This window comes from Eucalyptus grandis, chromosome 8 (genome assembly GCF_016545825.1).
Source record: "Eucalyptus grandis isolate ANBG69807.140 chromosome 8, ASM1654582v1, whole genome shotgun sequence".
In the NCBI taxonomy this organism is placed as follows: domain Eukaryota; kingdom Viridiplantae; phylum Streptophyta; class Magnoliopsida; order Myrtales; family Myrtaceae; genus Eucalyptus; species Eucalyptus grandis.
Window position 1 is genome coordinate 38,740,225 of NC_052619.1, and position 53,988 is coordinate 38,794,212.

Genomic DNA, 53,988 nt, shown 5'->3' on the forward strand with positions numbered 1-53,988 from the left:
AGATGAGACTGTTTTTAAGCTTATTATCTAGCTGATAATTGAGAGCTCAAGCTTAAAATACGTATGTCGTCTTAACTGAGTGTTAAGATGAGGACATAATATTTACTATGTCTGAAAGTAAAATACCCCACATATTTTACTTTATCTGTCTATGATGCCAGATGTGAGTTTTAATGATTTTTGTGAATGAGTAGATATGTGAACTCAAGTTAGACATTGGGTATGTCTAAATTATCATCTGTACGGTATTGAAAGGTGTATACATACGCTCCATGGGAAAGGAGTTAATACCGTAATACGTATTTCATACTACGTATGCATAAGACGATTAATAAGAGTGGCAAAAGTTTGATCTCAACTTTTATGCTATGTGAGATTCTTGAGAAAAAGAGTTCCTCAATTTTAGTGCCCTTATGACTTTTACTTATTATCAAGATTTCAATTTAGTGTTTACTATCTTAGGATGTTGCCAATGGTCATGAGTTGATTCGATCTAATGGGATATTTCTAGAAAAGCAAGCTGAACTGAAATTGAGAGTTTGAAAAAAAGAGGAAGATCAAATTTGGAGAATCACATTCTAAGTTTTGTATTCACTAGTCGACCAATTATGACTGTCTTTGGGATAATCATAATTGGGAATACAATATATATATCATTGTTTAAAAGAGATCAAAAGAGATATAAATGTGATTGATCGATTTATGGTACTGCATACTAAATCTACTCAGAGTGTGATGCCCATTATAAACTACTATATATTCCTAACATATATATAGAAACGAGCTCTTAAAGTATGCTGGTCGCACGGATTATTCACCGATATGAATGTTGGAGAGAGGTAAAGAGAATCCTGTTCGGCCCACCATGTGCGAGTGGGAGATGATGGTTTTATTAATGTGATGGGCCTAAGTTGGCCCGTCTGCCCATGTTGGGCCTAAAAGTCCGGCCCACAATATATAGGGCTCATGGATGGAGGAATATGATGAAGGGACACATTTCTTTTTGGAGAGGATGTATATAAGGGGGAAATAAAGAGGGAGGAACGCACCTTAACGTACGTGCCTCCTCCCTCTCTCCCTAAAAAATGCTCCAAAAAGGAAAAATAGTAAGCAAAAGACGACACCCATCTTCCCTTCAAGGCGAATTGGCGTCATCGGATCGAATAGGGCCAAATTCTCTTCCTCATATTGGCGTCGGTGTTTAATTTGTGGCTAACAAGATACATTCGATTCTGTGATGTGCCTTAGGATCGGTAATGCAAGTATTTTTCCCGGGCTCGTCTTCCGCACAAGTTTAGGGGTTCAATTTAGTGTCGAATCCGGTTTTAGGGAATCCTACGAATCCTACGAACCCTACACTAAGTATGTTGTAGATTTCAATAGTCAAAATTCAAGTTTTTAGGTGTTTTGATGCATTTTATAGTTCTCATGACTTTGTTATGCCTTTTAGTTCTTATGTCTTTATGAGTTGGGTAGTTTCCATGTCTTTAATATTTAATCTAATGTATTAGTTCCTCTACAAAAATATGTGAATTCTTGAATGTAAAATAAGATTTAAATATTGAGAATAAATGAGATTTGGTTTTTATTGAGTAAATATCTATCTTAGATTTCTTTATCTTTAGAAGATGGATTCTTCTTTAATGATTAGCTAAGAAGCCCTTATATTGGATTTATGGAATTTCCATTAGACTTAAACGGTGAATTCTGTGTAATAATAATAAAGCAAAATAGCAAAAAGAAAAAGAAAATCCCTATTGGTGCTTGAAATAATCCCGAAGTCGGTTGATTCAGTTCAAGTTGATTGATGATTTTCAAAACTGATAACTGATAAGTTTCAGGTTTGGACATTTCTCACATATACTTCTTTCGCCTCATGAAACCCTAAATGGTGGGCCCCACCACCCAAAAAATTGCTCCTCCCTGCGGTCGTGATTGTAGGAGCTGGAGCGGTTTTACGTGAGGGTAATTTCGTCTCTTTAGCGTAAAAGGTGTGCCCGCAGTAAAATGCGCTGCGGAAATAGCCGTGCCCTAAAAAAAAAAAAAAACCGTCCACGTGGCAATAACTCCAAGATTTCACAGGTTTCGGCTACCAACAAAATTCCGCTTATAGCCCTGCGCGCGTCCTCTGTGAAAACCTTCTTCTTTTCCCGCCAAAAACCCCCCTTCTGCCGCGCCGCGCCTTCCTCACTCTGCCGCCCTCTCTCTCTCTCCCTCTCTCGCTGTCGCGTCGAGCCGCACCGCCGCACATCGCCGCACATCGCCGCGGCGGAGCCACCGATGGACGCGGACATGGACATTCCTCTCCCGGACGAGCTCGAGTGGCTCGAAGCTCACTCCCGCCTCCACGAAGACGACCCGCTGGACTTCCAACCCCCCGATCCCTACCCTTACCCTCCCGAGGGCGACGAGGAAGACGAAGGAGAAGAGCGCGATTTTCGGGGCGATCGGGCGTCGCCGCCTCCGAAATCTCCTCGATCCGTCGAGGATCTGCTCGAAAACCACAAACGCCCTTCCCGAGAGGAAGCCACTGGTCCGATTAAGAAGAAGAAGCGGAGCAAAGTTGCTGACGACGAGGGCGACGAAGAGGAGGATTGGCTGCGTTACTCTCCTCCTCCGGAGACCAATCGTGCGGAGCTGCGAGAGGAAGAGATTTTGGAGCCGGAGGAGGTCGCCATTTCGCGATTCGCGTCCCAGATCGATGGTGAGTGTGTCCCCGTCACGGCGCCTGGAGGTGACAGGGTTTATGCGAAGATTTGTAGGTTTGACATCGATTCACGGCCTAAGAAATTGGATACGAGGGCTCGATCTGATGGTAATCTCCTTTCGTCCTCTTGCCTTACTTGTTTGTCATAATTTTTAGTGTTGTTGTGGTTTTTGGGTGGGCGAGGAACATAATGTAGGAGGAAAAGTGATCTTTATCTTAAGAGATTACACCAATAACTTGGCAATAGAAAAACAGTAGGTATAAAATCTGTCAGATAGTAGATACAATCCAGCAACGTAAAGTGATTTTAATGAGTAATAGATTGAAGTGAAGAAATCAGTGGTTGAGATCGTGAGGGATGTAGCTCATCAAATCTGTCTGGTTTTGCAATTAAGGTAATTTAATTATTGGGAAAAATGAAATCAGTGGTGGTGAAATATGCAAGATTACTGGAAATGTAAGAGCCTCTGCTTGTGTATTGATTCTTGGGTTTTGTGTAAGATTAAACTGATGATGCCAATTAGTATGCTTTGGGGGAACTACATTCTTACAATGCACTTTAACATAACTATGTGTCCACCCCTGGACTTCATATTCATAAACCTACACTACACTTTACCCTTGGCTGTACTTGCTCGTGGGCCATGTCAATCTAAAGGACTGACTTGCAAATATCGTGTAACATGGAGTTGGATACTCAGTATAACCAAACATAAGATAGGGACAATCGTCAGTGAAGGATGTCTATACAGTGGTGCAGCAAAACCAACTCGAGTATTGATAAGGTTTTTGCTGGTGGTTCTGCGAATCATGTTGGATTTGGTTTGGATGGTTATTTTGATTATAGACAGAAGATCCAGTTCAGTATGCTGGCTTGTGCCATGAATGGGCTTGGAGGATGGTCGTTCTGATTACTTGGAGTTGAATTCTCTGAGATGTCATAGTCTTGTGTGAAGGCATAGGAGCCGATAGGTAGCAAGATGACTGGTTCATGTCTGCCTAATAGGGTTGCGATGTTGTGACAACAGTTGGAAAATTTAATTCGACCAAATTTAGACCTTATAATATTTCTTGTCTCCACGCCTCTCAAGATTGCTGTTAGACTTAAGAATTGGGATTGAGAAAATCCCTAGGCTGTTAAGTATCATTGTGAATTTGTTTTTGTAACACTCATAATATGTGCTCTAACATCCAATCTTGTCTACATGATGGAAGCTGCTTTTATGTTCATTTTGAGGCATGTTATGTACTAAGAAATCTTATTTATAGAGGGCCTATGGTAAAAAATTCCAGTCTTTTTCTTTCTATGTGAGTTATCAGAGTTTATTTTTGATAACGTTAGCACCAAATCATGTTGCAGGCCTAATCACTGAACCTGTCAATCTTCTGCTACAAAGATGTGAAAAGGAGGCATTCACCAAGGTATCCATTTCACATGTAAACTTATGCAAGTTAAGTGTCGGGGTAAGATTAAGAATTTAAAAGATGCTATCCAGGTTTGCGCTAGTGCAAATGCTCTCACGGGGAAGGACCTCTGAAAAATATGGAAAATTGCAATACTTAACCAGAAAGAGAAGAGAAAATACCAGGAGTAAAATGGTTCGGTTAGAGTGATCTATGTCCATGTGGAGGTAACAATAAGAATTACACTTTGAACAATGGAGATTACAAGCTTCATTCTATGTCTGTCAATTTCAGTCCTTGATAATGCAAAGCCTCTCTTTATAGTTCGCCCAATATCTCAATGCTTCACTAGAAAGTCACACAAAGAACCCTAAAACACTCATTGATGGCTGATATGTGTAATACAGCAATTAACTTGGAAAAGGCCTAAAAGCACGAAATAGGGAGAGTTTGCATCGCCACTGGGTGCTCAGTCGGGCAGGGAAAGGTGCCTGTCAATTTTACAGGATGGACTAGCTTTTCAGGGCTAATGGTCGAGGGCTTGGCCAGTCCATAGAAATGGTTGGCCATTCCAGGCCTCTGGCTGGTAGCCAGGGCCTTGTGGCCCATGCACCTGACCCCAGTTGCTTCTTGACCAAAACGGCTCAACACTGAGACATAAAACAATGAGAATAATAAAGAAAATATGATATTTAGAACTCTTTGTCCTTTGATTCTCAGCCTGCTATTATGACAAATTAATTTTTAAAAAATTGTTGCATGTATGATTGGTAAATTTCATTGATGGTCACCGAAAAATTGGTGCAGTTAGATCATTAAGTTTTTGAAATTAACCAACGTAGTGTGCTCTCATTCCTTGCAACTGATGCATTATTGACAGAGTGTGACTTTGTGACCACAGGATGCTGATGTGGTCTCTAATCCAGCCCCTGCTACAAAATTCTAAAAATGTTTAAAAACATTAAAAGAGATTGAACAAAGTAGAACATAAGAAAGAAGGGGAAGAGGGCTGGCAAACGTTCCTCACCTCCAGAGGAAGGTTGCTGACCTACTAGGAGCAATGTCAGAACTTCTTTAGGAAATTGGTCTGAAACCTATCAGGGTGTATCTAACAATAAACAAGCAAAAGTTTAGTACATTGGTGGTTGGAATCAAATTTAATGACTTGTTTGTGAAATATTTTAAAGTTCAATGATGCCATATGGAATTTACCCTTTATTATCAGATTTTTTCAACCCTTTATTGCCCTAGTTGTCAATTACGTGCACAATATTGGTCTCACAGAATCATCCTGTTTTATGTGAGATTTTTTATGTAGGTGTTGTAGATTTATCTTCTGTAATGTTATATACTGACCTGAACACCTCAGCATGCATAAATCCCAAAGGTTTTGTTCATGTGATGGATTTTTTCAGAAAGTAAAATGGGAGATATCTCTTATTGCATGAAGTAACTTTTTGTTGGGAATAGTTCAGTTTTAGGTGCTAGATGATCTGCAAGGTGAGGTGATAAACTTCAGTTCAAGTTGGTGTGGCTGATAAAATATCCTCATTAAAAGGTGAACCCAGACAAAAAACATCATCTTCAATCGGTCTACTTGTCTGTCTGATTTCCTCGAAATACCTGTTCAATGGATCACGTAGAGTAGATTGATACAATTGGTAAGGTCCTACTGGGTTGTTTTGGGTAGCCATGCTATTCTAAAGTGAATTCAGTTTAGTATTTCAATGTAATCAGCTCAGTATTAACTGCATCACATCAAATATCAAGATATCTTTTATACTGAAGTATTTTATTTGGTATATCTCACAAAACTTTGCATCTGGTATTTTTCTTTGCAAGGTGTATGAGCTTCATTTCCTGTCTAAGAAATTATGGACCCTAGTTAATATGATTATCACTATTAAAGGGTGTTACACTAATTACCAAATGCTGGTCTTGGATAGCAGGTATTTGTTTAGTAAAACATGCCTTCTGAATGCAAGCTTTCTGATTACAATGATCATGTTTTTGAAGGCTCTACGTGTGAGTTCGGAGGAAATGAAAGATCAAGTGCTTCCAGGAACGCCAATAACATTGGAGAAACTTTGGGTGGATAAATATGCCCCAAATTCTTTTAGCGAGCTTCTTAGTGATGAACAGACAAATCGTGAGGCAAGACTTTATTCTGAGTTTCTCACAATTATTGTATCTTTTTTCAAAAGCTCCTGTTTTTTGTCTTGGCCAAGCCTTAACAATGCTTCTGTTTATTGAACTTTTCAAGTTTCCCAACCTTGATGTCTTAACAAGTGTTTTGTTGCATTTTCAGGTACTTTTATGGCTAAAACAGTGGGATTCTTGTGTTTTTGGGTCTGAAATTAGGAGCACTACAGATGAGGTTCTGTTGGCACTTAGACGTCATTTTATTCATAGTCAGCAGAGAAAATATAGTGGTCTAAATACAGTCAAGAGTAGTAGATGGAAAAGATGGACTAAGGAGAGCTTTAAAGATCCTCATAAATCAGGCCACAAAGATGCTGAAGTGAAAGGAACTTCGGATACATGCAGCAAAAGCTCAAGGCTTACTGGCCCGCCGGAGCAGAAGGTCGGTACTTTTTGAGAGAATCTGTTAAGTGTACTAAAGGAAGGGTTGTTGATGAAGTGCTGACTGAAGGTGGTGTATAGTCTTCAGTATGTATGGAAAAGCATCTTACAACTGATATCTGGATCACATATGTTGCCTAATAGAGGGGCATGCATGTAAAGAACTATTTGGTAATGTTGTTTGTCAGTTCACATTGTATCAATAGCTAGAATGGGGTGGCTGTGAAGCAATATGCTATTGGATGGATGTGAATCTCAAAAAACTAATTATTATCTGGATTCTGTGGACAAATCCCTTGGAGAAAGTGCTGCTATAATGGAAGAGAATCTAGAGTAATTGTAACATCACTACATTACTTGCAGCAATCTTCTCATTCTTTGTGTTTCATTTGCATTATTGAATCTTCTGTTTCTTGTTGTTGTTGTTTGTTTTAAGGGGGGCAGGGGGTTGGGTTGGAAGGGGCTAAATTATTGTTCATTGATGCTCAGAAGCAGGATTTTCATGCCCTGCTACAGAACCAACTATACAGATCTTGTTCTTTGGAGATATTTTTAACATAAACAGTTAAATTATTGTTTGCTTCTAACTTTTAACATTGTCTCTCTATTTTTCAGAAGGCTGCAAATGTTTTTCTATCTCCATGCGCATCTTATGGATTATCTGTTACTTTGGTGTTTGTTACCAATTGTGCAGGTCCTTCTACTCTGTGGTCCTCCAGGACTTGGAAAAACTACACTTGCTCATGTGGCTGCTAAACATTGTGGGTATCGAGTAGTGGAGGTATTTTCTGATTCTCTTTGGCAAGATTTAACATTCATTTATAGATATACTAGTCTGTTAATTACTGTGAGTTTCAGGTGACTTTATATTGCAAATGAGGGGCATCAGAAAGTGTCTCATGACAGTTTTTCTTTGCAAGACAAAGCTTTATACACATTTATGCTTGGTTTTGGCTGATTTATGGTTATAATAGGTTTGATACTCTGCTTTGGGTTCTTATTAGACCTTCTTTAGGTGTTCTCATTTATGTGCTGGTTTTCCTGATAACATTAAAAACTTTTTTTTTGTTTTGATCGGAAACATCAGAAACTGAAAAGGCATCAAGAGTTGTAAATGTTGATGATGACAGATTGGGAAACAACTTTTGAGGACCTATAAAAAATGTGCTTAGCTGGGATCTGAGTCCTACTGATCACATTGCCCTACATTTTTTGTCTAAATTTGCCCTATATTATAACAATTACAGAATGTGTGTCATCTGCTGAACTGAGACAGGAACTCTATACCAGATTTTCAGGGTGGTTAGCTGTCTGTGTGAAAATAAGAAAGAAAGAATAAGAGTGCATTTGTTATAAAATTCTTTATTATATCCCTTCTCTGTATGACAAAGGGTCACAAGTCTGATTGTGTGATTTTTTAGACTCTAGCCTTGAGCTTGTCTTTGTCCTTGTGATGTAACAGATTATTTCCCACTTCCACCCCCTCCCCTCAAATCATATTTGGGGTCATTCTCATTAGCATCTTTTCTCATTTAGGCCTCATAGCGTGTTTCTTCTCTTGCTAGTTGTGTTCCAGCTATAATTACTGAAAGATTGTCTTTGTAGATCAACGCTAGTGATGATCGGTCATCAGCAACAGTTGAAGCCAAAATCCTTGATGTAGTTCAGATGGATTCTGTCATGGTTGACTCAAAGCCCAAGTGTTTGGTTCGTGTTTTTCAAAAATGTCTGGCTGGGGATTTTTGCACTATTGGAGATGATGAATGTGGTCTTGATTGTGCAGATTATTGATGAAATTGATGGTGCTCAAGGGGAAGGGAAGGGGGCAGTGGAGGTTATACTAAAGTTGGTAAGTCATTTCGGGATTTATTATTATCACATTAAAGTTTATTGCTGATTATGATTATATTTACCAATGCCATTTTAAAATTTACACTTACATCATATATTTTATGCATGAATTAACAATACAGCAGTGAGTAGCTGATAGTCAAACAGTATGCAATTTTTTGGGTCCTAATTAAGGTAATAATCAATAAACTGGCATGCTACCATAGCTATGATAAGATTATTCATCCTTTTTTTTCTTTAAAAGTAGGCCTCTTTAATGAAAGGTTGTGACACTAAATAGAACTAGTTGGCGTGTCTCAGGACTTTGCTTTTTTCTTGACCCACAGTTGTCATTTTACTTTAAGGATTCTACTATTTCTCTTTAATTTAACTTGTCTTCTGAGTAGACAAGAAATTCAATTCAAATGCCACCAATTATGAAATTCTTTTCATCTCTCATTTTTCTCTTATAGGTAAAAAGGTTTAAGATAACAACCAAAGAAGGCAAGGAAGAATTACAATAATACGGAATTCAAACTAACTGATGCGAGCTAATCAATGTTCCAATCAGGCCTTGAATTCAAGTGAATGGAATAACTATTTGTCTTAGAAAGTACAGTGCTTTTTTTCTGATGCCATGGCACAGAAGTGCGGCTAATTGTCGTACAAATGTTTATCACAAGTTAACCACAACACTAAACAATCCAAGATCTCATCTTACATGCATGGGCAACATTGAAGTGGATAAACTCAAGAAGTTATTTCAATTTCTGCAGACATATTTCCATAATTAGGTGCCCTGCACCTTTAACTCCCTTGATATGCCAACCTTGCTTCCCTTAGCTGTATCTTGTAATATATATATCCCATGAGCTGCTTGCAAATCTCTATTGTCATTTCCCAAAAATGGCTTTGATTAAATGATGTTAATTTTCTTATTTCCACATTTTAATCATCAAAACATTTGCATGTATGACCCTAATGGAAAGCAGACTTTATGAGTCTTCGTAATCCAATCCTCCCCAATAAGAATTGGAGTTTTCCATTAGAGAGAGATGACATGATTTTATGAAAGAGTTTTGGAATTTTGCTAATTCATAACTGATAGGTTTTGGGTCTCCCTTTTTGGTTCCTGTTCCAAGAACAAGCGTATGTGGGAGCCTGTTTTTGATTAGTGATTGTCTGTTTGGAAAAGTTATTCCCTCTCCAAAGCAGGGAGATTTTGTCTTTTTCAAAGTACTCTTCCTATCTTCCTATTTTAGTTCGTTTCTCTTTTTCCCATCCTTTGCTCGGTGGCTAAAAGGTTGGATGCCATTCAGAATCATGTGGTGATATTGAGGAGGCTTACAAGTTCGATTTGGTGATTGGAAGGCAGTCAAATGACCTTTTTGAAATGGCAGTTTAGCCATTAAGTCCACTCTTGTTAATCAACAAGGCTCTTCTCAGCAAATTGCATTGGCAGTTCAGTGTTGCAAATGAACATCTTCGGATAAAAGTAGTGGTTGTAAAATTTGGCCTTGAAAAGGTAGGTTGGATCACTAAGGATAGGGGAGCTTCTCATGGACCAATGTATGAAGGAAGATTAGCAAAGGTTGAAGTGAGTTTCTTCTTATGGAAATAAGACAGTTTTGTTTTGACATTTGTGCATGGGGACTCAACTTCGAAGTTCCTAGATGTCCTTGACATCACCAGGAACAAGGAGGCTTTGGTAGCATATTGTTATCGTTGAAACAATGATATGTTCATTATTGATTTTCAAGCCCAAGATTGGGCGTTTGATGTGTGTGCATGCGTGCGTGTTTTTTTTTTTTTTTTTTAATGTTTTGTGCAATTCAAAGATTTGTACTGCTTCTGAGGATGCTTTGGTGGAGAATGGTGAAAGAGGCAAAATCTTTTCTTCACAAGCTGCTAGATAGGGAGGGTTTTCGTGGTAGATTGGATTTTCTTGGAAAAGCAATTTGGAAAGTGAAAATCCCAGCAAGAGTTTCCTTTTCTTGCTTGGGAAGATAACCTACAACAAAGAGGCAAATTATTGGTTAGTTGGTGTTTCATCTGCAAAAAGGAGGCAGAGACCATTCGGCATCTCGTCCTTCATTGTTCTTGGATGAGAAGGGTTTCAACAGCTTCCTCTGCTTGCATCGGGTTATCTAGGGTTATTGGAGGTTCTATTAAGCAAAAACTTTGGGCTTGGCAGGGCATTAACTTACGGTGCAATAAGAAAAGATGGATTACCTCAACTCCTCTTTATATTTTTAGGTTGATTGTGGAGGAGCAGAACAAGAGAGCTTTTGATGGAAAGGAATCTCCCATCCCTGTTTTTTTTTTTTTATTGAAAATTGGTTTACTGTTTCACACTTTTGGTATAGCGGAAACTTGCTTAGCATGTAAATGGTTTGCTCAATATAGTTGATGATTGGTCTTGTTATTGAACTCCTTTTTGTTTTCCAGAACTGCTTTATATGTCTTCAGTGATTTGAACTCTTCTCTATACGAGTTGCCCCCAGTTGTTACCCTATAAATTATTTTTTACCAATGAATAAAAAATATAAAAGTGTGAGGTCTTGGTTTCTTTGGTAAGAGCATTTGCACAATCCTAATATCAGAAGCAACTTATAAACTAAGGATTGCATGCCCAAAATCAAGTCCTTATGATTAAAAGCTTGAGGATTCATGATTCCTCTTTTATGTATGATTTCTTTTCTTATTCTAAATTAAAGAGAGAGTAGAGTGCCCTATGTTTAATTATATTCTCATGGTAACTCTTCTTTATTTTGTTCAGAACTATGTTTTTATCAGATCAAGTATTTTATTTCGATCAAAATTATAATATCCTCATTTCCATGCATAATATATTAAGGTCTCTGCTGGAAGGAAATCTGAGGAAGGAAAGCAAAATGCTACAAAAGAAGAACAATCTGGAAAGATCTCAAAAAAGAGGCAGAAGACTCCATCACTATTGAGACCTGTTAGTTCAGTGCTCAGACATATTCTTCTAAATTTCTTTTATTCAATTTCATAGTGAATGATCCGCATATAACAGGTAATATGCATATGTAATGACCTTTATGCTCCTGCCTTGAGACAATTACGTCAGATTGCAAAGTAAGTCTTTTTCTGCTTTTTGTTAAATTGTTATCCACGTACTTTAGAGGACATTGTAATGGTTTGCATCCTCTAGGGACCACATTAGTCGAGTGTGTTTACTTATAAAAGAAAAGAAATAGTCATCATTGGTTTCTATTTCTCAAAGTTTGAGCTGTGTAGCTTGCATTAGTAGCCTAAAATATTAATAACATTCTCGTTATCTGGACCCAAATATTCCTTTGAGCATCAATGAACGTGTGGATGCAATGCAGGTTCAATGATGTGGTGTGCTATATACTTGATAGGGAACTTTTGTCATGATGTCAACCTATTTTATCTCACATATTGTGATGCTAAAGTTCGTGAAGAAGGAAATTGTCATTGACATTCTTTTTGTGAATAGGTTTGAAAAAGCTTCCACCTGGGTGTCCTTAAAGTGGTTGACCGTGTGTTTATGTTTACCTCATGGATCAAGACATTTAGCTTCTTAACACTCTGTTGCATTGAACATATACAGCCTTAATGCTGACCAATACAGAATGCCGAACTTGGACACACTTTTTTCCGTTACATCCATCATGTTTCTATGTTGATTGTAACATCTCCATCAATACATTATCATTTGCCAAATGAAGTGAAGATATCTAATTTGCTTGTTGCTATTTCTTGATCCTCGGCTTGTGCTCAAGCTTTGTTGCTACCCTCTTCCTCCCAGATATAGATTATTTCATGCTATATAGATGAAACTTTCATCTTCCAGTATGTCCCATACTTTGAGCTTTGGAGTTAGTCCCTCAATTCTATCAAAGCCATGTCATTTGCAGAAAACATAAACTTAGGGACACCAATTCAAGAGTGCTGAGTTAGCTCATTTGTTGTTCCCCTTGTAATTTTTGGTTTCTGCTTACATTATCTTTTCCTTTAAAAGAGTGCCTCGGTTCTATAGGTGAACTGTCCCCCACTTGAATTTGAAGATAAAAGATGCCCATTTTGCACTGTCCCCTAGACTTGACTGTCTTCAACAAAGACAGTAATACTTCAAACTGCTTTCAAAGCAGCAGCAGATATTTGCATGTAGACTTAGCTGCAGTTCACTTGACAACTGACAATGGTATCTCATGCAAAGTCCTACTAGATGCCATGAACTGTTGAGGAATATTATGCCTCTGGTGTTAGTGGCTGCGGAGGCAAATCTTGTAGATAATCATGTAGTGTATATTTTATTAATAAAGATGGGGTGCTCTTAGACATACCTAACCATTGAGTCTCATTTTGCCTCTTGTTGTTTTATGTTTCACATGAACAAATTGTTCTTCCTGTCCATCTTGTATTTGGCTACAAACCTAGCTCCAAATATGTGTTCTCCATGTACTAAAGGCCTTTGTAGCTTATGTGATATAGTCAAATCGCGTCTTTTCATATCTAAGCTAAGCTCAAACCAGCTTATAAGAGGAAGAATATTTCCCATCTTATTAGAATGTAATTACATCAATAGAAAAACTAAGCTAATCCTTGTGATAATGAGATTGGTTAATTCTGATCTAAAAGATGGGCGATTTCTTCTATGAGGTAATGTTGATTGACTTAGCAAGTGAGTTGCTGGCTGGTAGGCAACTGGGCATTCTGCCCTAGCATATGATAATTTGCTTAAGCACAGAATCAGCAGCCAGTAGATTGGTATCCACATTATCCTTTGGAAGGAGATTTTTGTTTATGAAAATCTGCATCAGGATAACATGGTTTAAGCATGCTTCCTTGTCTTGTCAACACAATTTCAGTGTCTTGTGTAAGTTATAAGCAACCTATTTTGTGGTTTCAACAGGTGTCTCTTTGGAAGTATATCTCTGCAGGCTTTTGCATTATGGATGTCGGATCATACATCCTGCTTTTACTAAAATCAAAATCATTTATTTTGTCTTGCTCAGTTTTGAAGTACTTGAACTTGATTAAGTATTTGTTTTTTTGTGACATAGGGTTCATATATTTGTCCAACCGTCCATTAGCCGAATAGTGAGCAGGTGATGAATGGCTACGCTGAAATCTATTTATGTCTACTTGTTGTAAGTTCTGCACATACGAAGGGGCATGAGTTTTATTGTATTTTTTTTTTCCTTTGTACTACCTTAACGACCATACAGCAACCTGGATAGTGATGTCCACATGTAACAGGTTGTTTGAAACTTTAATAAGAAAATGTCTTATTTTTACTCGTTGGCAGCAATTTGGACGCAAGGGGTCATAGATTATGTCAAAGACGCTTTGTGAGTCATATGGGTCAAGTACTTGCAACCGCTTGCTTATAGATTGAAGTGGTCATTACTGTTTAAACATCTTAAAGAAAATAATCTAACTGATTATTATATTGCACAAATATATTTATGATCGTTTTGTATGTGTCAGCAATACTGATTTTGAAGCTTTAAAAACTTTCTAGAGCTAGTGGAACACATCTGATGGGTCTCCAGCCATGTCATCCACCAAACAATATGCATCATGTCTGAGACATTTTTCTTTATTAGGAGATATGTTTGTGGTATCATACGATAGAGAATTGGTAGTGATTGCCAGAGGATTAGACATTCAAGGTTTAACACCTTAGAAAAACTGGCTAAGAAAGTATATGTGATTCATTCATGAATATTCCCCCGCCAATCTGGGACTCCTGGTAACTGTGCTTTTGAACTCAGTGTCTGTTGTTCAAACAACCTGTACATAATGATTTTGAATAAGCAACAAACATGAAATTAAGATTTGCTAAGAAGACCATTTAGCAAATAAGTAGCAGGTAGTATGCTTGGTGGCAATTTTACCCAAAGTATATTATCTAAGGATTTAAACTTAAGCAATTGAAAACTTCGACCGTGTAAATCTTTCTGAGTCTGATTCATTACTTAGCAATTAATGCTAGTGCTTACTGAATGTAAAGCTTTTTATTTTTATTTTTACTGTTTAGTGATTCAAGCACTTATCTAACACTTAATTTATATCTTAATTGGATCCATGGTTTTTGTACCCCTTCAACTTATGCTTGTCAAACTTTTGGTACTAGAATCCCCTATAATATATCAAAAAAATGTTAAGCTCTTGCTCTTTACTTAATGACAGACTTAAGTATATCTGTAACAAGGAGGGAATGAAAACAAGCTCAATTGCACTTACAACCCTCGCAGAGTACACTGGTGAGTTGATGGTTGAAACGTATCATATGCTCCAGCCATGCATCATACGCATTTGTTGCAACGGTCTGATTGTTTGCTTAGCCTTTTTGTAATTATTTCCTTCAAATGCTTGATTTCATGTCTTTAATCTCAGAATGTGACATCCGATCTTGCTTAAATACTCTTCAGTTTCTCAACAAGAAGAAGGAAACTCTCAATGTGGTAAGACCTTAACCTGCAGGAATTTCTTGCTTACTATACTAGTGATTAGCTCTTAACTAATATTATTTAGCCTTAGTCCATTATATCTACAATGTTAGATAGAGGATGGCTTATGAACCATTTTTTGTTGGGTTAATGTTCTTTGTAGTTTAATTTGCCAGAGCTTGGATCACATATGATGCTTCTGTTATATAGGAGAAGCATAACTCTAAATTTGGTTTGATCAATAAAAGAAGTGGGTAGATTGAGCAAATTGGCTGCTACTTCGAAGTTGGCTCCAATTGCTTTTTTTTTTTTTTTGGTTCGGAGGTTCCAATTTTTTTAAGTTCTGGTAAAATTGATTTCTTGGATCTAACAGTTGAAGTCATGCTATTTTAATTGATTTAACCAGACAAATCTGATTTTTCCATTGATATGAAGAATTGTTAGATATGAACTGCTGCGGGAGGCTTTGAACACTAAACGCATGAAACGCTATGTAAAAGTCATAACTGAGAGAAGTAAGCATTAGATAACCAACATGACCTTGTAGCTGTAGATTGATGGATCCTTCCTGCTAATAGCGGGAAAGTATCTGCAATCCCTTTACATGTGGGTTCTGAGGAAGTGAACTTCCCTTCTCTAGGAAGACTAAATAGCCATTCCTTACTGAAGAAAAGAATCCGTTTTCTTATTTCTCATAGAGTGATTACAATGAGTATAAATACATGAACAGAGAACCTAAATTAGGTAAGAAACCTATTTAGATAAATATCCTAAGTTGCCTCTAATATCTATCAATATCTAATTTACAGCAATCAGAATAAAAAACAAATCACATAATATCATGTAATATAATCACGTAATATAATTAGGGAGAAATTCTAGAAGATTTCCTAATACATTCCAACACTCCCCCTCAAGCTGGCTTGAAGATGTCTTCCATAGACAGCTTGTTCACTAGACGAATGAATTGCCTTCTATGTAATCTCTTGGTCAGAATGTCAGCAGTCTGATCATCACTTGAAATATACGGCATACAAATTAATCTGTTATCAAGTTTTTCTTTGATGAAGTGTTTATCAACTTCCACATGCTTTGTCTGTTCATATAACACGGGATTATGAGCAATTGCGATTGCTGCCTTATTGTCGCAATATACTTTCATTGGTATGGAACTTGGAATTTGTAGTTCATCTAAGATACATTTAATCCACATAACTTCGCATACACCATGTGCTACTGATCAAAATTCAGCTTCAGCACTACTTCTTGCCACCACACTCTGCTTTTTACTCTTCCAAGTGACTAAATTACCACCAACAAATGTGTAGTAGCCTGAAGTAGATCTCCTATCCATATTGCTTCCAGCCCAATCTGCATCAGTGAACACCTCAATTTCCAGATGTCCATGTTTTTCAAACATTAGACCCTTACCAGGACTTCCCTTTAAGTAGCGTAAAATTCTATATACCGCTTCAAAATGCCTTGGCCCCGGTGTGAGTGCATGAACCGACTCATCATACTTACAACAAACGATATATCAGTCGAGTATGAGATAAGTAAATAAGTCAACCAACAAGCCTTTGATACCTTTCTCGGTCTATTACTTCTTCAGCCTTGGCAAGTTCAAGCTTCATATTTGGTTCCACGGGGTCTCGCCGCTTTACATCCTAATAGACCTGTCTCTTTAAGCGAGATCAAGAACATATTTGCGTTGGTTTATAAAAATGCCCTTTTTGGATCTCGCAAATTCTATTCCAAGAAAATATTTCAAGGCACCCAAATCCTTAACTTCAAACTCCTCAGCCAACTTCCCTTGCAAGCTTTTCAACTCAACTTTGTCATCACCCGTTAATAGTATATCATCAACATAAACGATTAGAATTGCACGCTTACCTTCCTTTGAGTGCTTATAGAATAGATTGTGATCTCCTTGACTTTGGTGATAGCCAAATCTTTTAACCACCTTCCCGAATCGTTCAAACCACGCTCTTGGAGATTGTTTAAGTTCATACAATGACTTTTTTAATCTGCAAACTTTGCCTTTAGTTTCTGCAAAACCTGGTGGTAAACTCATAAACACTTCTTCCTCCAAGTCACCATTCAAGAATGCATTCTTCACGTCTAACTGATGTAAGGGCCAATCAAATGCAGCAGCCAAAGATAGTAAAATTCGAACAGAATTTATCTTGGCAATTGGGGCAAAAGTCTCCTGATAGTCTACTCCATAAGTCTGAGTGAACCCCTTTGCCACTAACCTTGCTTTATACCGCTCAACACTCTCATCGGGTTTACATTTTACAGTAAATACCCATTTACAGCCAACAATCTTTTTTTCTTCTGGTGCATCAACCAACTCCCACGTGCCATTCTTCTTAAGTGCAAGCATTTCATCCTCAACAGCCATCTTCCACTTTGGATCCTTCAAAGCTTCATGAATATTTCTAGGAATAGATATGTGAGACAGATTTGACACAAATGCTCTATGATGATGAGATAACTTTTGGAATGACACATGTTTTGATATAAAATGCTTAGTACATGATCTAACTCCTTTTCTAAGAGCTATAGGCATATCAAGATTAGAAGCATTAGTATCAGAGGGAAAAAGAGTACTACTAGGATCACCTAATGACGAAGGCAAGAGATCATCTCTCGGGGTTGTAGACGGATGAGACTTCAGGACAAAGTTCTAATCTGCAATATTTTGAAGAGTTTTCCTTCTAGTATAAACCTGAAGCTCGGGCTTGTTGATCACATTGTGATCTTGAACTTTTTCTCCCCCTATCCTTGACACATCAAGATTTGGCAGATGTGTTTTCGAAGATTCAAACAAAGGATTAGGAAGGACAGGAGAGTTAATCTCTTCACTAACGTTAATCTCTTCACTAACTTCGCCATTCTCCCCCTGAAGAGATTTGTTAGAAAAAAACGGTTGTGACTCGATAAATGTTACATCCATAGTGATATGAGTTTTACTAGTATGTGGATTGTAACACTTGTAACCTCTTTGATTAGGTGCATACCCTATAAACACACTTTTTAGCCCGAGGATCTAATTTAGATCGACACTGAATTGGGAGATGGACAAATGTAGTGCAACCAAACACCCTTAGAGGAATATCAGAAAAAATACAAGCTGTGGGGTACACTTTTTTGAAACAATTTAAGGGAGTAGTGTAATTTAATACCCGAATAGGCAACCTATTAATTAGATAAGATGCTGTTAGCACAGCTTCCCCCCATAAGTATTTAGGTACATGCATTGAAAAACAGAGGGCATGCGATACTTCAAGGAGATGGCGATTTTGCGTTCAGCAATGCCATTCTCGTTGGGGTGTAGTTCGGCAAGTTGACTGGATGAATGATGCCTTTTTCTGTCAAAAACTCCCCAAAAATTGGTTATAATATTCAGTACCATTATCAGTACGAAGAATACTAATAGTAGTACGGAATTGAGTCATAACCATTTGATAAAATTTTTTGAATAATGACTCAACTTCAGATTTGGCGCTCATCAAGTATGTCGAACATAAACGGATATGATCATCTATAAAGGTAACAAACCATCGTTTTCCGGTTTTTATTGGCATGGGTGAAGGACCCCAAACATCACTATGGATTAAGTAAAAAGGAGATGATGCACGATACTGTTTTGGATTATAATGAGTACGATGACTTTTAGAAAAAAGACAATTGTCACAATGTAGTGAAGAAACATCCACATCTTTGAACAAATGAGAAAACAAATGTTTCAAATATCCAAAGCTAGGATGGCTTAATCTATGATGCCAAACCATTATTTGTTCTTGAATAGGGGAAGAACTGAAAGTTCCATACGCCTGAGCTTTTTTATTAGAGACAAACTCTTCAAAATAGTAGAGACCATCCCTCATCCTAGCATTGCCAATCGTCTTCCCCGAGATCTCACTCGAACGAAAAAAAAATTGTATGTATTGAAGATGGTAATCGATACAGGAAAATTAGTGAAGATGGTAAGAAGAACTAGACATTATCAGAAAATTACAGGAAAATTGTATGTCCGACATAGTGATCGAACGAAAAAAAAATTACTCGAGGTGAATAGATGAAGGACTTTGGGCTCTGATACCATGAAGAAAAGAATCTGTTTTCTTATTTCTCATAGAATGATTACAATGAGTATAAATACAAGAACAGAGAACCTAAATTAGGTAAGAAACCTATTTAGATAAATATCCTTAGTTGCCTCTAATATCTATCAATATCTAATTTACAGCAATCAGAATAAAAAACAAATCACATAATATCACGTAATATAATCACGTAATATAATCAGGGAGAAATTCTAGAAGATTTCCTAATACATTCCAACACTTACATACTTGCGGGATGATCTATTGAGGGTTGAGTAGTTTTACTGGAAATTGCATTCTAAGAATTGTTGATTCTTATTTTCTCCATATTGTTGCCAGCGGCAGTTGGTTATTCTGTCGAGTTTCACCAATACTCATATATTTTTGCTGTCTTTCAGTTGGACATAAGTTCTCAAGTGGTTGGTCAAAAGGACGTCTCAAGAAGTATCTTTGATATATGGAAAGAGGTCCAACGAAGTAGTTGATATCTGTAAAATTTATCTGATAATGTCTAGTTTCTCACTTATGGCTGGTAATTGCGGACTCTTTCTTGTGCAGGTTTTCCAGAAGAAAAAAAACAAAAGGGACAGAAAGTCTAGTATTGCCAGCAGTATGTCCACTGAATTCGACGCTTTGCACTCTCTGATTTCTAGTCGGTAGGTGGGGATTTCCAAGAATTGCAATTTCCAGTCCTTGCCTTCAGTGGATGACCTTATTGGATTTGTATGGTTAATGCAGCGGTGATTATGATTTAGTCTTGGAAGGGATTCATGAAAATATCTTGCAGCTTCATTATCATGATCCTGTGATGTGGAAAACTGTAAGGCCAATGACTTTCTAGTTACTGATGATTAATTCAGATGACCATATTGAACAATGACATTAATGCATAAATTACTATGACCCAAGATCTGATTATATTGTGTCAATTGAAAGGTTGTGTGCCTCGATAGCATTGGTGTGTCTGACCTAATTCACCAATATATCCTTCGCTCGCTGCGGATGCATCTTCAAGGTAGGATGTTTACCTGTCAATCTTAACTTTTCCATGTTGAATGTGCCCAATACTGGAGAAGCTAATTTAATTGCTGCTCTTTTATCAAGTTTATCAGCCTTCTATTGCAATAGCCGTACATCGCCATGTAGCTCAAGTTCAGAAAGCAAATATTGAGTGGCCAAAGTCTTACCAAAGGTGCATGACATTAAAGTTGACGCAAGATACTTGTACTTTTTATTTCTTGACCTGTCTTATTCTTGTCATGCATGAACTTCAGATGTCGAACAATGTTAATGGAGAGGGCAGACACTTTAAGGGACTGGCGTCATAGGATTCCTCCTCATCTATCGAGGCATTTATCAATTAAGTCTGTTATTGAAGATTCAGTTTCTCCATTGTTGCATATCCTTTCTCCACCAAATTTGAGGCCGGTAATTTGCTGCTGCTCAATCTATACAATTGTCTTTTGTTGATATGCTCTTTTTTTATGAAAAAAAGAAATGTATCTATAAAATTGCTTCACAAAGTGCTGTGCCAAGGTTTTGTTGGGTGTTTGAATATGGTCTGCTTGTTAAATACTCATTTTGAATTTGCCAATCTACTTGGCAAAGTGATTTCTTAGAGTCTTTATAGTATAATATTGGGAAACATGGAGGAACAGTAGTATTCTACTCTACCAACGTTTCTTATCATTTGATGGTTAATTGTCTATGAGGATAACCATGGTGATAATATGTAAGCAAACCTTTTTCTTTCTTGAAACTCTAAATTCTCGCATGTGTTGACTTGTATGTTATTCTAGTTCCATGTGTTATGTGCTTAGTTGAATTTGATGGAGATAAATGTTCTTGGTAACAAACCTTTTGGGCTCCAGGAAGAACTTGTGTAGGTCATATGTGCCGTATGTTGAAGCTTTGAATAATATCTTGATGAAAACCAAATATAGACCAGAAGTTGCATTCTTTGATAATAGTTTATGACTGAAATTTAACACAACAAGACCTGTTAATATCTTCAAATGTCAACTTCCATTGTAGAGCTGTTAATGTCTTGATTTGGTCTCTCAGATCTTATTGTAATGACATCAACAGATATTTTTCTGAAGGTAAGAGAGAAGATTGGTTTGTTAAACTTCTTGGTCTACCAATATATAAGCTTTCAAGGATATTTTCCATCTACCTCCCTAAACTACATTTTTCAGATGTTATAGGTCACTTAAATCTTCCGCTCCACACCATGACATGTACTTGAACCAAGGTTTTTGAGTTGGTTCAGTGTGTATTAGGAATTCAGATATGAGTATGGGACTACTTGAGCATTGGAGTGTCCTATAACCTAATTAAATTGATACATAAAGGTAAGTGGTCATATTAATATGTAAGAAAATGCAGAACCATTGAATTGCTAAATCTGAATTTGTTTCGATTCTGAGACTATAAAGTGCTTTCCCTTTTTTTACTGGAATACAAATTGAGTGAATTGCTTAATCTAAAGATGTTTTGATTTATGGTACACGAGTGCTTTCTCTTTGTAAAATGGAAGCTCTCATAGCGTATTTTTATTTGAAAACATACAAGTATAGGTATAATTGAGCATTACAACGACAATCACTCAAGCATTAGTTCACTAATTTGGGTCAGCTTTATGCATCGTATTAAACTAATTAGGATCTGTAAACATAGAGTAACTCAACCACCTTTCATGAGATAGGCCCTCTTTCAACTACCCTAACGAATTTCTATTGTTTGGAGATTGGCATTCCACTCACACTTTTAAAAGGAGCACCCCAAGCGAGGACAAGAAATTTTTGAGCAAGGCTTTCAATTTTAGAACTAAATCATCCATGAGTATTCAAAACGTTCAACAATGGCCCAACTGGCATGACTTCACTTATCAATCCTAAGGCCAAAAACATCTTCAAAGCAAAAAACAACACATTTAAGAGTCAGTAAATGATCAGCATTTCCGAGTAAAACAATAGTGTCATTAGCAAAGGGCAAGTAGGTGTTTTACATCTGAGACCAACATCAAAACCTGAATTAGAACCATGATCCACGCAGTAATTATTCATACGTTGGCATACTTTATGCTTGAGAATTGGTGATATCACATTGATTATTTTTGTGACTGCATTGTTAAACCAAGAAATGTAATAACTTAGTAAGAATTCATTAAATTTCTTTATCATGGTAGTTGGATATAGTTTCACAAGGTCGGCTTCATTTTTAGGTCCTCTGAGAGTTTATGGCTTCATTTTAAGCGTACCTACGAGATCAGTGATATTGGTCCTAACACAATTGTTTGAAATGATTATTCGATAATTGTTTGAAAATTCTAATATGGGCAAGAGCACAATTTCGCAAAAACTTATACATACCAGCTTTTAGTCCTAGCAGAGCATATGGTATCCCTCATTCTTTTTGTAAATCCATGTAACCTAACATGGGAATTGGACCATATGGGATTGAGGGGAAACAAAACTTAAAAAAGAAAGAAAATGTTTAGAATGAAAAGAGTGGCTTTTCCGTATTTCCCCACATGCATAATGCTAGTTTTCTGGCATTTTGTAGTTCTCACCTGAAATAATCCTTGGCCAAGCATCCCAAAGGATGGCGATTCTAAATACAAGAGGTGACCACAAACCTTACACAAAACAAATTTAATGAGGGAAACCCATTCTTAGCATGGCATGACACCTTTTTACTCGAAAATGTTGATACATTTTAGTGATGACATGAAACGACAAATAACTGACTGTAATATCATGACACATGAAACCACCCCTCACAATTTTCACAACTGCTGGTACTTAAGCAAGTTGACAGCTGACACTACATGCGAAGAACAACTTCAGTGCAAGTACAGATTCCATGTTCCTTTGTTGCTACGGTCTTTAATAGGACTTTGGACTTCTCTCAGGTGGCAATGCACTTATTGTCAGAGAAGGAGAAGAATGATCTGAATCAGTTGATTAGCATGATGGTGTCTTATTCTATCACATATAAGAACACAAATTCTGGTCCACGGGGTGATCTGAAAGGAGAAGCTATCTCAGATTCCTCTTCACTTGGTTTTGATCCCCCTTTTCATAATTATGTTAACTTCAAGGTAAGGTTTGTCAATTACATGTCCTAATTTGCATGCTATGTAATTGTTAATATATAGTTCTCAAAGTATTCTTGTCTGTGCTAAACAGGACTACAGGTCTAGTCATCACATACTACCAGCAGCAATGAAGCAGGTGTTAGTCCATGAGGTAGGCTCACACCATCTTATGGAAATAAAGATCTATCCATCCTTTTACTGAAAAGACCTTTAGCTTGGTGCTTTCTGTTTTATGTGCTGATTCCTCTCAAACTGATGGTCTTGAATCAAGTTGAGTGGTTCGCTTTAACTGACATAATGCTCAATCAACAAACATGTAACTGGCAACGTTTTCTTCTTCCCAACTGAGTCCAGCCTAGAAGAACAGAAGCACTCAAATATAGGCATTTTCTTAATAACAAGAATTGGGTTTAAACAGATTGTGTTTTGAGCATTTTGTAAGCTGATCTTCTTTCCATCTATCTATGTTGAAAGGGGAGAAGGATATGACAATATCCAATTTGAGGTTGTATTGGCATAAAACTTTAAGATTTGAATTAACTTTTGGTGCATAAAGCACCTACCCTAATATTTTCATGCCAATTTGTTTGTCTACCTTTATCATCACCACAATCAGCCAGAGAATTAATATGTCAATTGAGACACGCTCAAACTTTTAATTCCTATGATTTCTGGTAGATATATTGTTAGGATAGGACAGCAAGTCTTTCTAATTCTTGACAAAGTGCTTTGGATTATGTACCCAAGAGGCATGAGCTGCTGCATGCAGTAAAAAGTGTCTCAGAAGCTCAACCAAATTGCTTAAGATGATGTTGTCCCAGTGGTAAACTGAAGCTGGAAAACTTGTTAGCTTCAATTAGAGAAACTTTTATGAAATTGGCTTGATCCTGAGCTGAGTGTAAATTGTAGGGAACAACTGTTGTTCAAAGTTGAGGGACCCTAAAGTTTGAACTCCCTGTTAGAGCATCTGGTTGTATCTTGGCTCACACCATCTTAGGGAAATAAAGATCTATCCATCCTTTTACTGAAAAGAAAGTTCAATTGATATGTTGATGCCAATTCATTTGACCCACAAATTACGGCCATTATCGCAGAAGCTTATGTTTCTGTCATGTTACTTTAGCAGAGAAACAGGCCATACTAATTGGTTGGCCCTTTAGACTCTCTCTCTCTCTCTCTCTCTCTGTGGGGGCATGGGTGCCGCAGGCATGTTGTGTGCTTTTGTGTTTGTCACGCTGGTGTCTGGGTGCTTGTGCACACAGGCCAAACCGCATCTGCGCTATGCATGCGCTGCATGTAGGGGTATGGGCGGATCTGCAGGTGTCCTGTATGGTTTGAATATTGGTGGTTTAGGCTATCATGAAGCTTTCCCTTTTTTATCGACATACTCTTTTGTTCCTCACATCCTTAATTTCAATGAAACTCAGGTCGAGAAACAAAAGATTTTGCATGGGAGCACTGAGAAATCTGCTTACCCCACTGACAGATGGAACATCAAAACACAAGATAGCGAAGTAGAGAAGAATGTTGGAGCAAGATACAATTCTCATGCTACGGCCACTTGTGCGATGAAGGACATTGGAAGTGGAGCTAATATATCTAGCTCTACTAAATATAATTCGAGTGCCTCCACTAATTCTTCATCCCTTGCTCACAACAGAGCTACTGCCATGGATGGGAAGCTAAAGCCTGCTAATGGTTCCAGAAAGCCTCCAGCTGGCTCCAGCTTCTTTGACAGGTGCTTTATTTTGATCATTGAGTATTTCTTTACAACCTTCTAACTTTAACTAGAGCGGTCATTGTTTAAAAGTTTGGATTGCAGAATACATAGGGGAGAGAAAACTCACCTTTTCTTTCTGTAACCCACAATATCCTTTTAAAAGTCTCTCACAGCTACGGCTATAGTATTGTCCTGACTGGGAAAAATATCATCTACCTCTCGAATTCGGAAGTATGGAAATGCTTAGTCTCTTTCTTGTAAAACATTTTTCTTCCTGTCTTTATATATGGCCATATGGTTCCATTAACCTTGTCTGTCTATACTAAAATAAGATGGTAGCTAAATTCACTGATAGTCCTCAAAAATCTGATTTTCTGAACTTAGTGTGTAGTTAATATTTGCCTAAGTTTTAAGTTGGAAGAATTCTTAAAAGCAGCAGCTCCTATTGTTAATTTAAAGCTAGCATGAAATCCCGCTATTCTTCTTGAATGATGATACCGTAATTGGGTGGCATACCGTAATTGGGTGGCTCTCATTTTCCCCTATGAGCTTACTTCACTCCACATAGGTTGTCTGTAGAATTTAAACATGGCATACTCTTTTTGTGTATATTTAAAACTGACAGAAATTGTGATATACCTCCCTTGATGTTACCAATAGCCTTTCAAAGTACAATTTGGTCTTGAAATGGTTAACGTGATATGGTAGCTTGTGATTGATGCATACATTTTGGTTTTGATTGACATCTCAATGGTTTGGGAAAAGGATACTAAATGTACCGTAATTCTCTTACAATGCTCACTTTGATACCATAACTTTCCAAGTAATCATTTAAGTGTCATAGCTTTTTGAAACAAATCACTTAAGTTATATCTGTGATATTCCTTGCCTAAAATTCCTACGTGGCATTTGTTATGTATTAAATAATCTGACAAGGCTTGCCAGAAATCAATGCCACATGGGATTTTCCAGCAAGAGAATTGCTTATATAATTTAACAATCTGCTTTTTTTCTAAGTTACGATACTCAAATGACCGCTTGAAAAGTTATGGTAGCAAAATAAGTGCCATACTAAAGTTATGACACTGTTAGTGTCCTTATCCCCGGTGGTTTCAAATTGGTGTGTATTTGTATAGATATTATCTTTCCGTGATGTTGCAATAAAATAGGAGATCTGCTGCTTGCTGAAAAAAATTATCTACATTTGATATGCCTTAGAGCATGTATTATTTCCAATTTTGCTAAATATTATCCTTCTATGGAACAGGTTTATAAAATTGAAGGCTGATGGTTCTCAGACCTCAGGCAATGCTGCACCAAAGCCGACCACCTTTAAGAGAGACTCATATCCTTTGCTTTTCAAGTTTAATGAGGTAAAAATATGTGATGTCATCCTCACTTAATAGAAGTTGGTGACAAAGTAGAAAGCGTGAATGAGATGTTCAAACATCAAATCCCCAATTGAATACTGCCCCACGCGATAGACATATAGATTATGGAAAGCAAACTACAGGGGCAAACCCCTCATAGATATTTTCGGCTCCCACAAGAATCTGAAAATGATATGCTATTCATTTCAGATAAGCAGGATTGAAGGCCCTGAGAAAGCTTCTGCTGCAATTAATATCCAATTACTGATTGCGATCTTTTGCACATCCTTGAATATCATTTCTGACAAATATAAATACATGAAGTGACATGCCCTCGGTGCATCTACATTGTCCCCAGTTATGGACAGAATTCATTAATCAGTAGTTGCAATAGCTGAAATAACATGAAAGATTATGCATTTCTACTTTTCATTATAGGTTTTTTCTTTTTTTGGTGTGTTGCTTACTTGATTTAATGTTTGCTGTTTATGAGTTAGTGATTTCCTTTTCTGCAGGGTTTCACAAATGCAATAAAAAGGCCAGTTCGGATTCGAGATTTTTTGCTGTGACTTACCCAAGGTATATTGGAGCTTCACAGAGGTGCAGCTTTCATGGCACAGTATGACAAGCATCTACACATCAAACTTCTCATGCATCTGCCAATCATAGCTTGAAACTCACATTACAAAATGTAAAATATACTCAGTCTTTGTGAAAAGGCCGAGATAGGTACATGCAGTGTGAAATATACAAGTGGATTGGTTTGGCTTGTTCCAGCCGAAGTCTATGACATGGCTCACTACTGTGCTTTAAGTACTGAAAATAGAGATCTCCATAGGATTCAAAAGAGTCTGGAAATGCCATGATAGCCAAAAAGTTTTATGAGAGCTTCTTGAGTGAGAGCTAGTAGAAAAAACATATAGAGGCAAATTTTTGTTACTGCAAATGGCTATTAGGGCTTTGTACATGTAATAGCGCGTGCAGCTTGTGAATGAGTTTTCAAGAACTAGTCATAGGAAAGTGCTCTGGTCTTGTTTCTAAGCAAGACTATATGTAACAATTCAATACCTTCTATCAACAAGGCTCATATCAAGCAGGGGAAAGAAGTCCGTAGGCCTGCAAAACTGGTCGAATCGTCATTCCCAAACCTAATTTGAGTAGAAGAGCAGGGAGATGGGCGCAACAATAAAATAAAATAGAAAAAGTACGGACTTCTTTTTTTCCTCGCACCATTATTGTTCCTCTCGGTTTTGGAAATACAAATTAGAAGAGGCCCCAATCGTTACACTACTCTACCAAATTTAACCGTGATTACTGATTTTGTTTAATCAAGAGGAACCAACATTAAAGCTGGATATAAAGTTTATGATGGCAATTAACAGTAGAAAACCAATTTTGTCATGTCAAAATAGTTCTTCGTTTACTTTTGATTTTGTCTCCTAAATTAGTTTTTTTTTTTCCTTTTAAAAACAAAATTCTGTCCGTGGTTGTATAAAAATCAATTACTCTTTTATAACTAGTGCGTGGGATTCTGCTCGTTTCTTTCACCTCGGTCTCTTTACTCTCTAAGCTAGTCTCGCTTATTTTCTGGACTTTATTCGGAATAATTTCTCCATAAAAGGTGGGCCGGCCGGAAGATAGCTCCGCGTTGTGTGGGTGTGGGCAACCAATTTCTTAATCTTCAAACTTTAGCAGAATTTTGAGACTGTTGGATTCTCTTTTCTTCTTCACCTTTGTACTTTGGGTACGTGAGTCCATTAGGCTTTCATCTTCTCTATTTTTATGCCCTTCGTCCTTTTCTATCCTTGTCCAATTCTCTTTACGAACATAATTTGTAAAACAACGTAGCCACGCATCTCATCCAGGTACACAAGCTCAATCTCCCATGATCTCATTCAACCTTCCATTTCTTCCATTATCAAACTCAAGCCCGTTAGTGCATCTAAAATCGGATTACAAATTGTGCAATTTGCATAGAACCTAAATAAAAGGATTGGAGACTGTTGTCAAAGCAATCTCTAGAGAAATATAAATCCCACATCTTAGTTGCTAGAGCAGAGGCAATGAGACAGACTCTGGACAAAGGTATAAGACGTATACAAAACCCAGGACGCCAATAACAAAAGCTTTGAGTTTCAATGGTTTTTACTGTTGCGAAACCTTACTAAACCACTTGCGCAGGCCCCAAGGGGGAACAACCTATAATAATGAAGGGAAAAATACTAATCCCTCTTTTGCCACTTTTCATCCTCTATTTTAAAAAATCACTTTGCATATGACAAAATCCCATTATTCTTCCAAAGAACACCAAGCACAGAAATGCTAGTCCCCAATGACAAAGCTTAATGCTCTCACCAACCATCAACCACCACCCACCACCGTTAGATGCTGCCCCGCCACCTATGACCAGCCCCTGGTTATCGAGCTCCGTCATCACTCCCACTACTGTCCTTGTTAAGCCCAGTAAAGTGATTCGCTCTATAATTGGGGAAAGTAAAAGGGTCGAATTGTTGGCGTATGTGGGTGGCAATGAGATTTGGATAAAATTCCATGTTTAATCCCTAAATTAACGCACATTTATAATCAAGTACTTGAGCTTTTAACTTGCCTAATCAAATTATTGAATTTGCATGAGCCATCTAATTAAGTTTCTACTACTCCAAATCCGATTAGTTGGAGCTAAAGTAATAGTCAAAACCGGCAAGCGTTTTGACGTAGAATATGGAATCCTCTAAATTTTCAAGGTACTTTAATAGTCTTTTATGAACATTTTACGTATATGTAGCACATTTAGTCCATATGACGGCAATTGAATTATATTTTTGTGAATAGTAGAATACAAGTTGATTTTAAAGGATCACTTCATAATTGATTGATGGGTTTACTCATGTCCTGATTTTTCTTCATTTCTTGAATGATTTTGTTCTGCTTTATCAAGTACCTATAGGACTTGCTTAAGCATTTATTGTATTTGACTTTTTTTTTTTTTTTTTCAGTTCTACTCTAACTTTCACTCTCAGACTTTTATTTACCTCATTGCAGGGCATAAGAGTCAAAATCATTCTTGAAACTAAATCGTTCCCACTCTAATCCCTCATGAGAAGGTGGGGATTCGAACCCCTCACATTCTCCTTTCATGTTGAAAGGGTGGCCACTGGAGTTGGTTGTATTTGACTTAAATTTATGCGTTCTTTTTGGTTTTTTTTCTTAATTTTTAATTTTTATCATATAACCTGTTAAATAGACAATGGAGTTGAAACTCCCAACACAGGTGGCCACTAAAGGGAGGGAGAACTCTTACCAGTGATAAAAATCCCACCTTTGAAAGGTGGGGACTCTACATGGCGACGGCCGCCACCACTAGAAGGGAAATCCACACACTTTGGATTCATTTATATGGCCCTATTCTTGATTTCCTCAAGACAAAAATGTCAGTAAAAGATTAATGGATCATTTTCTTCGTAATTCATCGCCCAAATTGGTCTATGGAGATCATATTTGTCCACAAACGTATTGGAATTATTAGGACCGACATATTGCGCCACTAGTTATTAAATTTGCATCTTAAAATTTTACCTTGAAACAATAACATGATCATGTCTATAAATTCCTATGCTATGATCAGTTGATTGCAGTAATGCTTTATCTTAACTCTATCATTGTCGAATCAAGTGAGATCGTTATAAAGTTAAATAGGGAACATTTTTAGAAAAGGTTTAATTTAAAGAGTTAAAGAGGGTTCTTTTTCTCGCCTTTTTATCCCCATACTATTGCCGTGATGTATGGAGTGGGATGGCTCATGAACTTGGCGTGCACGTATGAGATTTGACTTACAAGGACCTCTTAAACAAATATATTCTCCATTGAAATATCAAGTCCAGTAACTACTGTCCTTGACCACGCCTGCCCTTCTGTGCTTTGTCTTTCTTTCTCTCTATCTCTCTCCCTCTTTTTTGTAGCCCATCGCCCAACGCCCACACGTTGAGCTTTGTTGACTTGTGTGACATGCAAATTGGCATCCACAATGAAAAATTAGGAGGCAATGCGATAACTTAAAGAAATGATGTAATTGGTAATAGTGGCAAAAGTAAGGGTGGTTTTTGATATTTTCCCAATATAAAAATGGGGAGTACCATTCACTAATTGGAATGCACAATAAAAATTAGGAAAATTAAGTCTACACCCTTTCTATCTCCAAATTATTTAATCCAATGTGATCGGATTCAGCACCACATATGAGAGGAAGAAAGTATATATCTTGTGTAACATAGCACTATTTTTGGTACGACAAAATGAAATAAAATAAAACACGAGAATGAATGAAACGAAATAAGTAAATAAAATTCTTGTGTTTGTTTGTTGCGAAGGAATGAAGAGGAGAAAATTTGACGATGTCTTTTCTAGTGTCCGGAAGATGTTGGAATGGAAAGGATAGCATCAAAATGTCTAAAATGTCTTAAAATATTATAATGTGTAAGGAAAAAAAATCAAGATTACACTTGAAATAGTTGAGTAAAATTATTTTATTAATATTTTGTCAACGAATAAAATGGCCATTCTAGGAATAGGCACTCTTAGTATGAGCATTCCAACCTTTTTCTAAGAAACAAGCAAAAGAAACCGAATTGCACGCTGAACAACAATCGAGGATAAGTGTACTAGAAGTCCCAAAACTTGTCACGAAAGTATAATTGATTCATAAAACTTTCAATAAGTATAATTAAGTCATAAAACTTATCACGAAAATTCACTTTTGTGACAAGATTTCATTTTGTGATAAGTTGTCACCAGTAACGAAAATGCAATTGAACTTTCAAAAAATACAATCAAATCTTCAAACTTATCAAATTGGTCTAATCAAGTCAATCTATTGATAACACTTTTTGAAAGTTTTAGAACTTAATTGCGCATTCATAACAATTGCAATTTCGTAATAAATTTCAGGACATGATGCACTTTCATGACAAGTTTCATGAGTTGTTCGCACTTTTTGAAAATTTTAAGATTCAATTATCACTTTTATGACAAGTTTTAGAAGTTTTAATGGACTTATCCCTAATAATTCCATTCCAAGTCAATACCTTTTTTATTATGTGTCCTCAAGTTCTTTCTTGATCCAAATGTATAAAGTAGAAATAGTTGATTTGGAAAGATTGGATTTGTAGTCTTTGGAGGTGCCTTTTGAGGCAGAACTTTTCACTTTCAAACCCCATGTTCTCATTCTGGATCTATCATGTTTCCATTTGAGAAAATAGTTTTAGCATTTTTTCTTTGCAGTTACTCTTTTATCATTTGAAGACAATTCTCAAGATATCAATAGATGTTTTTTTTTTTTTTTTTTTGCCTAATGCTTTTGTTTTTAAATGAAATTGACAATAGAAAGCATAATTAGTCACTTGTTGCGCAGATGTATTTGCCCCTTCCTGAGTGGATTAGAAAGAAATGTTTTATCCACAATTGTGATTGACTCGATTAATATGTGAATTAGGTCCATATTGTAAGACTAATCTAAATAAAAACTGACGATCTTAATCTATCCTTCATAAACAAATATGGGCATACTTCGAGATTGACTTGCGAAAACATAAAGGATCAACATACCTCCAGCTATTAATGAAAATTTGCAAATAAGGAAAATGACGGATGTGCAGAGCGTGATCGATCTCCGAATATGAAATCACTAGATTTGTACGTCCTGTTCCACTAGCCAATACCCCTCAAACGTTTTTTTTTTTTTTTTTTTTTTTTTTTGTAGTGATGGGGTTTAAACTAGACGACCTGACGTTTTTATTCCATTTCTTACATTACCGACGTATTCCAGCAAGACCGTTATGATAATATATTAATGGGCAAATATCACGTAATAAATGCAGGTAATAAATTGGACAATAAATCAGAATTAATTGGGAAATAAAAATTGGGATCACATTTAAAATAATAAAATATATTATAACATTCTCCCACATGATCCTAATATTCCATCAAATGAAATATTAACTCTTAGAGTGAGCATTATCTTTCGTGTATCATAATACATTTCATCAGCCCACATGCGATTAAATAACTAAATGAATAAACTTTATGTTTACTCTAGGTCAAATATAATTGATTTTCTCAGAATAACCAAATGTATACAACTGTATTGAGAAAAAACATTGCAAATGAATAAAAGTCTCACAAATTCTTCTCTATAAAGAAAATTTTCCATGATTGTACTAATGTCCATTCTGAATACATGATCTTTATAACTCATTGGTGGCATGCATTTAGTTTAAGAATTAACTATCATCAATCTAGTGCTTACGTGTTCTATAACCACTTTTTTTTCTTTAACACATTCTCTGATGGCTAAATACTTGATATCAATATGCTTGGTTCGACTACCACTTTTTTGGTTTTTAGCCATGAAGATTGCAGCTAAATTGTCGTAAAATATTCTTGATGGCCTAGCAATGGAATTCACAACTCTAAGTTCTGATATGAAACAATTCAACCACACACCATGTGAGGTGACCTCAAAATACGAAACGAAATCTGCCTCCATAGTAGAAGTAGCAACTAAAGTTTGTTTCACTCCTCCAGGATATAACTCCGCCAGCAAACATAAAAATATATCCCGATATTGATTTACGAGAATCAAGGTAGCTAGCAAAGTTTGAATTCGAGTAACCAACTACCTCCAAGCTGTCTATTCGTCTATACATAAGTATGTGTCCCTTTGTACCTTAAATGTATCTCATCACCTTCTTTGTAGCTCTCTAGTGGCCAATACCTGGATTACTCTGGTATATTTCCAGCATTCCCACAACAAAAGCAATGTTAGGTCGAGTGCAAACATAAACATACATCAAGCTTTTGACAATATAAGCATATGTGATGTTTTTTATTTCTTCCCTTTCAAAATCATTCTTCAAGCATTGCTTCAAATTAAATTTGTCACTCTTCATAATGAGTGTTATACTTGGTGAACAATCTTTCATCCAAAATCTCTCTAAGACTTTATTGATATAGGTTTCTTGAGATAATCTTAATATACCTCGAGGTCAATCCTTATGGACCTTAATGCCGATGACATAAGATGCCTCACCCATATTCTTCATGTCAAAACTCTTAGAGAGAAATTGTTTCATCTCATGTAATAACCCATTATCATTGATTGCAAGTAAAACGTCATCGACATATAGTACAAAGAAATGAATTTTGCTCCTACTAACCTTCTGATATATATTTGATCCATGACATTCTCTACAAAATCGAATGAAGAGATGACCTCATGGAACCTCAAGTGCCATTGGCGGGATGCTTGTTTCAAGCTATAGAGAGACTTCTTAAGCTTGCACTATCACTAAAGAAGAATTCTTTTGATTGTTTCATGTAAACCACTTCTTCTAGTTTACCATTGAGGAATGTCATTTTTACATCCATTTGATGTAACTCCATATCAAAATAAGCAGCCAATGCAAAAATAATACAAAGATAATCTTCCTTGGATATAGGAGAAAATGTCTCCATGTAATCAATTCCTTCATTTTAAGTGAATCCCTTGGCAACGAGTCTCGCTTTATATCTCTCAATGTTACCCGATGAATCATTCTTAGTTTTGAAGACCTAATTACAACAAATGACCTTCACACCATTAAGCAACTCAACTAAATCCTAGACCTCATTAGATGCCGTAGAACTCATCTTTTCCTTTATGGCATTGTACCACAAATCAAATTTATCACAACTCATGGCTTGTAGAAATATTTCAGGATCATTTTCAACTGCAACATGATAGTCAGATTCTTGTAGATACACAATGTAGTCATTAGAGATTATTGATTTTTTTTTATTCTAGTAGAAATTCTTAATGTTGCATCAACATGCTCTTGAGAAGTTTGTTATTCAACTAGAAGCTCAATAGTATTTGGTAATTGCTGAATAGTTGAGTTTACCGAATCAATATCAGCAAGTTGTGGATTTTCAATGATTGGTTGTTCAATAGCCGGTTGAACTAAATGAGCATTATAAACAACAACCAATCCGATACTTGAGGTGGAATGTTGAGTATCTAAATGATCTTATTCAGGAACAAGGTCCCTAAATTGATTGCTCCCACTAATCGGGTCATTTTCAAGAAACCTAGCAGTATGAGATGGACAATAAAACATGTATCCATTGGAATTTTCAGTATATCCAATGAAATTCCCACTTATAATCTTGGGTCTAATTTCTTTTCCTATGGATTGTAGACTCTTATTTCAAACGGGCATCCTCAAATGCGTACATGTCGCAAACTAGGTTTCCAACCTTTAAATAACTCAAAAGGCGTCTTTGAGACGGCCTTGGTCGGAACTCGGTTTAAGAAGTACATAGCCGTCTTAAGAGTCTCAGTTTACAAGAACTTAGGAAGTCTGGAGCTGCCGAGCATACTTCGCACCATGTCCAATAATGTTCGATTTCTTCTTTCTGCTACATCATTTTGGTCTGGAGAACTAGGCATGGTGTATTGGGCAATAATTCCATACTCTTTAAGAAACTTTGCAAATGGATCAAATGCTTGTCCATCTTCAATGTATCTACCATAGTATTCTTCACACCTATTTGATCTCACGATCTTAATTTGCTTACCACATTGTTTCTCTATTTCGATTTTAAATACCTTAAAAGCATCTAACGCTTCGTGCTTATCACAAAACAAGCAAAGATACATGAATTGTGAATAATCATCTATGAAAGAGATAAAGTATCTCTGACCATTTGAGTCATATTTGGACTACAAATATCTGTATGTATAATTTCTAATATTTCCATATTTCTCTTTGTACATTTCTTTGACTTGTTGGTCTGCTTTTCCTTTATGCATTCCACACAAGTGTCATAATCAATAAAAATATGTAATACTAAATATTCCATCATTTACTAATCACTTAATTCTATTGAGGAAAATATGTCCTAATTTACTGTGCCACAATATAGAGGAATCCTCATTCACAACACATTGCTTTATGCCAGCATTATCGTGAACGTGCATCACATTATAAATGGCATTATCTTGTAAATTAATTTGAATGAGACTGTCAAACAAAATACCACTCCTAACAATTTTAGATTTATATGATAAATTGAATGTTGAACCTAAAAATCAAAAGAGTATCCTAAAAGTACAAGTCTTGAAACTGAAATTAAATTTCTAGAGAAACTAGGAATATAAAAGATCATTTCTAAATTCAAAATAAAGCCATAGATCATTTCTAAATTCAAAATAAAGCCATTATTAAGAGCTAATCTACATGTCCCAATAGCTTCCACACTCAAGTGCATATTGTTTCTTGAATAGATGCATTGTTCACTTCCTGCTATCATTGGTTCTGAAAACTCTGCAATGAATTCCACATGTGAATTATAGAACCAGAATCAAGCCACAAAGTGTTGCGACTCACATCAACCATATTAGATTCATAACAAACACATGAGAGTATATTACCCTTCTTCTTGAGCCATACTTTAAATTTGGCGCAATCCTTTTTCATGTGCCCCTTCTTTTTATAGATAAGCACTTGGATTCATTCTTAATACCAGCTTTAGGAGTTAAAGGCATTTTACCTTTTCCCTTATGATTGTCTTGCCCTTGGTTCTTATCCTTTATAGCCATATGAGCACTTTCTCCTTTTTTTCCATTAGCAGCCCCTCTTCCTCTTGAACACACGATCATGAGTTCATTGATTAACCATTTAGTGTTATGAGTGTTATAAGAGATCTTGAAGGGGCATACTCTTGTGGGAGAGTGTTCAGGAAATAATACACAAGAAATTATTCTGATATCCCAACCTCAAAATTCTTCAGTTGAGCTGCAATGTCCCTCATCTTCATAATGTGCTTACACACACCTCTTGCATTCAATGATAAGAACTTCAAATCAGGGTCATGGCATACGCCTTTTCTGAAGACTCAAATTGTGCATCAATAGCCTCCAACAATTCCTTGGCATTGTTATGCTGAATGACTGAACCATAAATACTAATAGAAAGTTTTGTTTTTATATACATCACTGAGGTGGTTGGACCGTTCTAATTATACATAAAGAGTATATTTAGCTTGAGTGCTAGCCTCAGTAGGTTCAGTTGATTCGTCTAATCGTAAAGCATAATCACTATTTATGCACCCCAATCGGAGAAAAATTAATTCATTTCCTTCTTTATAATTATTACCGTTCAGCTTGGGAACAATTATACCAAAACTAATCAAATGTGGTAAGACTGCATCATAATAAAAGAGAGACTTATGTATCAATATATTTGAGGCAAATAAACTAAAATCGTATTTTACCAATGTAGAAAATGTTATAAAATATAAATCACATAACATTAAAAACTGCATGTGGGCTAAGTTTCTAATTTAAATAGATTCATAATTACTTGATGATGAAACTATCAAATTATATTCCCCTCCTCAATCCCTATGGATAAATTAAGAAAGATAAAATAATATTTCATCCTAATTGATCACATTAATATATTGAAAATTACTATGAGATAAAATTCATAATATTAATGTGACTAATCACAATAATGTCTTTGACTATATGTGATCCATAGGCTCTTAAATGTATAAAATTCAATATAATCAAATATGTTGTGGCTAATCTTCAATTAATTAAATATATACGGATCACTAGACATTTAATTTTACGAGAAAATATTCATAAAATTGCATGTAAGGGCAAAATAATAAAATCACGTGTAAAGGGGTTAAAAGTGAAAGTTTACACGCAAGGGCATAATTGAAGTTTTACTTGTAAGGGGTAAAATGGAAATTACGCTAGAAGGGAAAAATAGTAAATTTTCATGCCCAAAGGGAGCAAAATCGGAATTTTATGCAGCGAGGGAAAAATCGTAATTTTACTTAATATGGAGGGGGCAAAATCGTAATTTAGGTGAGATAAGGGCAAAATTGTAATTTTGCATGATGGGGCCCATAGTGCGCGTGCGTGTGCGCTCGCTGCCTGAAGGCCCGCGTTGCACACGCCCATGCGCCCACTTCCGCAATTTTTCTTCTTCCACTGTGCTCGGCTGCGAGTAGCCTTCGTTTTGTCGGCTGGGGCTTCTTCCACAACCCACGTTCGATCAAATTGATCAATGGGTTTCGAAGACGACATTGAGATGAACGTATAGCTCCAAGATCTGGCAAAAATAGCTAATAAATTTACCGGAATTAAGCATAAAACAATTTACCCTAGAACCACCACCCATCGTGGCAGCGTGGATGGTAGGGCTGCTGGACTCCATCGCGAAGGTCCCAGTTTCGAAGCCCCTGCGAAGCAGGGGGGTTGAAGCGTTGCGCGGTGACTTACCCGCTAGCGTAAGTGTGGTGGCTAGCTTGCGTCAGCCCCAGGTTCTTCCCGCCGGCTGTCGGCTTTCGGGGTTTCCTGGGTAACCAAAAAAAAAAAAAACAATTTACCCTAGAACCTTAACTACCGAAAATTTCACCGCTCGATTAACCTCTGGCAGTCGGTAGTATACCGAATAATCTTAGGCTACGTTTGGTCATCCAAATTTCTAATTATGATATGACTGGATATGATAGAATATGAAATCTTGGGATTTTTTTTTATATCCGGTCCATTGTTTGGTGAATCATAGTATTAAATTCGAATATATTCACATAATATCATATACACTTTTGATATAAATGGTATATCATTATAAATGAACCTAAATGTACATAAACGGAGATGATGAAAATTTCTCGTAACATTGTTCCTTGATTTATTTTTATTTTATTTTTCCTCTTTTTTATATTATTTTCTTTATTATTTTTTTTTCCCCTTTCATCATTCTTTAATAAAATTTTATCAAATAATAAACTTTTTTTAACATACCTAAACTACAAAAATACCTAAAATATATAATAAATATAAATATGTAATTTATAGATTAAGATAGAATTAAAGTTGAATATACAAATTAAAATAAGATTAATTTTAAATAAATTTCTATTTTTTTCATTTTAATTTCTTAAATTAGAATTCAAATATTATTTATATTGACATATAATTTCAATTTTGTTAATTTAATAAGTTTGTTATTCGAGAAAAATAACTTTCCTATTATGAACATTAAAAATCAGGTCTACCTTTATTTCACCTCTCTCATGGGATAATTTTATCATGTCTATATCCTCTTTATATCCGACTTTATCATGTCCTGAACGAGCACCAAACGTAGGATATGATAAATTATATCATATCCCGAATTTTTATCCCGACTGCCAAACGCAGCCTTAAGGGTTTTCTTCCTAATGGCAGTGTAACTGTGTAGATCCATTATCGCATAGCGGGTCAGCCGAATTTGGCTAGAATTAGAGATTCCGTTCCAAGCCACAAAAGATCCGAATTTTACCCATTCATAATTCCATAAAACATAGAAAAATTCCAAAATTTCCCCAAGGCAGAGATCATAAATATGTTCTAATACCAATGGTAAGACTAAATCTGAAAAAAAAAATAAAAAATGACGATCTCGATCTATCATTCACAAACAAATACGTGCATAATTTGGGATCAACTTGCATAAACATAAAGGATCGACATACTTCCAACCATTGATGAAAATCTGCAAATTTGAAAAATCATAGATACAACGAGCGTGATCGATCTCCGAATATGGAATCACCATATCTATACGTCATGTTCCACTAGCCAGTATCTCTCAAATGTGATGGTGTGTTTTCTATAGTGATAGGGTTTGAATTAGACGACCTAATATTTTTATTCCATTTTTTACGTGACGTTTTCCATCAAGATCATTATGGTAATATATTAATGGGCAAATATCACGTAATAAATGCAGATAATAAATTGGGTAATAAATCGGAATTAATTGGAAAATAAAAATCAGGATCACATTCAAAATAATAAAATATATTCTAACACATATAAGAGCATTTGCTCAAAAAGTGACCGAGAGAAAAAGAGCACCAGAAGCCTTCCCATGCTGAGACAAGGTTAGTCATCGATTGTTGACTTAAGTCGATGAGTCTTCTTTTGTGAAAAAAACTGTTGATTGTAAGGCCCAATAAAGTGATTCGCTCTATAATTGGGGAAAGTAAAAAAGGTCGAGTAGTTGGCATCCGTGGGTGGAAATAACATCCCGTTTGGTTCAACTTTCCCAAGGGGCTTTGGGCCCCCAAAGCGCCTTGGAGAAAATTTTTGCGTTTGGCAAATATTTTTGGAAGCTCATTTGCCAAAATGTAAGCATTCCCAATGTTGAAAGCTGAATGCCGGGGAGGAGCTGCTTTAGGTTTTGGCATTTTGAAGATGCAATTTTCCACTGTTCATCGCGTCACTATTCATCTTTTTCTTCCCCACCTAAAAGTCGCGCTTCTCTAACAGTCGCCACCACCGCCTGGGGTTGCGTGTCCTCGATGACCACCGCCTAGGGTGGTGCGACCCCCAACCAGCCGGCGTTGCGTGACCTTCGGCGATGTCACCTGAGGTCGCGCAAACCTTAGGTGGCATCGCCTGGTGCGCACGAACCAAGCGATGCCGCGAGGGGCCAGATTTGGTTGCCGGGGGGCCAGATTTGGCCACCGGAAAGCGACCTCAGGTGAGCTGCCTCCCCCCCACCGCCATCGCCACTAGCCGCCTCCCCACCACCACTAGCGCCACTGCCAGTGCCACCGCCACTAACCGCTACCCCACGATTTTCCCTTCTCTAGTTGCATCTCCTCCTCCATTTTCTTTTCTTTTTGTCATTTTTCTTTTCACCTTAAAGTTACTTTACAAAATATACACAACCAAACACACTTGCATTCACAAAATGCCCATTCACTCAAAGATACTTGGGGAAATGGTTTTGCATTTCTCCAAAATTGAACCAAACAAGTATGGGATCCTCTAAATTTTCAAGGTGCTTTAATAGTCTTTTATGAATATTTTACGTATATGTAGCACATTTAGTCCATATGATGACAATTGAATACTATTTTCGTGAACAGTAGAATACAAGTTGATTTTAAAGGATCACTTCATAATTGATTGATGGGTTTAGTCACGTCCTGATTTTTCTTCATTTCTTGGATGATTTTGTTCTGATTTATCGAGTATCTACAGGACTTGCTTAAGCATTTATTGTATTCGACTTAAATTTATGTGTTTTTTTTTTGTTTTTAAAAAAAAAAAAATCATATAACCTACTAAATAGACAATGGGATCAAAACACCCAACACGGGTGTTGACTAATATCGCGACTATCTTGTATTATAAGCTACACTAAAGGTAGGGAGAACTCCTATTTGTGATAAAAATCCCATCTTTGAAAGGTGGGCACTTTGCATGGCTACAGCCCTGCCAACGGGAGAAAAATCTTTACACTTTGTGCAAGGGAAATGTACACACTTTGGATTCGTTTGTATGGCCCTATTCTTGATTTGCTCAAGACAAAAATGTCAGTAAAAGATTAATGGATCATCTTCTCGTAATTCATTGCCCAAATTGGTCTATGGAGATCATATTTGTCCACAAACGTACTGGGATTATTAGGACCGACATATTGCGCGATTAGTAATTAAATTTGCAAATTGATACTCTACCTTGAAACAATAACATAATCATGTTTATAAATTCCTATGCTATGATTAGTTGATTGCACTAATGCTTTATGCTAAATCCATCATTGTTGGATTAGGTGAGATCTTTAAATAGGGAACATTTTTAGAAAAGGTTCTATTTAAAAAGTTAAGGGGATTAATTTTCTTGCCTTTTTATCCCCATACTATAAGTTTGCCGTGATTTATGGAGTGGAATGGCTCGTGAACTTGGCGTGCACTTATGAGAATTGACTTATAAAGACCTCTTAAACAAATATATTCTGTATCGAAAAATCAAGTCTTTTGTCCTTGACCGCGCCTCCTACTCTAGCAACTAATTTTTCTTTCTGTCTTTCTCTCTCTCTCTAACTCTCTCCCTGATTTATGGAGTGGAATGGCTCGTGAACTTGGCGTGCACGTATGAGAATTGACTTATAAAGGCCTCTTAAACAAATATCTTCTGTATCGAAAAATCAAGTCTTCTGTCCTTGACCACGCCTCCTAGTCTAGCAACTAATTTTTCGCTTTCGTCTTTTCTCTCTCTCTAACTCTCTCCCTGATTTATGGAGCGGAATGGTTCGTGAACTTGGCGTGCACGTATGAGAATTGACTTATAAAGGCCTCTTAAACAAATATCTTCTGTATCGAAAAATCAAGTCTTCTGTCCTTGACCGCGCCTCCTACTCTAGCAACTAATTTTTCGCTTTCTGTCTTTCTCTCTCTCTAACTCTCTCCCTGATTTATGGAGCGGAATGGTTCGTGAACTTGGCGTGCACGTATGAGAATTGACTTATAAAGGCCTCTTAAACAAATATCTTCTGTATCGAAAAATCAAGTCTTCTGTCCTTGACCGCGCCTCCTACTCTAGCAACTAATTTTTCGCTTTCTGTCTTTCTCTCTCTCTCTAACTCTCTCCCCTGATTTATGGAGTGGAATGGCTCGTGAACTTGGCGTGCACGTATGAGAATTGACTTATAAAGGCCTCTTAAACAAATATCTTCTGTATCGAAAAATCAAGTCTTCTGTCCTTGACCGCGCCTCCTACTCTAGCAACTAATTTTTCGCTTTCTGTCTTTCTCTCTCTCTAACTCTCCCCTGATTTATGGAGCGGAATGGTTCGTGAACTTGGCGTGCACGTATGAGAATTGACTTATAAAGGCCTCTTAAACAAATATCTTATGTATCGAAAAATCAAGTCTTCTGTCCTTGACCGCGCCTCCTACTCTAGCAACTAATTTTTCGCTTTCTGTCTTTCTCTCTCTCTCTAACTCTCTCCCTGATTTATGGAGTGGAATGGCTCGTGAACTTGGCGTGCACGTATGAGAATTGACTTATAAAGGCCTCTTAAACAAATATCTTCTGTATCGAAAAATCAAGTCTTCTGTCCTTGACCGCGCCTCCTACTCTAGCAACTAATTTTTCGCTTTCTCTAGCAACTGTCTTTCTCTCTCTCTCTAACTCTCTCCCTGATTTATGGAGCGGAATGGTTCGTGAACTTGGCGTGCACGTATGATGAGAATTGACTTATAAAGGCCTCTTAAACAAATATCTTCTGTATCGAAAAATCAAGTCTTCGAAAAATCAAGTCCTTGACCGCGCCTCCTACTCTAGCAACTAATTTTTCGCTTTCGTCTTTCTCTCTCTCTAACTCTCTCCCTGATTTATGGAGCGGAATGGTTCGTGAACTTGGCGTGCACGTATGAGAATTGACTTATAAAGGCCTCTTAAACAAATATCTTCTGTATCGAAAAATCAAGTCTTCTGTCCTTGACCGCGCCTCCTACTCTAGCAACTAATTTTTCGCTCGAAAATTCTGTCTTTCTCTCTCTCTCTAACTCTCTCCCTGATTTATGGAGTGGAATGGCTCGTGAACTTGGCGTGCACGTATGAGAATTGACTTATAAAGGCCTCTTAAACAAATATCTTCTGTATCGAAAAATCAAGTCTTCTGTCCTTGACCGCGCCTCCTACTCTAGCAACTAATTTTCGCTTTCTATCTTTCTCTCTCTCTAACTCTCTCCCTGATTTATGGAGCGGAATGGTTCGTGAACTTGGCGTGCACGTATGAGAATTGACTTATAAAGGCCTCTTAAACAAATATCTTCTGTATCGAAAAATCAAGTCTTCTGTCCTTGACCGCGCCTCCTACTCTAGCAACTAATTTTTCTTAAACAAATATCTCTGTATCGAAAAAATCAAGTCTTCGTCCTTGACCGCGCCTCCTACTCTAGCAACTAATTTTTTTTGTCTTTCTCTCTCTCTAACTCTCTCCCTGATTTATGGAGCGGAATGGCTCGTGAACTTGGCGTGCACGTATGAGAATTGACTTATAAAGGCCTCTTAAACAAATATCTTCTGTATCGAAAAATCAAGTCTTTTGTCCTTGACCGCGCCTCCTACTCTAGCAACTAATTTTTCGCTTTCTGTCTTTCTCTCTCTCTCTAACTCTCTCCCTGATTTATGGAGTGGAATGGCTCGTGAACTTGGCGTGCACGTATGAGAATTGACTTATAAAGGCCTCTTAAACAAATATCTTCTGTATCGAAAAATCAAGTCTGTCCTGACCGCGCCTCCTACTCTGTCTTTCTCTCTCTAACTCTCTCCCGATATATGGACTGGAATTTGAACTTGGCGTGCACGTATGAGAATTGACTTATAAAGGCCTCTTAAACAAATATCTTCTGCGAAAAATCAAGTCTTCTCGTCCTTGCAACTAATCAGACAAAAATTTTCGTCCTTGACCGCGTCTTTCTCTCTCTCTAACTCTCTCCCTGATTTATGGAGCGGAATGGTTCGTGAACTTGGCGTGCACGTATGAGAATTGACTTATAAAGGCCTCTTAAACAAATATCTTATGTATCGAAAAATCAAGTCTTCTGTCCTTGACCGCGCCTCCTACTCTAGCAACTAATTTTTCGCTTTCTGTCTTTCTCTCTCTCTCTAACTCTCTCCCGATTTATGGAGTGGAATGGCTCGTGAACTTGGCGTGCACGTATGAGAATTGACTTATAAAGGCCTCTTAAACAAATATCTTCTGTATCGAAAAATCAAGTCTTCTGTCCTTGACCGCGCCTCCTACTCTAGCAACTAATTTTTCGTCTTTCTCTCTCTCTAACTCTCTCCCTGATTTTCTCGTCTTTCTCTCTCTCTCTAACTCTCTCCCTGATTTATGGAGCGGAATGGTTCGTGAACTTGGCGTGCACGTATGAGAATTGACTTATAAAGGCCTCTTAAACAAATATCTTCTGTATCGAAAAATCAAGTCTTCTGTCCTTGACCGCGCCTCCTACTCTCTCCCTGATTTATGGATTTAGTGGAATGGCTCGTGAACTTGGCATGCACGTATGAGAATTGACTTATAAAGGCCTCTTAAACAAATATCTTTTGTATCGAAAAATCAAGTCTTCTGTCCTTGACCGCGCCTCCTACTCTAGCAACTAATTTTTCACTTTCTGTCTTTCTCTCTCTCTAACTCTCTCCCTGATTTATGGAGCGGAATGGTTCGTGAACTTGGCGTGCACGTATGAGAATTGACTTATAAAGGCCTCTTAAACAAATATCTTCTGTATCGAAAAATCAAGTCTTCTGTCCTTGACCGCGCCTCCTACTCTAGCAACTAATTTTCGGCTCGTGAACTTGGCGTGCACGTATGAGAATTGACTTATAAAGACCTCTTAAACAAATATATTCTGTATCAAAAAATCAAGGCTTCTGTCCTTGACCGCGCCTCCTACTCTAGCAACTAATTTTTCGCTTTCTGTCTTTCTCTCTCTCTAACTCTCTCCCTCTCTTTTTGTAGCCCAATGGCCACGGCGAGCTTTTTGACAAGTGTGATGTGCAAATTAGCATCCAAAATGAAAAATAAGGAGGCGATGCGATAGCTTCAAAAAAATGATGTTAATTGGTAATAGCGGCAAAAGTAATGGTGGTTTTTGATATTTTCCCAATAAAATTTGTGTAGTACCAGTTGCTAATTGGATGCACAATAACAATTAGAAAAATCAAGTCTACTCCCTTTCTATCACAAAATTATTTATTCCAATGTGAGTAGATTCAGCATCGCATATAAATGGAAGAAATTATATCCTGCGGAGCATAGCACTACGAAATGAAATGGAATGAAACGAAATAAGTAAATGCAATTCTTGTGTTTGTTTGTTGCAAAGGAACAAAGAGGAGAAAATTTGATGATATCTTTTCAAGTGCCTAAAAGATTTTGGGATGGAAAGGATGGTATCAAAATTTCTAAAATGTCTTAAAATATTATAATTATAATGTGTAAGGAAAAAAATCAAGATTACATTTGAAATATTTGTGTAAAATTATTTTGTTTACATTTTTCCGAGGAATCGAATGTCCATTCTTGGAATGGGTTTTTCTAGTATAATATTTTTTGAGCTACAATGAAAATAACAGCTTGTTATGAGTTATAGATTCTTGAAGGAAACAATTTATAATTATTTGTAATTTGGTCTTTTGTGATCCAGAGCAGACTGTTATTCTTATAACAGATAAAACTGTCACACAATCATTTTTCTTTAGGAATAGGCACTCGACTAAGCATTCCACCCTTTTTCTAAGAGACAAGCAAAAGAAATAGAATTGCACGCAAAATAACAATTGCTTTACAAGTCAATTCCTTTTTCTTGACCCAAATGTAAAAAGTAGAAACAGTTGATTTGGAAAGATAGGGTTTGTGGTCTTTGTAGTTGCACTTTGAGGCGGAACTTTTCACTTTCAAACCCTATGTTCTCATTCTCGATCTATCATGTTTCCATAAGAGAAAATAGTCATAGCAATTCTTTTTTATCACTCTTTTATCATTTGAAGACAGTTCTCAAGAAATTTATAAATTTTTTCGTCTAATGCTTTTGTTTTTAAACGAAATTGATAATGAAAAGCATAATTAGTCACCAGTTACGCAAGTGTATCCGACCCGTTCTGAGTGGATGAGAAAGAAGTGTCCTATTCACGACCATGATTGACTCGCTTCACATGTGAATCTGGTCCATATAAACATTTGCTCAGAAAGTGGCCGAGAGAAAATAGCACCATAAGCCCTCCCACGCTGTGTCAAGGTCAGTCATTGACAACTTTTTTTTTTGGGTCCGTGGTCATTGATAGTTGACTTGACAATCAATGAGTCTTCTTTTGGTTGTAAAGGGCCCAGTAAAGTGACTCGCTTTATGACTGGGAAAAGGCAAACGATTAAATCTCAAAAAAAAAAAAAAAAAAAAAAAAAAAAAAAAGGTAAAAGGGTCAAGTTCTCCGCGTACGCCGGTGGAAATGAGATTTGAATAAAATTCCATTTTTAATCCCTGAATTAACGCAAAATTTTCATCATGTACTTAAACTTTTAACTTATCTAGCCAACTTATTGAATTTGCAGGATTGTCCAATCTGATTAAATAGAGCTATAGTCGGAACTGGCGAGAGTTTTGACATAGAATATGGAATCCTCCAAATTTTCAAGGTATTTTTAATATTCTTTGATGAATATTTTACATATTTATAACACCTTTAGTTTGTATGACGGCAATTGAATTTTGTTTTTGTGAATAGTAGAATATGAGTTGATTTTAAACGATGACTTCATAATTTCTTATTGGCTTTACTCATGTCTTGATTTTTCTTCATTTCTTGGATGGTTTTGTTATAGGTATTTACGGTATTTGATTTAAATTTCTGTGATTTTTTCAGCATTTTATTATCACATAACCTACTAACAAGACACTCAATGCGATTGTTGACTAATCCTAAGATTGCGTTGTGTTAAAACTGATTTTTTAAATCAGACAGTTGAACTAATGCTACTTCTATTAATGTAGGCAGACTTATTGCAATCTTTTGCACATTCTTGAAATTCATTACTGAAAAATAAAAACATATGAAGTGATATGCCCTTAGTGCAATTACATTGTCACCAGTTATGAACAGAAAAAAAAAAGATTATGGACAGAATTCATTAATCAGAAGTTGCAATAGCTAAAATAATATAAAAGATTGTGTATTTCTACTATTCTTACTAGATTATGTTCTTTCATTTGCATACTCAATTTAAAGCTTGTTGTTTATGAGCGAGTGATTTCAGGGTTTCACAAATGCAATAAAAAGGCCAGTTCGAATTCGAGATTTTTTTGCTGTGACTACCCAAGGTACTCCGAAGCTCCACGGAGGTGCAGCTCTCATGGCATAGTGGGACAAGCATCTACACATCACTCTTCTCATGCATCTATGAATCATGGCCTGATAACTTACATTAGTGTAAAATATACTTGATCTTTGCGCAAAAGCCGAGATAGGTACATGATGTGTAAAATATACTTCTATTGGATTATTCCTGCTTGTTTCAGGTAAAGTCTTTGACATGGCTCCCTTGTATGATTTAAATTCTGAAAATGGAGATCTCTATAGAATTCAAAGAGTTTGGAAATGCCATGTTAGCTAAAAAGTAGAATGAGCTTTTTGAGTGACAGCTACTGGAGAAACATATAGAGGCATACACCTGTTACTACAAATGGCTATTAGAGGAATGAGTTTCAAGAACCAGTCATAGAACATTGGTCTGACCTTTGCATTTAAGCGAGACTATTGTGATAACCCAATACCTTTTATCAATAAGAGTCACATTAAGCAGAGGAAATTAGTTTGAAGATCCGCAAAACTAGTAGAATTGCCATTTTTGTACCCTAATATGAATAGAAGCGCAGATAGATGGGTGGAACAATAAAATGAAGCTGAGATATTTCATGCTTCTGTTTTACCTCCCACCATTATTGTTTCTCTTGGTTTTGGAACTAAAATGAGAAGAAGCTCCAATCCATTGACATTACTCCATCAAATTTAACCTCCGTGACCTATTTTATTCAGTCAAAAAGAACCTTAAGGAAAGAAGGCTCGTCAAAATAATTGATAGTGGAAAACCATTTTCGTCGCATCAAAATTGTTCTTCTGTTATTTTCAATTTCATCCTCTAAACGTGATCACATTCGTAAACAAATTACGGTCAATTACTCTTTTGAAAATGATGTGAGAGCCAGTCTTTTTGACTTCTTTCTATAGTCTATTTCTTAAAATATTACTTTGCATATCATGACAAAATCCCACGTCCCTTCCATAAAATATTAACCACATAAAATACGCTAGCCTCATTGAGTCCCCAACCACAAAGTTTTAGTCCTCTCCACCAACCACCACCTGCCACCGTTGGATGCCACCCTGCATTCTCTGGACAACGCCAATGGTTATCGAGCTCTGTCATCACTCCTCCCACACCTCACACTCCAATCTCTGATTATTCGCTTTCTGTGCCCTTTCTTTATCTCCAATTCTCTCCCTCTCTTTCTTGCAGCCCAACGCGGACGTTGAGCTTGACTATTGTGACATGCCAATTGGCATCCACAATGAAAAATCAGGAGGCAAGGTAATAATTTAGCAAAAAGGGTGTTTATCGGTAATTGCGGCAAAAGTAACAGTTGCTGATTGGATGCAGAACAACTTTTAGGTACGTTAAGTTTACTCCCTTTCCATCACAAAGTTATTGATTTCAATGTGGACAGATTCTGCATCACATATGAGAGGAACAAAGTACACATAATGTGCAGAATAACACTACATTTAGTATGATGAGATAAAATGGAATAAAAGAAGGAATGAAATAAAGTAGGTACTTCAGTTCACGTGTTTGTTTGTTATGAAGGAACGAAGAGGGGAGACTTTCATGATATATTTTCTAGTGTTTGGAAAATTCCTAGTCAATTCCTTTTTGCTACGCGTGATATAAGTCTTTTCTTCATCCCAACGTAGACAACATAAATAGATAGATTGGAAAGATAGGGTTTGTGGCCTTTGAAGGTACCTTTTGAGACGGAACTTTGCACTTTCAAAGCTCATGTTCTCTTTAAACTATTTTGAAAATCTCAACAGAAGTTTCTAGCCTAGTGCTTTTGTTTTTGAATCAAATTAAAAAATGGACAACATAATAGTCACCTATTGCCCAGGTGTGCTCATTCCCTCTCGAGTGGACGAGAAAGAAATGTTCTATCAACAACTGTGATTGAGTCGATTCATCGTGAATTAGGTTGATAAAAGTATTCGCAAAAAAAGTGGCCGTGACTTTCCCGTGCAGAGTCGAGGTCAGTGGACTTGACAGCTGATGAGTCTTCCTTTTAGTTGAATCGCGCCCAGAAAACAGAGTCGCTTTATAAACGGGGAAAGCAAAAGGGTCAAAAATTTGGTGGGTTCGTGGTTGGACATGAGATTTGGATAAATTCCATTTTCAATCGGAGAACTAACCAAATTTCTAATCAAATACTTGAACTTTTAATTATCTAATCAAATTATTGAATTTTCATTAGTTTTTTAATCAAAACTTTCCGCTGCTCCAAATTTGATTTGTTCGAGTTGAGGTGTTCTTCAAAAAGGTAGGATTTTTCTACGTGCAATGTGGAATCCTCTTGATTTTCAATGTATTTTAATTTTTTGTCATTATATTTCATGTACATATAGTGCATTTCCAGTGTGATGACTATTAAATTCTGTTTTTGTGGATAATAGCATGAGAGTTGATTTTAGAGGATGACTTCATAATTTATTAACGACTTTATTCATGTGCCTTCTTTTTTTAATGCTTTGTTTACATTTATCAAATACCTATAGAAATTGCTTAAGTATTTTTGGTACTTAACTTAAATTTCTGTGATTTTTTTCAGTTTTTTTATTACATAACCACAACGGGTCAAAACACCCACAACGGGTGATGACTAATCTCCCGGTTGTTTTGTGTTATAAACTACACTAAGGGGAAGAAGAACCTTGATCTATGACAAGAATCCCACCTTCGGAGAATAGGGAATGTCTATATGTTTTGTGTGGAGAAATATACACACTTTGGATATGTTTGTATGCCCTATTCTTGATTTCTTCAATACATAAATGTCAATTAAAGATTAGTGGATCATCTTCTTTGTAAATTATTGCCATATTAGTCTATGGAGATCATTTTTTTCCACAAAGATACTGGGATTATTAGGATCCACATATTGCGTCATTTGCAAATTCTTCTAACATATTCATGTATAAATTCCTATGCATTAATCAATTGATTGCACTAAAACTTTATTCTAACTCTGCCATTGTCCAAATGGATCAGGTCAGGTGAGGTCGTTACATAAAACATTATAATATGGTTTGTCAAAGTTAAAAGGAAACCTTTTAAAAAGGAGGGCTCTTTTTCTTGCCTTTTTACCTAATACTAGAACTTTGCTATGATATATGGAGAGGGATGGCTCAAGAACTTGGCGTGCACGGCTGAGATTTGACTTACAAAGACCTCCTCAACAAATATATTCTCCATCAGAGCATGTACATTCAAATTGCAACAAAACCTATTCATGCTTCCAAAAATTCCTTCTCTTCGATTTTCTTACATTCTTCATGTATCAATTAAGATTTCACCTCTAGTAATATGGAGCCTCTCAACTTGTCTTTTCTTGAGTTCTCATCATCATGCCGTCTATTTTTCACTTGTGTAGTGCTTTTGCCATGCATTAGCCAAGTCTTTTCAGCTAACAATATGACCGACAAGCTCGCGTTGCTTGCATTCAAGGCCACAATAACTGAGGACCCTTTTGGTGCGCTCAATTCATGGAACCATACGACCGACCACTGTCAGTGGCATGGTGTCATGTGCGGTCACCTACACCGTAGAGTCACGGGACTCAACCTACCATCCTTGAAGCTTTCAGGATCCATCTCCCCTCACATTGGAAATTTGAGCTTCTTGAGAACCCTGATGCTCAAGAACAATAGTTTCCATCACAAAATCCCACAAGAAGTCAGCCATTTGCACAGTCTACGTTTCTTGCTATTATCAAACAACACATTGGACGGTGAAATCCCAAGAAACTTGTCGAGTTGCGCTCGCCTTACAAGGCTCGGCCTTGCTAACAACCGGCTGGTTGGAGAAATTCCCATTGAGTGCTTTTTCTTAGTGAAGATTCAGGTTCTTGCGTTAGGTAACAACTATTTAAGGGGAACTATTCCTTCATCCATCGGAAACATGTCATCATTAGAGAAACTCGGTCTTAGTTTTAATGAGGTGGGTGGGAAGATACCCCAAGCTCTAGGAAAATTAAACAAACTCCAAGGGCTTCAATTAGGAGAAAATAGGTTGTCAGGCACAATTCCTCCATCTATCTTCAATCTTTCTTCCATGCAGCTATTCGAGATCAATGGAAACCAAATAGGAGGAATCTTCCGACCAATATAGGCTTTGCTCTTCCAAACATTGAGATTTTCACCATTTCCACTAACCGATTCACTGGAGCAATTCCGCGGTCAATGTCTAATGCAACCAATTTAAGATGGTTACAAACCGGTCAGAACAAACTCTCGGGGAAAATGCCTCCTTTGGACCGCTTAAACAATCTCGAACTATTGTTTGTCCAGTCCAATTATTTGGGGAGCGGAGGATACAATGATTCGACTTTCTTTTGCTCGTTGACTAACGCCACCACTCTACGGTCTTTGGACATGCAAGACAACAGCTTTGGCGGGACGTTGCCTGAGTGCATCGGTAATTTCTCCATTACTCTCTTAGAATTGTGGTTAGGCGAGAATCTACTGTTTGGCACTATTCCTAGAACGGTCGGAAATCTCGTCAACTTGGGAAGGCTTCTTTTGCACCACAACAGGTTTTCAGGTACCCTCCCCTCCATTTTGGGAAATCTTCATAACCTAGTGGTAATGAAATTATCTTATAACAAGTTTTCCGGAGCAATTCCGCCTTCATTAGGAAACCTAGTAAAACTAGCACGACTCTATCTTGATCACAATAACTTTCATGGCTACATTCCTTCACGTCTATCGGAGTGCCGAAGTTTGGTAGAACTTGATCTATCTAGTAACAACTTAAATGGAACCATACCTCCAAAACTCATAGGCCTCTCATCACTATCTATACTTCTAAACTTGTCTCGAAACCATCTCACCGATGTTCTACCTGAAGAAGTTGGGAAATTGAATCTTTTGACTCAACTGGATGTCTCTAGAAACATGCTAGACGGCGACATTCCAGCTAGTCTTGGCAGTTGTGTTGGATTGGAAGTGCTCAAAATGCAGGAGAATTCTTTTCGAGGCTTCATTCCTTCATCTATTAGTATGTTGAGGAATGTCAAGGAGATAGATCTTTCACACAACAATTTATCTGGTCAAATTCCAGAGTTTTTCGATGCATTTCACTTCTTGGAGATCCTAAATCTGTCATACAATAACTTTGAAGGCACATTACCGACTATAGGAATCTTTAATAATGTGAGCTCTACTTTTGTCTCTGGAAATGACAAGCTTTGTGCAAGAATGCCGGAATTTCATCTCCCGATATGTAGCTCTAAAAACTCAAGCCGAAAACTAATCACTAAGTGGAAGCTCACCATCTTGATTTTTTTCGGGGTTCTTGGAATAGCTCTCGTTCTTCCTCTTGTGTACTTTTGTTGGTTGAAGAAGAAGAAAAGAACAGAACCAGCTTCAAATTCCAAAGATGATTCATCATTGAGTCTATCTTATGGAACTCTCCTTAAAGCAACCAATGGGTTTTGTTCAAGTAACTTGATTGGGGTCGGTGGTTTTGGATCTGTTTACAAGGGAGTCCTCGAGGAGAATGGAACAGTCATTGCTATAAAGGTGCTTAATTTGATGCTTCACAGTGCGGTGAAGAGCTTCATAACCGAGTGCGAGGCTTTAAGAAATGTCCGACACCGTAATCTTTTGAAAGTCCTAACAGTATGCTCGAGCACTGATTACAGGGGCAATGAGTTTAAGGCCTTGGTTTATGAGTTCATGGTCAATGGCAACCTAGAAGATTGGCTACATCCAAGCCCATCGCCAACTAATGTAGATGGGAATGCGCAGAAATTGAGTCTCATCCGGAGGATAAATATTTCCATTGATGTTGCTTCAGCATTAGATTATCTCCATAACCACCTGCAAAGTCCTGTTATCCATTGTGATTTGAAGCCAAGCAACGTGTTGCTAGATGCTGAAATGATTGGACATGTTGGAGACTTTGGTTTGGCAAAGGTCGTGATTGAATCTACCGATGACACTGAAGCGAGAATGAGCTCTACTGGTGTAAGAGGAACTGTCGGCTATGCTGCTCCAGGTAAGTCTCCTCTCCTTTATCCCCTAAAGTCAAACGGACACATTACATTAAAAAAACGCGGCAAGTGTTTGCATGCTATTTCCATCTGCCTCGACTGGTTCTGCTGCTATTATTTATCTTTTATCTGCAATTCAAATGAAGCGCAGAATATGGAATGGAGAGCATGGCTTCAAGAGAGGGCGATGTTTATAGTTATGGCATTCTCTTGCTTGAGATGTTCACAGGCGTGAGTCCAACAAACGAAATGTTCAGAGAAAATTTTAACCTTCATAAGTTCGTCAAGGAAGCCTTGCCTAAACAACACCTAGAGATTACTGATCCTCTTCTACTTCAAGAAATGGGGGGCTATATGGGCACCGGCAGAGGTGATGCAGCTCGTGAATGTCTGGAGATGGTCTATAGAATCGGGGTTGCTTGCTCAGTCCAAGCACGCAGAGAGCGGATGAACATTGCGAAAGTCGCGGCTCAGTTACATTTTATCAAGGATAAACTTCATGCAGCTGGTTTCCAAGGATAGGTAATATACAAGATCAATGGCTTTTCTGCTTTTTATTTTCCCTTCGGCAACCGGATCATTGCCATATATGCAAGGAGAAGCATGCATTCATGTGCCTTCTCGTGTGAACAAACTCAAAAATGCACCCACGATTCCTCAATTTTCCGGTTTTGTGTGAATCAAAAAGGAAGACTATCAACTAAATTACATGAATGAAAATTACAGAATTAGAGAATTCATCCCGTAGAATCATTGTTAGAACTCTAAGGGCAGCATGAGGAAATTCTCTTGATCGAAGCACATGAGAGGCCAACCATGGACCCCCATCCCTTGAGTATATTTGGCATATGCATTTGCAATTTCACCAAATTCCGATGGCTTTAGATCATATACGTAGCTTTATTTAGAGTATGCTTTTAATAGACAAAAAATCAACTTTGCCGAATGAATGAATGGATCTACATGTCTCTTCCAGGTTATATGA

At 37.0% G+C, this 53,988-nt stretch overlaps 3 protein-coding genes across 3 annotated transcripts in view; all 3 read left to right on the top strand.

Annotated features, from left to right (window-relative positions):
- The first annotated feature begins 2,159 nt into the window (after positions 1-2,159).
- LOC104414371 (chromosome transmission fidelity protein 18 homolog) lies at positions 2,160-27,124 on the top strand. The gene is made up of 23 exons (XM_010025448.3): positions 2,160-2,815; positions 4,068-4,129; positions 6,128-6,265; positions 6,420-6,695; positions 7,389-7,475; positions 8,300-8,401; positions 8,478-8,543; positions 11,382-11,489; positions 11,565-11,626; positions 13,582-13,626; positions 14,714-14,787; positions 14,921-14,988; positions 19,484-19,552; positions 19,644-19,741; positions 19,824-19,905; positions 20,022-20,100; positions 20,190-20,277; positions 20,360-20,513; positions 23,002-23,190; positions 23,279-23,338; positions 24,615-24,925; positions 26,175-26,280; positions 26,793-27,124. Exons 1-23 carry the CDS (start codon positions 2,281-2,283, stop codon positions 26,844-26,846), a joined length of 2,913 nt encoding a protein of 970 aa, XP_010023750.2. The 5' UTR covers positions 2,160-2,280; the 3' UTR covers positions 26,847-27,124.
- A 23,115-nt stretch (positions 27,125-50,239) lies between these two features.
- LOC120287566 (putative receptor-like protein kinase At3g47110) lies at positions 50,240-51,141 on the top strand. The gene has a single exon (XM_039300410.1). The coding sequence runs from the start codon at positions 50,315-50,317 to the stop codon at positions 51,116-51,118; it is 804 nt and encodes a 267-aa protein (XP_039156344.1). The 5' UTR covers positions 50,240-50,314; the 3' UTR covers positions 51,119-51,141.
- LOC104417146 (probable LRR receptor-like serine/threonine-protein kinase At3g47570) overlaps positions 51,126-53,988 on the top strand; it is a 3,222-nt gene continuing 359 nt past the window's right edge. The window contains exons 1-3 of the mRNA XM_010028464.3: positions 51,126-53,008; positions 53,155-53,525; positions 53,980-53,988. The exon at positions 53,980-53,988 is cut by the window's right edge and continues 359 nt beyond it. Coding sequence (XP_010026766.3) covers positions 51,190-53,008; positions 53,155-53,525 — 2,190 coding nt within the window. The 5' untranslated portion in view covers positions 51,126-51,189 and the 3' untranslated portion in view covers positions 53,980-53,988. The remainder of the gene's footprint in view (positions 53,009-53,154; positions 53,526-53,979) is intronic.

Bases quoted from the DNA above. Each gene is read 5' to 3' on its own strand.
- LOC120287566 (XM_039300410.1), top strand. From the start codon at position 50,315: ATGGAGCCTCTCAACTTGTCTTTTCTTGAGTTCTCATCATCATGCCGT.
- LOC104414371 (XM_010025448.3), top strand. From the start codon at position 2,281: ATGGACGCGGACATGGACATTCCTCTCCCGGACGAGCTCGAGTGGCTC. The intron at 6,266-6,419 runs GCAAGACTTTAT...TTGCATTTTCAG, and splicing joins ATGAACAGACAAATCGTGAG to GTACTTTTATGGCTAAAACA. The intron at 23,339-24,614 runs GTAGGCTCACAC...AATGAAACTCAG, and splicing joins AGCAGGTGTTAGTCCATGAG to GTCGAGAAACAAAAGATTTT.